Consider the following 72089-nt stretch of genomic DNA (forward strand, 5'->3'; position numbering starts at 1 on the left):
ATAAATAAACATTTTTAAAAAATAAAAAGGGGCAGCTGGGTGGCTCAGTTAGTTACGTGTCCTACTTCAGCTCAGATCATAATCTCGTGGTTCATGGGTTCAGGCCCTGCATGGGGCTCTTTGCTGTCAGCACAGAGCCTGCTTCAGATCCTCTATCCCCACCTCTCTCTACCCCTCCCCAATTCATGTTCTGTCTCTGTCTCTCAAAAATAAATAAATGTTTTAAAAAATTATTAAAAAATAAAAATAAATAAATAATATCCTAATTTTTATTGGCAAATTTCATTCTGTAGACATACCAATTTATACTTCCAACAAAGTATAAGAGCACCATTTTCCTTCATAGTGGCCAAAACAAGACTATGATTTTTTTTTTTTTGTTTCTTTTCTTCTTTTCATGTTTTCATCATTTGAGTATTTCTTTTTTTTTTAAGATTTTTTAAATGTTTTTTATTTATTTTGAGAGAGACAGAGAGAGGGATTGAGAGAGAGTGAGTGGGGGAGGGGCAGAGAGAGGGAGAGAGAATCCCAAGCAGGCTCTGCACCATCAGCTCAGAACCCAATGAGGGGTTCAATCCCATGAGCCCATGAGACCATGACCTGAGCTGAAATCAAGAGTTGGATGCTTAACAGACTGAGCCACCCTGAGTATTTCCTTTTTTATTTTAATTCCAGTGTAGTTAACATACAGTGTTATATTTATTTCAGATGTACAATATAGGGATTCAACAATTCTATGCGTGACTCACTGCTTGTCATGATAAGTGTGTTCTTAATGTCCATCACCTATTTCACTCATCCCCTACCCACCTTCCCTCCAGTAACCACTAGTTTGTTCTCTATAGTTAAGAGTCTGATTTTTGGTTTCTTTCTTCTTTTATCCCTTTCTTTGTTTTGTTTATTAAATTTCACATATGAGTGAAATCATATGGTATTTGTCTTTCTCTTACTGACTTATTTCACTTAGCATTACACTCTAGATTCATCCATGTTGTTGCAAATACCAAGATTTTGTTTCTTTTTTTATGGCTGAATGATATAAATTTGTTAAGATAATTTTCTTCTTTTTCCTGATACCAGAATAAAATTATATTATGCCCAAGCTCAAAAAAGAAAAAAGAAATGTAAATGAAATAAATATGTCTTATTAATTATCCTCATATTTTAAAAACATTTGTATTGCCATTTCTATGAATTTCCAGGAACAGTATACACCATCAACCTATTTTCACTATTTTCTATTCTATTATAATTTCAGTCATTACCTTTTTCTCACTTTCCCACCTTCTTGGCTTTGCATTTACAATCCTCTCTTCCTGAAATGCCTTTTACCAGCATTTCCCTATACCTTAAATCAGAATCTTAATTCTGTATGCATAGAATATCTCCAGGTGGTGATGCCCTGGAGAAACTGGTACCATATTATTTCTGGGTAGACAAACTAGGAGAATAGAAACAGAGATTAGATTTACTTGTCATTGCAACCATGTCGGTACTTTTGAGTTTTATACAAAGCATATACATAACCTATATGCCAGAAAATACAAGCATTAACACACACCTGTTAATAATTCACACCTTGTTTTTAAGGTATAGCTTGAGTGTAATTTTGAATTGAATGTTATTTATCTTTACTACTATTAACACTCATGAAAATTAACTATATACTCATAATGTATTCTTTGAATTCTGCCAACACTCTAGCACATTCCTTAATCAATGTAGGTACTCAAAAGCTGTTTAATTCATTTAGCAAACCTTTACTGAGCTGCTGTTCTGGGAAAGTGTCTTGGTAATCACTGGCAACAGGATTTACAGTCACAATTCCTGCCCTTAGAGATCCCAGTTAATGATGAAGATAAACACAAGAGATAAATAACTTTCATAGGTGCAATTGAGACATGCATAGAAAGAAAATAATAAACATGAAGCGATTATCTATCTCAGCAATTTCCAAAGACTGAGTCAAGTAGCCCCTTCTCATGATGATTTTAGTTGGTCACCAAAAACATTTTTTTATTAGATAATGATTTATTGCAAAAAAATATATTACAAAAACTAATAATTTGTGGAGATTAATTTGGCATGAGGTTAAAACAGACAGTTAATTTTAAGAAGTCAGTCACAGTAAAGAAAAATTAAGTAAATAAGAGTTTCGAGAGAGCAAAGCTCTTGGAACACTAGTGAGGCAGAGATAAGGATAACTGATGTTTGGCAACTATTGACCAATCAGATGCCAACCAGAAACATGCTGCACTGGTAATGATATCATAATTAAATTTGGAATATCTTCCCGTTTTTGAGGGTTTACTCTGGATCCAGGTTTGTGTACTTTAGAGTATCAGTAGTCACAATATCCCAAAGACATGTATTTTCTTGAGGAAACAGAGACTAAGAGAAGTGAATTAAATGGTGCACACAAGTAAAAGTGTATTCTTTAATTTCAGTACAATTGTACAAAGTAGGTGGCTAGTATTGGAGGAAATGATAGCTAATTTTACTCATCTCATAAATCTTGGATTTGAATGGGGAAAAAAAATCCTAGGTTAATAAATACCATTTATGAGAGATGCTATGAAAGGGGATTATGAGCCCTTACAGCAGAACAATTAGGGGTGGGAGGTAAGGGTAGAGAAGACTTCCTTCTGAAGGTGATGTTAAATTTGGCTCTCACGAATAAAATAGGAGTTCCTGGGCATGGCACAAAGAAAACTTCAGGGGAAGTTCCTAAGGAAGGACATGAAAGAAGTCTAGTCTGGCTGGGTATAAAGAATTCCCCACAAACAGTGATGGAAGAATGTCTGTGTTTCCACGGTCCTGCCAAGAGTAGTTGTCAAAGTTTTGGATTTTTGCCAATCTCATGGGTCAGAAATGGTATCTTAAGATAGATTTAGTTTCCACTTCCCTTATTATGAACATCTTTGCTTTCTTTCTTTTTTTTTTTTTAGAATTTTCTTTATTTGTTCTTATTTTGTATTTGAGAGAGAGTGCTTGAGTGGGAGAGAGGGGCAGAGGGGAGAGAGAGAGAGAGACAGAGAGAGAGAGAGAGAGAGAGAATCTTAAGCAGGCTCCGTGATCAGCACAGAGCCCAATATGGGGTTCAATCCCAAGACCCTGGAATCATGATCTAAGCCAAAACCAAGAGTCCAATGCTCAACCTGCTGAGCCACCCAGGCGTCCCTATGAACCTCTTATTTTAAGCTTAAGAACAGTTTACATTTCTTTTCCTATAAACTATTATATTATTGACATATTTTATTTTTCTATATATTTTTCTATTTTCATCTTTTGTCTATGATGTGAGGTATTTATTTGTTTTCTAATTTGACACATACCTTTCAGTTTTATTATTTTAATTTGTGATGAGGAAAGTTTCAATTACACTTGAAGCCAAATAAATCTGTATTTTATGTGGATTTGAGTTTAGTGTCATATTGAGGAGCATTATGTAATCCCAGATTATAAATGTATTTTTCTGTGTCTTCTTTTGTATTTTTCTGATATCAAGTGCTTTGCTTGTTTTCAGACGTTTGCTAAATGTTTGCTAAATACATGATCATTGGGATTTATTTTGGCACAAAGTGTGAGGTATGGATACAATTAGATTTTTCTTGAATTATTTCCATTGTTGACTAATCTATCTTTTCCTAATCGATTTGAACACTGCCTTTATCTAATACTTGATTCTTATAGCATTTGAGTACTTTATTGAACTTTTTTTTTTTTTGGATGTTTATTTACTTATTTTGAGAGAGAAAGAGAGAGAGCAAGCAGGGGAGGGGCAGAGAGAGAGAGAGAGAGAGAGAGAGAGAATCCCAAGCAGGCTCTACATTGTCAGCACAAAGCCCAACACTGGGCTCAATCCTAAGAACCATGAGATCATGACTTGAGCTGAAATCAAGAATGGGACACCCAGCTCACTGAGCCACCCAGTCACCCCTACTGGACTCTATTCTATTGTATTGATGAGGCTATATATTCATCCAGTAGTGATGTCATGATTTAATTACTATTGTTTAATTGTTTTATTATCTTTTTTTTTTTTTTTTTTTGAGAGAGAGAGAGTGCAAACATGAGAGACGGGGGACAGAGAGAATGTTAAGCAAGCTCTATGCCTTGCACAGAGCCCAATGCGGGACTCGATCCCACAACACTGGGATCATGACCTAAGGCAAAATCAAGAGTCCTATGCTTAATTGAGCCACCCAGGCACCCCAGGAAGATATATTTGGGTTTTTTTTTAATTATTTATTTTGAGAGAGAGAGAACACACATGTGCCAGGGCATGTGCAGGGGAGGGGCAGAGAACAAGAGGATTCCAAGCAGGCTCTGTCAGTGCAGTGCTCAATCCCATGAACTGTGAGATCATGACCTGATCCGAAATGAAGAGTTGGATGCTTAACTGACTGAGCCATTGAGTCACCCTGAAGGAAAATATCTTTGTAATAAATGTTTTGATATACTAAATGATCAGTGTTCTGAAGATTAAATGAGATGATCCATGTAAATTGTTTAGCCCAGAATTCACAATACATATAAACCTAGAAGTTTTTCTGGAAGTTGCTTTTATCTTTTCCATCCATCTATCCAGCTCCTGTCTAACAGTCACATAATGTTTATTTATTTAGCTATTTCCCCTTATTAACATTTCCCCCTCTTATAACTATGTTATACATTTGTTAGAATGTTACATGGGGTAAGTCCCAGAAGTGGATTTGCTCTATCTGAACCAATGCATTTAAATAGATTTTTTCAGGTTACCCTACAAAGAGATTGTACTCAAATACATTATCTCCAAGTAATTATCAGTCTCTGTTTCCTATAACCTTGGCAAGAAAGTGTTATAAATATTTGTACATGTAAAAAAAAATCATTGTCTTCTTAATGCCTGAATTTGTATTCCATGCATTATTAGTGAGGGTAAATGTATATCTATTGTCTACTTTAACTCTGCCATTGTAAAATACATTTTCATGCTTGTTTGTTTTTTTAACTTATTTTTCTTTTGGATTCTTTGTCTTTTCTTTATTGATTTGTTGGAGCTCTTTATATTAAGACTATTAATACTTTGTCATATGTGTTGCAGAACATTTTCCCTAGTTTGCCATTTGTCTTTATGTAGTTTTAAATATTTTAACCTTTGTTTTATGGTATTCAGGATTTATGGCATGCTTGGAAAAGCCTTTCCTATTCCAAAATTATAAAGCTACATTTTTCTGTAGTCTTTCACACTCTTGGATTAATATGTTTGCATTTGTGTCTTTAATCCTTCTGGAATTTATTGTTGAGTTTGAGGTAAGGCTATCACATTTTATTCCTAACTGCAGAGCCAAATGTTTCAAACTATTTACTGGATAATTTATTGCTTATATCCAGCTAGGAGTTCCCATCTCATTTTTGGATACTATTTATTGGCTCTTTTCACACATTTGTTATTCCGCATACACTTTAGAACCATTTGCTGTGTTTCAAGAACATTCTGAAGGGACGATATTTGAAATCATTTTAGAAATTAGGTGATAATTGCCATTTGTATGACATGAAGTGTTCCAGTTAAAAGCACAGTGTGTCTTCCCACTTTTAAGGTCTTTACATAAACTTTATCATGAACTTCTCCATAAGTCTTTCATTTCTTATTAGTTATTATATATTGAATCATTTTGAGGGTTTTATTTTCTTTCAATGAGATTATTCTTGCTTTGCCTTATTTTAGTTATTGATAAAGTTATCTCTGCAAAATACTATGAATGTGTGCACACGCACACACACACACACGTCATGAGATTAATAATAAAGCACCAAGATGTGAGATGTATATGAACCTTTGGGTGCATCACTCTAATTGTACATGTTTCATGAGTTTATGGGTCAAGAATTACACTATCAGATATATACCTAAGTGAAATCAATTCATGTGTCCACCAAAAAATGTGTATACGAACATTTATAGCAGTTTTGTTCACAATAGGTAAAAATTGGAAACAATCCAAATGTCTGCCAATAGGAGAGTAGATAAGTTGTGATTTGCTTATACTATGGGGTACTACACAGTGATACCAACAATAATAAAATAACTGCTGATACAAGAAACAGCCTGGAAAATCTCATGACCACCAATACTATGTCATTCTATTTATGTGAAGTTCAGTTACTGGTAAAACTAATCCTGTAGTAGAAGTCAGGATAGTGGTTGGGGTGTCTAGGGGGCTCAGTCAGTTAAGCCTCCGACTTCAGCTCAGATTATGATCTCAGCTCTGTGAGTTCGAGCCCCGTATGAGGCTCGGTGCTGACAGCTCAGAGCCTGGAGCTTTCTTCAGATTCTCTGTCTCCTTCTCTTTGCCCCTCCCCAACTCACACTCTGTCTTTCTCTCTCTCTCAAAAATAAATAAACATTAAAAAAAAAAAAAGAAGTCAGGATAGTGGTTACTTTGGGGAAGGTTAGGTATTGTCTAGGAAGGTGTACTGGATGATCCTGAGGTATGATGGAAATCTTTTGAATCTAAACTTAAGTGGTAGCATCAGTAGTCCACAAATGTGTACAAGATAATTGATTTATACACTTAATATTTGTTCGGTTTATTCAACTAAAGTTTATCCACTTTTTTAAAAGTAAGCTTCCTAATAGGCTTGTGCATATCTAGTCAGTGAAATAAAAATGATATTGAAAAACAAACAGGGGCATCTGGGTGGCTCAGTCGGTTAAGTGTCCGACTTCAGCTCAGGTCATGATCTCTGGTTGGTGAGTTCAAGCCCCACAATGGGCTCTCAGCTGACAGCTCAGTGCCTGGAGCCTGCTTCGGATACTGTGTCTCCCTCTCTCTCTGCCCCTTCTCTCCTTGCACTCTCTCTCTCTCTCTCTCAAAAATAAATAATAAACGTTAAAAAATTAGAAAAAAAAAAAAGAAAAAGAAAATAAGAGAATCATTGTCTCAAAAATCCACTTGTGACCCTAAGACTCATTCTAAGCACCAACACTTTGTTCTGCTTTATCCAGAGAGCCCCCAATATTCAATGCAGCATGCCCCTGGAGGATCTTTCCTCCTACACCTGCTGCTCCTTATGTGTCCTATATTTCTCTTCATGACATTTCTATCTCCCAGTCTCCCAAGTTAAAAGTTATGGCATCATGTTTTACACCCTATAATAACTGAACATCATCTCATATAAATCTCTTTTCCCCTTTTTACTAACACTATCTTCAAATGGAGTACAAAAATGCCTTTGGATGGGATCTTGCCCACACAATCCCTGATTCCAGTGTATTTTGCAAAATGCTCTCAGCTTAATTTTCTAGAACAGTACTTTCTGCTATGATGGATATAGTCTATAGCTGCACTGTCTTAATGGGTTAGCCACCAACCACAAGTACTGGGCACTTGAAATGTGGCCAGTTTGGCTGAAAAACTACATTTTAAATTTCATTTCATTTTAAGTAATTTAAATTTAAATAGCCACATGTGGCTAGTGTATCGTGTGTTGAATAGCACAGCTGTAGAGATACAGCCCCACAAATGGGATTCAATTGTACATATTCACTGATTGTAGTTCCTGCACCAATATCAGTTCAGTTCTTGTTCATCATAACGAACAAGTCGGGATACCCGGGTGGCTCAGTTGCATGAATGTCTGACTCTTGATTTCTGCTCATCTCAAGATCTTGCAGTTAGTGAGATTGAGCCCCACATCTGGCTCTGTGCTGATAGCACAGAGCCTGCTTGGGATTCTTTCTCTCTCTCTCTGCCCCTGCCCCGCTCTCTCTCTCTCTCTCAAAATAAATAAATAAACTTCAAACACACAAATGAACAAACAAGTAATTTAGCATAATGTACTTCTCCAGGCTGGATTTGATCTATTAACATGGCTCAAGTAATCGAAGAGGAACACTTTTTAATGCTAAAGCTTTTCTTACCATTGTCCATAAATACTAGGTTATTTTTAAGTGGTTTGACTCTGTTCTGCAGGTATGCCAAAAGGTTTCCATTCTCTACTTACAACCTCATTTGAAAAGCATCTTATTGGAGCCTCCATCCCAAATAATAAAACTATGTGTGGCTGAAGCCAGGCGGTATTGTCTATTATATGTACAGATAACCAAAAATTATAAACAACTTAATTGGATCCAGTCAAAACTTGGGTAATTCATTTATAGTAAACCAATAGGATATAACCATATAGCTATTAAAATGATTTAGATTTGTACTGACACAGAATGATATTTATATCAAACTATAATATAAAATCAGCAGGATATAAAATACTAAACATCCCAATCCTAATTTATTTTTAATATAAAAATATGTATACATTCACAGAGGAATAAATTGAAAGGAAATACATTAAAATGTTAACAGCAGTGGTTTATCTCCAGGTGGTAGAATTTTTTGTAGTCAATCAAAATGTTCTATGTTAATTGGCATTAATGCTCTTTAAAAATGAAAACAGCATATTCAAATCCAGCAGTGTATTTCCACACGAGATTTAATTTCTGAGTTTTCTTCATAATCCATGCATAGCTACAATAGTAGGCAAAATGGAAATCCCAAGGTTAGCTTTGTTAATTCTTCAACAATGGGCATCTACTGATGGAGATTCTGAAAAGGGAAAATTTAAGACTCCATATATGGCCCCAGACAACGTCAAGTATAGTTCTATAATGGGAGCAGTATTGTAAGAAATACTTACCAATTCCAAAATTTGGAAATCTATTCAAAGATTCTAAATGAAAAGAGGAAAAGAAAACTAATCCTTAAAAGGGGGATTTGGGGTGCCTGGTGGCTTGGTTGGTTAAGCATCTGACTCTTGATTTCAGCTCAGGTCATGATTTCATGAACTGTGAGACAGAGCCCTGTGTCAGGCTCTGCACTGACAGCCACAGCCTACTTGGGATTCTCTCTCTCTCTCTCTCTCTCTCTCTTTCCCTCTCCCTCTCCCTCTCTCTCTCAAGAAAATAAACACTAAAAAATTGGATTGAAAAATAATATCTAGTGGAGAGGATTTTTCTAAACATAGCACATAACCCAGATACTATAGAAGATTCACCTGCATGGTAAAAACTACAAAAAGCAACCTCAAAACAAACAACTATTGGGAAAAGTCTGCACCTAATATCACACAGGGGAAACTTTCTTAATACATAGATGCTTTGTATAAATCCAGAAATCAGAAACCAAAAATACATATGAGATATAAATGCAAAATTCAAAATAGTCATTGGGGCCCCTGGGTGGCTCAGGCAGTTAAGTGTCTGACTTCAGCTCAGGTAATGATCTCATGGTTTGTGAGTTCGAGCCCCATGTCAGGCTCTGTGCTGACAGCTCAGAAGCTGGAGCCTGCTTCTGATTCTGTCTCTCTCTCTCTCTCTCTCTCTCTGCCCTCCTCTGCTCACTCACTCTTTCTCTCTCTCTCTCTCTCAAAAATAAATAAGCATAAAAATATTTTTTTCAAACAAAATAGTCATTATTTTTGGGAGGGAGGAAAAGAGAAACAATCAGGGAGGAGCCCATAGAAAGTTTCTAAGATACTAGTAATCTACTTTTTTCTTTCAACTAGGTGATGGGTTCACAGTGCTTTTATTACTCTTTAGTAACTCTGTGTGTGTGTGTGTGTGTGTGTGTGTGTGTGTGTGTGTAGTCTACTTATCTACACACATATATATTCTGTATGTATATTTCCAAAAAAATGCATTAAACAAGGTTTGATTACACTACAGGTCAGAATAAAGGGAGAGAGACAATTGTGAGTGAAAATGTATGTTGGCATCTCTGTGAAGAACTAGGACATACATAAAAATGATAAGGCACATACTTTTTGACCCAATATTTCTACTCTCAGGAAATTCACTCCAAATATATATACTTGAACACGTATTATACGAAACTATATTATATAAGTCTGTTTATTGTAACATCATGAGTTGCGGTAAAAATGTGAAAACATTTTGGGACAGGGAGCCTAGTATATAAAACACAGTAGTGTTTTTAGTACATATGCAGCTGTAACAAAGAATAAAGAAAAAAATAGATAGATAGATACACAGATAGATAGATAGATAAAAGGAATTCCATGACATATTATTGTGTGAAAAGCTATGTGGACAAGTATGCTATATTTAGTTTATTAAAAAGAAATACATACATGCTTGTATCTTTACAAACTCTCTGGAAAGAGATACTTGGTTGGATAGAAGGGCAAATGTAGGGAAGTGTGAGTATTATCTATATAAAGACAACATTGAAAATTTTTTCACATGGCTTTGTAATTAGTCATCAAAGCAAATTAAGTGCATTTGTAATTATATATCCTATGATTCCAGTTACACAAACTAAAACCTTAACAGAGGAAGGGGAATTACAAGAAACATTCCATATCACATTAATTACAGTTGTATTTGTGTGACAGAGCTCAGGGGTTAGTTCACATTTCTCCATTTTCTTTAAATTTTTTTTTAATGTTTACTTATTTTTGAGAAACTGAGAGAGACAGAGCATGAGCAGGGGAGGGGCAGAGAGAGAGGGAGACACAGAATCCAAAACAGGCTCCAGACTCTGAGCTGTCAACACAGAGCCCGACGCCAGGCTCGAACCCATGAACCCTGAGATCATGACCTGACCAAAGTTGGATGTCCAACCGACTGAGCCACCCAGGCACTCCTCCATTTTCATATTGACAGCTCACAGACTTAGCAACACAACCTTCCAGTGTTTCTTATAAGCTATCATAAGGAGTTGGTCCTGACAAAATGTGAAAAAAGATAACATATTAGTTCCTTCCTCTTGTGTAAGGAAAATGTTCAGTTACTCTCTCACACCATTCAATAAGGGCTGGAGTAACAGCGAATTATCAAAAAGATACCTGCTCAGCTTCACTGGAACAATTCTGTCCCGACCCTTCTCTGGGAGAGCAGAACAGATACAAACTTCTCCGGTGAATTGCTTCCTTCTTTGCAGAGAGGGAAGAGGTGAGAAGGAGGAAGTGTTAGAACTATTCTTTCAGTCAACACCTGGAACTAGGCCAGTATCCGACACTGCCCTGCGAGAATACCATGAATGCAGCCCCCCAAGGACTACAGAAAGTTATTTGATTTTACTGAATCAAAACTAGAGTCTGAATGTGTACGTGTCTCTGAGCGGAGAGACAGGGTGATAAAACAAATGTGGCCAAATGTGAAGGTATGTAGATGTTCATTGGAATTCTTGTCCCACTTTCCTACAGGTCAAGTTTTTTTTTTTAAGTTGAGGTAAAATGGAAAGAAAAAGTCGGTTACAAAGTCTTTCCTAATGCTGAAAATGTAAGATAGAAAGTTGTCTAGTCTCAGCCAGTTTCTAATATGGGAGTGGAGGATAAGGATGTGATCGAGTGGGCAGTGTCTAAACCTTTGTTGGAGGGGTAATGCTGTAATATAAAAGATGCTCCTATTCCTTACCTTCGTCTTCCTTTTAACACATTAATATCATCATGGTCTTTAAGAACTATCACGACAACGTATAGCCTACATTAGTTATTTATTGCCATATAACAACATTTGTCATATCACAGGTCAGGAGTCGGGAAGGGCTCAGCTTGGTGTTCTGCAATGCTACAATCAAGATGTCACTCAGGGCTCAGTCATCTTTTGAAAGCTTTACTGGATAGAGATTCACTTCCAAATTCTTGTGATTGTTGGAAGCATTAACTTCCTGGATGGCTCTTGGACTGAGAGACTCAGTTTCTTGCTGGCTGTTGGCCACAGGCTTCTCACAGTTCCTTGACATATTGACCACCCAAAAGGCTACTTGCTTCATCAAAGCCAGCAAGGGAGAAAGTCTCTCAGAAAGACAAATGTTACAATCTTACATCACATAATGACAGATGCAACATCTCGTCCCCTTTGCTGTTTTCTATGGTTAGAAGCAATTCCCATGTTCCACCTACACTCCAAGGGGGTGGATTACACAGACATGAATACCAGGAGGTGAGGTCATGAGGCTCCTTTATAGACTGTCCACCACACCACCTTAACAAGGGCAAGTGTCTTCTTTTTTTATTTTAAGAATGTTCAAACTGGTCTTCCTTATAGTTTCAGAGATCGTGTGTATCAATTGTCATCATCCCTAAGACCCTCCCTTACCTTTCTCACTTTATATAGTTGAAGCCAAGTCTCTCCTAGAGGATATTCGTATCATTTTTACTATTTATTTCTAGTTTGGATGTTTCCAAATATAGGATATGAAATATTCTAAGAGACTCTTTTATTCTATTTTATACTATTATTATGCTTACATAATCATCATAGAGGCCAACTTAAAAATATCTTTAGAAATTGTTATAACTTTATAAATCATAACTTGGAAAGCTTTCTGAAAGTTTACATCATTTTTCATAGACCATAATTTTGCAGGGAGATCTATAGTCCATGGCATGGTCTCTTACTAAGTTGCTTCTGCTATAATCTTTTCTTTCTCCAGGAATAGGTACTACTCCCAATGTCTTAATTTCCAAAACATTCTATACTTTTTCACTCCTTTCTGAAAGTGAAAATATTTGTTATGATATCCCCAGATACTAATATACATTATCAAATGGATAGAGGTCTAAAACTTCCTTCAAGTCACTGATTACAATATATTTGTAAAAACATTTTATATTCTGACTAAACAGAGATAAACCTTAAATGAAACGGGTTTGCAGATATTATAAATCATTCATTAGTCCAGGCATTTTTACTAAATGCCTCCAAGATGCCATGCACTGGGATATTTTTGGGACAGACTTTACCTCCTAGGAACACATATTCCAGTGGTAAGAGACCATCCTTTTATATGATGTAGCCAAGTTTATGAAGATGCAACTATGGCTATAGTTTTTCTGAGTAAACCTGTACATCAGAGAAAAAGATGAAACCAGACACGAACCTTCCTTTGAGGGAAACTCTTCCTCTTATTAGTCAGCCTCTATCCCTCAAGTCCCTTTTTTAAGATTATCTAGAATAGCCTCAATCTCCTGGAAATGAAAATACGTGTGTTCTCTATGGCTTTGACCCTACAAAAGAGCTCAATCCATATTGAGCTGCCAATACTCAATCAGCAGTTGGTATTCGTCAAACCAGGACTCTCATGGGTTCCCCCGTCTCTGGTATTAATGGTGTTAGTGGCTAGGAGACCCATCAGGGGATGTTTATTCTTTTTATGTGCCTCCTATGTGTCAAGCACAAAAAGCTTTAGATTTATTGGCTCATTTAATACTTTCTAACAACCCAGGGAGGTTCATACTATTATTCCCTATTTTATAGTTGAGGAAGTAATAACAAGAGAGGTTATGTAATTCATTCAGTGATTCGTATTTAACGAAGAGGATGCTATAGACTTTGAGACCAACCAGGCCATCTAACCCAAATTCTTCTGCAGCTTTTGGTATCAATTCACTACTCGTCCCCCTCTTCCTGAGAATGGTAGTAGGATATGCGAAAGAGTGGATCCCTGATTATGCCAACAGCATAGCTTCAGCTGCTCCAGACAGTGATGCTTGGCTTTACACTTAAACCCTTCTCTGATGCTTTCTCCACTGATTATCATGTAGAAGAAAAACCATTTGTCAAGAACTTCCCAAAGCCAAATTATGCCTGGGGGAAACCTTGAAAAAGCTACTTTTTACCCAACGCTGGCCATGCTAAAACCTCATAGTTTCATTTTTCTACAGTTATATTATGAAACCTGGAGGGTTTTCCTCCTCTTTTTTGATCCTAAGTAATGTTCATGGGTCATTCTATCTCCTCAGACCGAAGACACCATCTTAATCAACTGGAATTTGCTCCAGGATACTTGCGATTCCGCCATTTTTGTTGTGACAATCCCAGGTGTTCCAAGACTTAACAACAGGTCTCAGTGCCCTCAGGTCATCCCTATCCCAGCTTCCCAGATGTAAGGATTCCTGAAAGGATCCATAGTTCCTCACAGGGGTCAAAAGCTAGCAGATCAATTTTGGGGGGAGGGGCGGTGGGGGTTGTTATCACGTAATTTGAATGACTTCAAATAGAAATGCTGATTCATATTTTTCTTGGAAAAGAGCAGGAAGATCTGGCAGTAATGGACCCTTTGTTTCCTACTGGCAATACTCTTGTGGAGTAGAAAGGCTCTCTAGTCTGCCCTGGTCAGCACTGCCCTGCTTCATTCCTTTCTTCCTTTCAAGATTTCTTCAAGATTTCAATTCGCTGCTCTAAATCTGTGCTATTCAGGGTGCTCTGCAGCTAAGCAGCACCAGCATTACCTAAGGCTTTCAGAAATGCAGAATTTCAGGCCCATTTCATACCTGTTTAATCGCTCTGCTTAATCAGAGTCTGCATTTTAATGAGAGGCTTAGATGATTTCATTGCACATTAACGTCTGAGTGGCCCCGATCACTTCCTGTTTCACCTTTACTCACCACCTGCTAATGTGCAATTTTACATTCCAGCAATACTGAGCTCCTTGTAATTTTCCTACTCAAACCAGCTACTTTTCTTCTCCTTGACTTAATGGTGCTATTCGCTTTGCCTAAATGGCCTTCTCCAAGTCACCCGCATTGCCCTACAAAACTCAAACTCATCTTTAAATTTCTGCTCAGAGGCCCCTTGGTTCTAAGTCACCCACCCATCCCCACCCCAAGTGTAATGAAGTAAGGCGTTCCTCCTCTGTGTTCTGCTAATGCCCTGTATATGATTCCTCAAGCCTATAGCTGTCTAGTTATGTGGTTGTCTAGACTGTAAACTTCTGGTGAGCTCAATGAATGTTCTATCCATTTTTCTAGGTCTAGGTCCTATAAGTGGGTTGAATGGTGGTCCTCAAAAAGATATTTTCATGCTCTAATTCCCAGAACCTGTGACCTTGACCTTATTTGGTGAAAGGGTCTTTGATAGTGTAATTACATTAAGGATCCTGAAGTGAGATCATCACCGGCATCCAGTGGGCAGTAAATCCAGAAATAAGTATCCTTATAAGAGGCACACAGAGAAGAAGGAGGACAAGAAGGCCATGTGGAGATGGAGGCAGAGACTGGAATGACGCTACCAGAAGAAAAGGAACATCTGGAACCACCAAGAGTTGGAAAAGGCAAGATTCTTCCCTGGAAGAATCCTTCCTTCAGAAGGAATGTGGCCCTAGTACCATCATGATTTCCATCTTCTGATCTCCAGAATGGCAAGAGAAGAAATTTCTGTTGTTCTAAGCCAATGAGTTGTAATAATCTGTTATAGCAGGCAGTCCTAGGAAACTAAGAAAGTGCCTAATATATTTGATAATTTTCTAATTGTATAACAATGGCTGCTGTTACGAGCTCCTACTAGCTACCAGGCATTTTTTTCAGGTGCTTTTCAGATATGTGGAAAGATAAACCACAGGATGGGTGGAAAGGGTATGCAGACGTACTACATACAAGGTACTCAGAGGAGGAGAGTGTTATCACACACATTCTCACTTAAAGAACTGGACTACAGATGATGCTTTTAATAATCAACTGAAGATGATTCACCTGTAGGAGTTCATCAACTCTTTTTACCAGCCAGCCAGTTTGCTCAAGGGCCCTTGAAATCTTAAATTTTTTTTTTAACATTTCTTTATTTTTGAGACAGAGAGAGACAGAGCATGAACAGGGGAGGGTCAGAGAGAGGGAGACACAGAATCTGAAACAGGCTCCAGGCTCTGAGCTGTCAGCACAGAGCCCGACGCGGGGCTTGAACTCACGGACCGCGAGATCATGACCTGAGCCGAAGTCGGCCGCTTAACCGACTGAGCCACCCAGGCGCCCCAAGGGCCCTTGAAATCTTGAAAACAACAATATAACTAATGAAAAAGAGCAACACATAAAGGATAGATAGGTCAAAGAGTCAAAGAATACCCAAACCTAGTTGAGCTCAGTTTCCAAATGCATAAAAACTTAAGCACTTTTATGTGTTTTATAACTTTTTCTCCCCCTCATAACCATAGAGGGCTTACAGGAAATGCTGTTCCTTATAGCAAATGAATATTTAAGTTAAATAATTCTGCTTTTTTTTTCTGAAAAATTATAGTAATTATGAAATCAAATACTTGGTTAAAGAGTGGCACCTATAGGCAGTGCTGTGCCGGGAAGTGTTTAACAACCAGCTGAAGTGAGCAGCATGAATCTCCAGCATTCACTGATTGCCATGGTGTAAATACATTCACCATGACGGACTTAAGGTTCGAATGTGATGTCAACTGGCTGGCATTGTTCCTAAGAATGTAACAGTTGGCTCTCATGGGCTTTATCACAGCAATAAGTAGGGGCGACTAACACAAAAGAATTATCAGGGTTCAGATTAAAGAAGTCTACTTACTTGAACAGGGGAGAAACAGGAACTGGACGAGGCTGAAGAATGCTTGCAAACTACCTGAGTGACACAAAGCGAGAACAAAACCTAAAAAGCAGGGTCTCTAATGTGATCCAATTTTTATGACACTTTATCTTTCCACACACCCAGAGATACACAGAGAAACACGCTAGACTGTTTTATCTAATTCTGTACATGACCCAGTTAAGGTAAGGAAAGGTAAGGAAGGAAAGGTAAGTTAAGGAAACTACTATGAAAAATTATGCCTCACTGTATGTTAACTAACTTGGACTTAAATTTTTTTAAAAAGGGAAAAATAAATAGAAATAAATTTTCTGACAACTTTTATGAATGATTAAACATATTTAAAGGAAAATAGAGGATAAAAGCATGGATTCTTGGATCATAATACTGGGATTTGAATCCTGACTTTATGCCTGATTATTGATAATATTGAACTTGTCAGAGCTTCAATTTCCTTACCTGTATAGTGGAAAATAATAGGGAAAATAACCTACTTCACTGGGATACTATGACATTAAATGAGATAATGCAAAAGAAAAAAGAAGGAGAAGAAGGAGAAGAAGGAGAAGAAGAAGAAGAAGAAGAAGAAGAAGAAGAAGAAGAAGGAGAAGAAAGAAAAAATTATGCCCAAGAAATGAGGGAAATTGAGATCAACATAATGTTCCACCCCTATGTTAAAACAATACTAAGACCGAAGGTAATTTAGCAACTAACTTTAGGCAATTTACTCCTGAAAGATGACTATGAATCACCTAAAATGGTTTGATTGGTAACCCATGCTCATCAATACTTAATCAATACCTAGTTTACTAGGCTCAATATCTGCCATTTCTCTGCCCCGCAAAACCCACCTTAGAAATTATCTGACACAGATCTTTAAAATCCTATAAATATTCTTCACTAATTTCCCCTTTTGAGACCCTACATATAGCCTGGTAACCTTAAAAATAAAACTATCGACTATTTTACCAGCAAAATGGGTTTAGTTGGGAATAGTAGGGAATTGCAATTTAGGACATGTAAACTCCAGCAAAATCTTACACTATACCAGAGAACAAAGGAGGGGAAAACTCTCTTGCAGAGGAGAGAAGGGACTTGGGATGGGCTGTTATAAACAAAAAATGCATTGAAGTAAACTGGGAGTATGAAGGATAGTGGCTTTTCATTGGCTGAATGTGACAGTTTCTCATTGGCTAAGCCGTTGCCAGGGGAAGAGAAAATCTTTCTTCCTTATGCTGGAGTACTATAGGCTTCTTCCCCATGGGTCTGCAGAAGGCTTCAGGAGAGGTGCTTGCTGTGTGAGCCCCTTCTGGCCTCAGGGCTCCACTTCAAATGAGGCTTCCTTTATTTAGCTCCACACTCCCATGTGTCATCCCTTAATGCATGAAGTCTAATGAACACAACTTTGCTTTCTGGGAGTCTAATTGTGTGGGTAGGTCTTTGTAATCCTGAGAGAATCTCAAAAATAGATACTCCTCCCCCCCCCCCCACTTTGGATGCTCTTGTTTGGATGCATACCTAGAACTACAACCACCATCTGGATAGGTGAAAGACCCCACTTATGACAAAGGCAACATGTTGAGAAAGAAAGGGAGGGGAGAATGGATGGAGGGTGGCAAAGGGTGGAAAGAACATGATCTAGTCTTCAGGTTGCTGGGCAGCAAATCAGTCTCAGATTCCCACTCTGTTTATGGGGGTTGCAGAGGGTTCAGAGCTTCTGGTTACTCATGTAGTTATGGCAGAGAGAGGGCATTGCACACACAGAAACAGAGGCACAAACCCCTCGAAAGATCAGATGACATTCCCCGATTGCTTTTATCCGTGGTAGATAAACTTCACTGAAGAGGGCCACACAGAGCAAGAGGAGGTATCTTGGTGCATCTTCTAGTTGCTACTGACATTCTTTGTACAAGTCTCATGATAGATCCCGAAAGTGTAGTTTGAAGTTGAATCACAGACACTTTATATGCAATGCTTACATTACCATTCAACGATAGTACACAATTTGGTTGCAATATTTCCACTTCTAGAAATTCTACAAACATTGGGACCTACCTGGTACAGAAAGGATCAGAACACATCCTTACCCTGGGGGAAAGGAAAAGCCAGTGAGCACTCAGATTTATTGGTCTCAGTCGCCTGTTATTCTGAGGGTCTGGCAGACCCTGGCATTCCCACCATTGTCAGTTTATTAATTTATGACATATTAGTTAATTGTTGCTATTCACTTAATATAAGTAACATTAGGTTGCATGAATATGTTGCATCATATTAATTAAGATTAATAAGTTCATTTGATTAATTTTAAATATTTAAAACAATTCCCATGCATCCAGGATTCAAACCAGGGCTTACTACTCTGGGACAGCTACCGAACTTGGAAAACGTTAGCCTAAAAAGCACAAGTTTTTTGTTAGACACAGGTTTAAGGGCACACTGCAGTGTTGGTGGAGGACAAAATCACTCACAAAGTAACCAGTAGCTAGCTGAACACTGGTCTCTGCACCAAATCCTAGCTGGAACATCTCCATGTGTTTTTTTGTTGTTGTTTGTTTGTTTGTTTGTTTGTTTCTTTAGATATGTTCTTACCAGGATGATTTTCTGTTAGACTTTAATGTTATTATGTTTGTCCTAAGTGTGGACTTTTGCATTCCTGCAGCAGTTGATAGTTGGTTTATCTTTACCAAATTTTCACTTTATCTTCCAGCATTCGGTCTTGCTTGGGGAGCTCCCTGGGTCTTCACCGCCTAGCCTCCTTACTCTTATTGGTTTGTTTCTTATTTTCCTCCTTAAATTGGGAAATTGAAGTGTGCACGTTTTGCCGTGTTTTGGAATTATACATATTTTTCTCCTGAGCTCCAAAGGTCTTGATAACACTGCAGACAGAATACTTTAAAAAATCCCTCCTTTTATAATTGTCATAGAAATAATCTGATATTCCAGGTAACCTGTGAGATTAAATTTCTGGTTGTTTAAAGGAATTATAGTATACCACTGAATAAGTGGAGAATATCCAGCGTTTTACATTTTCTTTTGCAAATAAATACTGTAGTTCGTAAGATCAAGATGAGCCACAAGGATTATAATTTTTAAAAATCAACATGAAAATTATAGGTCCAACACCTCTACTTCCCTCCATTCCTGCTACCTAGATACACTCAACTCAGGACTTATAGAATTTACATAGTTCTTTAAAAAATTTTTTTAATGTTTATTTTTAAGACAGACAGAGACAGAATGCAAGTGGGCTAGGGGCAGAGAGAGAAGGACACACAGAATCTGAAGCAGGCTCCAGGCTCTGAGCTGTCAGCACAGAGCCTGACGCGGGGCTCAAACTCACAAGCTGTGAGATGATGACCTGAGCCGAAGTCGGAAGCTCAACTGACTGAGCCACCCAGGTGCCCCAGAATTTACATAGTTCTTAATGTTTTATTTTTAGGCATTATCAGTAGCTCCCTACCCTAAGAAATCAGAATTTACATTACCCCCATCCCCACAAACTTTCCCTCCCTCATCATTCTAATATAATCATACCGACATTTGATTATATCAATTTTCATTGTGTACTTTGTGACCCAAGAAATATCCTTCAGCTGAGCAAATATAAATACTCTTCATTAATCAACACTATTTTCTTTAGACTTACCTGCCTCATTTTCCCTGTTTTCTTTCCTTACTTTTCAAATGTACCAGTCACTAACTCATCCCTTAAACTTTCCTATGGAGGTATAAAGCTCTTAATAGTCAAACATCTATCAAATAATCAGTTCCAATGATTTTTTCCACATCTTTCTGTGAATCTTCTGTTCTACTTTGGGCAAGCTGTTGCTGATATTCTGGGAATTTTCTCCTTCACCAGCATTTTGGTAATTCCCTTACCTCTTTCCTATGTTGCATTTACCACTTCTGAAATTCTTTCTTTCACAGTATACTCCCTCATTGTAATGGAGCACATTCTATGATGGCTTAGCAAGCAAAGAGCTAAGCTCAACTGATAATTTGGCTAGGTATGGAATGTAAGTTGGAAGCATTTCTCTGCAGAACTGGGAAAGGCATTACTCCTTTGACTTCTATTTTCCAGTATTGATGTTAAGTACGAAGCCATTCTGATTTTGATTTTGTGTTACCTATTTTCTCTCCTCCTGGAAGTGGTTAGACTCATCTCTTCATCTCTGATATTCAGAGATATCCCTGATAATGTTCCACCTTGCTGTGGATGCCTTCATTCATCACGTTGGTATGAGGGACTCTTTCAATGTAAAATCCATCAATTTAAAATGTGTTTGAAATTCTCCTCCCCTCCACTTTCTCTGTTCTCTTAATCCTGGATTACATTTATCCTTTTCAACTATTTTTCATCTTCTTGCTTTCCTCTCTGGAATATTTCCATCTTTTTTTCTTCCAAACTTCTTACTGAATTTCATTACTGTAAGAACTATAAAGTTCTTCATTTTTTTTTTGTTTACATATACATAGTATTTCTAGAATATCTTTTCATTTCTGAGGCAATTAATGGTTTTAGGTTTTCCTCCAAATTCCACTTTCTTACTGTTGGTCTTTGTCTACCACATTCCAGATTTTTCTTAAATCATTTGTGGTTCATTTTTATCTATGATTAGGGTACTTAAAAGATGACTGGGAAACTAGGTGGGACAACAAACACCAGGTCTTTCCTCTTAGTTTAACAGTCTTTCTTGGGACAAGGGATAAACCTGAGCCCAGCATTCTAGAAGCCATCTAGGGGCCTGGGTTTCACTCTTCAGTATTCAAGCTTTAACTTCTTTTCTCTCTTTTCAATAAGGTGTCTCACCACAACCAACACATTAAAAGTCCATTCATTTTTTAACAAGAAGTCCATTCACCAATATTTAATGAGAGGCTCCTGTGGGACATTCACAGTGTTCAAGGTGAGACAGCAGTAAATAAGACAACTTTTCCAAAGGGAAAATGTATTAATTATGTTATATTCTATAAAAGTATGGCTGTATTGTCAAAAAGAAGCCACGAACCTTCTACTGGGGGAATAAAATCACTCAGATATGAAGTAGCTAGTGATCATATGTCTGTCTTTATATACGTGTATACGCATATATGTTTATCTTCTCTTCAACCTAGTTTTTAAAATGAAAGGAGAGTTTTAAACCTTGTATAGGAACGCTAATTTAGAGAAACATAACCAAAGAGAGGAACTGCAAATGCTTCAAGAGAGAGAAACCATTAGCCAAACAGGACTCTCGAGAATGCCTTGTTTTTTGAGACTCATGTTAAAGCTACAGGGGAATTTCTCAGAGCAGCCATCATGAGCTAAAGGGATTTCCAGTTAGTACAAAAATCTTAACCTACAATGATCCATTTTTATGAGTAGCTATAGCCTTCTCTTTTGCAGACCCTTTTTGTGACCTTTGCCCTCCTAAGGCCAGAATTACTATATTCCATCAGTGCCACAAGAATAAACTGTTGTGCAAAGATCTGTTCTTAGTGATTGAAAAGATTTAACCCCAATGGATTCTTTTATTTGAAGCAAGTATCCAACTCCCCATACCGCATATTCATCTCAGGCTTTATATCTGAGCTGGAAAGTCAGTCTACTATTGGGTCAGAAAAAAATTGAGCTCTGATTTTTTAAATCATATTCAGAAACCTGCCTGGAAAAACCAGATGGTCACTGGATCATGAGGAAAGGATTTTAGAGAACTCTGTTTCATTACTAGCTATCCTATTGAGAAAACAAAATAAAAGCCATTTTTAGAGAGTTCCTTAGACAACATTATATTCTAAAGCTCCAATGTCAAACTGTCTTATTTGCCCATCGATGTCAGGGATCTGTGTTTTGTTCTCTCATGTAAAGTACCTGGAATATAGTGATATATGTTGATTGTACTGTTCTCCATTCATTCAAAGCCCTTGCCATTGTGGAGATTACATTCCCGAGAGAGAAGATAGATAAATTAAAGAAGAATCCAGGGAATTACTGTTGCTATAAAGGAAGTAATGTAAGAGGAAGAGTGAGGATTGGATAGAATGTTCAGGGAAGGTCTTTCTTTGTGGAGTGTAGACCGAGGAAGATAAGAGGGGAAGGAATGTGTCAGAAGGCCACCACAGTAGTTTAAATGAAAGACAAGCCACAAGAACTAGTGTGGAAAGAGGAAAGATGGTTAAAAAAAAAAATGTTTGAATTAGGATATATATATAGAAGTACTTGGTGATGGATTGAATGTAGAATGGGAACAAAGTAAAAGGGTCAGTGATGACCCCTAAGTAATTTGAAACAAAGTGAAGCATGAAGCTTACATGAAGCATGGGATGCCTAAGAAGTTGGCACACTTGGGAATGTAGTGGGCTCGGAAGGTGGGGAAGATATTCTTGATGGATACTCACATGTCTTTTTCTCAAGTTTTTGAAAAGAGACTTTGGTCTTAAAGAGGTGAAGCATGTCACACACCTTCTCCAATTCCCTAAATTACTCAACCCAGGAAAGTAGTATCTCTCCCTTTCCCTCTAAAACAAGCCACCAAACTCCATAATGAAGAATAGGATAGGGGCACCTGCATGGCTCAGTCGGTTAATTGTCCGACTTCAGCCCAGGTCATGATCTCACATCTGTGAGTTCGAGCCCCGCATTAGGCTCTGTGCTGACAGCTCGGAGCCTGGAGCCTGCTTTGGATTCTGTGCCTCCCTCTCTTTCTGCCCCTCCCCTGCTCATGCTCTCTCTGTGTCTCAAAAATAAATAAAAACATTAAAAAAATTTTTTAAAAGACTAGGATATTCTCAAAGAAAATTCACATGTACAGTCCCTGGACTAAAATTCACTCACCTCTGAAGTTCTGAATTTCAACATCCAATGTAGGAATAGCTTTTAGCTTCAGAAATTTCACAGGCCAAAGAACAAGAGTTAAGGAGATTGCAACAAGTACCCTTTGACCCTGAGGTCCACCCTCTTTTTCAAACAGAAAATCCACTGGTTTCTGGAATGACCACATAGTTCTATCTGAAACAGGAAACACAATGCAGGGTATCTTTAGCTGACCGGAGAGTGTTCATTAGAATAAACACAAAGCTCATAAAAATACTCAGAAACAAAAATATTCACCTAAGTCGTAATCTATTTTTTAATTAAAAAATTTACCATACAAATACATGAGGTAAAATTATTTTTAAGAAATGTGAATTTCACTTTTACATTTTATCAGGCTTTGACTTCCCCCACCTTCCCTTCCAGTCAATCCTAGTTATCTGACTGAATACCTTTAGGGAGAGACAAACCGAGTGGGTGGAAAGATTAAATAGCCTGTTTAAGAGATTGTGTTACTATTTGGTGATTTCTAGCAAATTTTTGTCTCTGTAAATTAAAAATACAAGCATCTACCTCTTAGAGTCAAAAGATCCAGATGATACATACAAAATATTTGGAACCTTACCTTGCAGATAGCATATTAGAAACTTAAATTATTTTAATATGTAATATTTAAATTCAATATCCTTTTTGTCATCCTACCACATTCATCATCTATTGCTGCTGAGAATTCTTTCCTCTCCTGTGGGCGTAAATTTCCAATGTCACACTTAGTGCTTTTCAGGGCAAATTTCCCATTCTCTTGCATACTTTCCAATTTGTCAGGACACAACTAAATTGTGACCTCAGTCTTTTTACATTCCCCGTCTATGTGCTTTTTACCTTCCATGTACTACTGATGGACAATGTTTATCACACAATAAGCAGGAAACCCAAGAAATCAGAACCTTCCCCATGACTTCCCCATGAATTCTTTATCTTCTCTTTATCCTTTTCTTGCTTTATACAAGATCAAGAAAATTAACTGCAGTGAGGTCACTTACCTTTCCTTCTTTTAGCCCCTTATAGATTATTTCAAGCAGCCTGACCTGACTCTCAACTGAAGGTAGGAGTAGGTCTAGATTGGTAGCAGCTGTGAGCCTTCCCTTAATTCTTAACCCAGAAAGGTATCAGTAGTTCTGCTATAAAGAGCCTCACAGCTTGATTTTTGCTACACATTGTAGAGCACTATTTCCAAGCTATAACTACAGAATGAAACTGGATTTTTAACTTAAATGTACCCTGGGCAAAAAACTTAACCATATGCAAAGTGTTTTAAGGGTAGCGATATCGTTCCGGTGTGGTGGGATAATCCTAGGTGTTTCAAATCACTGGAGGCTCCTCTGATGACCCAAGATAGCCTTCCTCTCACTTAGCCCAGGTATCCAAGACATTCAGTTTCTTAAAGCAACTGCTAATTATATCTTACCAGCCAACAATTTTCCTAAAACAGCAGTATGGTTGGCAATCCCAGTCACATGAACCGTGCACACTCACTTGTCACTAGATGCCATGCAAAGCTTACTCTCATCTGTAAACCAAATAGCCTACCTCCCCAGTATTATCACCATGTCTTTACGTTTTAAGACTTAGAATTGCAAGCCACACAAAAGGCTATAGCCACCGACCAAACCAGCTGTTTTGTTTCTTGCTTTTACTAATTTTCTTCTTAATCTTGGCTGCATATTGTAACCGCCCAGACAGCTCTGGAAAAATGATGCCTGGGTTCTAACCCAAGATTTTGATGTAATTAGTGTGTTTCAGGAGGGGTGGCTTATTCATATTTTTTATTTTATTATCTTAGAGACAGAGGGAGGCAGAGAGAATCCCAAGTAGTCTCTCTACTGTCAGTGCAGAGCCCAGTGCAGCGCTCTAGCTTATAAACCGTGAGATCATAACCAGAGCCAAAGTCCAGTCGGGCACTTAACTGACTGAGCCACCGAGGTGCCCCAGATAATTTAAAAAAACTCCTCAGGTGATTTTAGGATAAATCAAATTTGTAAACCTGCTACTGTACATGAACAGTATTTTTTTCTTTTTTTAATGTTTGTTTTCGAGAGAGAGAGAGAGAGCATGAGGGGATGGGGAAGGCAGAGAGGGGAACATCACATCCAAAGTGGCTTGAACTCATAAACCCTGAGACAATGACCCGAGTTGAAGTTGGATGCTTAACCACCCATGTGCCTCCTCCCCCAAGACTTATTGCTGTGAAGATGTGCAAAGACTTTTCTTGACTTTGTGTATCTTGAAGCATTGAATTATCAGGCTTCTTATAAGAAATCTAATTATCCTTGTAAGAAAGTAGAATACTGGCAAAAATAATTTTAAAATATTCACATTTTCTGCAATACCTCCTCCCCACTCAGATAAAGTACCCGGGGAAATCGAGTTCTCTGTTTAGAACGATGTCAGGAAGTCTTGACACTGCCAGTAATAGGATCAAAGGATGTCTTCATTTCACCTGTCACTGTGATGATGTCCTCAAATCTAAAGTCTTGATTATATCTACTTGTGTTTTCAGAAGTCGCTAGAGTCCTTAACTTAGTCCTATAGAGTTCAGGCTGTATTACTTCTCTAAGTTCCCAATTTTATGCTGCATATGCATTTATTGTTCTAATTAGTAGGGCCCTTCCGTTATTATCATTCATGACTCAGTTTCAATGTAACCTCTGCCACTAAATAGGTGTTGAAAGCCACATGAATGCAAAAACTCTGGGATAATGAACTAGATTCCAACTCAAGTGTGAGAAATCTTTTATTGGATTACTTTATGTAGATTCTTTTACAAAGTCAAACTCTTTACTTCTGCCCCCTCTTAGATTTCATGCCAAGGAAGACTGGGCTAACAGTAACATCACAAGAAGAAACGGGAGGAAGGCAAATGCTAAGTGAGTCTGAATTTGTGACTCCACTTGGGATACAAAGAGAAAATATGGGCCTGAGAGCTCCTTGGAAGGTGAGGGAAGAGAAATTATAAATGAGGGATCTGTTTGCCACATCATAGAAGGATATCTGCCCAGACTCACAGTCTAGGAAGACTCCAACTTTGTGCATCTGCTCTCCTCTCAAGGAGACCCTCTTCAGAGGGGGAAAGGCCCAGAAGGTATAATTGGTTCCCATCAAAGAACCCATGAGCAAGACTTTATTTCCCGAAGCGGTGGGTAGACTACCATGTCTGCTGGCAGAATCTTCAGATACCCCCAACTGCCACTTGGTGGCCTTCTCCACATCCACCTCCCAGTAGTGCCTCCCTGAGGTGAAGCTTTCCACACCCAACACGGTGGCACTGAAGACAAATCTTCCTGGGCTGCGAGGCACGTCCTGCTGGACATTTCTGAGATGCATGCTTCTCAGATCCTCAGATAAGACCAAACAGGGATTAGCTGTTTTAGGATCCAAAGTGACAGCTCCTGCAGGGAGAGAGAAACTCAGTTAAACTCAGTGAGAGTTGTCCATGCCCACACCACAGACTATTTCTAACATGCAGAGGCTTGCCAATGAGTGGGCTCTTGTTGCAGGCACAGATATGGAAGAGGCAATCCAAGAGTTCAGGACAGGTAACCTCTGAGCTTTGTTTCAAGAAGTGGACACCAGAGAAGAAAGTGAGATAATGCAAGGAGATGCAATCTGAGGAGGAAGAACAAATAATGGAGCACACAGAGGTTTGGAAGTACCTGTCAAACCAGAAAGGAATTTGAGCAGGCTGTAAAAATGGCATCCAATCCTACTTAGGTATCACCTGGGACCCATCTCTACTCCTCTGAAGATCTCCAAGCCTGGAACTCCAAGATCTATTCCCCTACAGAATCATCAGAATCTCCTAACAGATCAGGCTTTTCCCTGTGACTGGCTGTGATTCCCTGTAACTGAATTGCTCTCATCTTAAATATCACCAGAGTGTGACCCGGATGCCTATAAATCGTTGCCAGCAGGCCCTTGATATTGAGTAAATCAAAAGAACATATTAGCAGAGGCTAGAAGACCTGAAGGAATCCTCCAGAAAAAAAAAAAAAAATCAAGCTGAGAACAAGAAAGCTCAATGTGATTTCTTATACTTGGATGAAAGTAACACTTGCCTTCATACCTCAAACTGTTCCTTCTCTTTATCTCTTTCTCCTCAACCGTTTCTCAGGGCTAAATGGTGGGTCGTCCTTTTCACTACATGCACTCTTTCTCCCCAGGTTACTTCACCTAGCCTCAGTTTTAAGTATCTTCTATATGTTCATGGCTTACTTCATGGAGAAGTTGCGAAATACCAGTTCGAAATAACACAGGCATTTAACACATACTGTGCCCAAAATGGAACTTCAAAACTACCCCTTTCTAGTTTCTACTTCAGTTAACAGCATACTTACTTCTTCAGTTGCTAAAGCATAAACCTGGAGTAGTTCCTTATTTCTTACTCTAATTTCTAATCCAGCAGAAAGTTTTGATGCCAAATGCACTTAAATTTCTGGAGTTTAGGCCTCATTCATATTATTAGGTGGTCTTAAAAGCCATAAGCCTTTACATTTAAATACAAGTTGTCCCAGACTTTTAGTATTTCCAGAAGATGGGCAGAAACATATGCGGACTCTCTCTACAATAACACATATATTCATTTTTGAACTCAAAGAATTTCTAAAAATAATACCCAAGGAAAAAAGCAAAACTTTCTGTTTAAAAAAATCAAACACATACTCAGAGTAAGAAAGCGCTATTTTTTTTTTAAATTTGTTTTTAATGTTTATTTTTGAGAAAATGCGAGAGACAGAGTGCAATCAGCAGAGGGGCAGACAGAGGGAGACACAGAATCTGAAGCTGGCTCCAGGCTCTGAGCTGTCAGCCCAGAGCCTGACGCAGGGCTCGAACTCACAAACCGTGAGGTCATGACCTGAGCCAAAGTTGGACGCTTAACCAACTGAGCCACTCAGGCGCCCCAAGAAAGCACTATTGAGATTAGCAGAAATAAACCTGAATAACTTTAGATATTGGAATTACCAGGCACTGAACTAAAATAATTTTTGCTTACAAGTTTGAAGACAAAAGAAAAGCTTAAAAATATCTACAGGATATAGAAAAGCTAAAAAGCAAGACCAAATGGATTTGACAAAGAACAAAACAGATTATCTAGAAATGAAAATTAAAGTGTCTATGACTCCACCAAAAGCCTGCTAGAACTGATATACAAATTTAGCAAAGTCGCAGGGTACAAAATTAATGTACAGAAATTGGTTGCATTTTTATACACGAATAATGAAGCAACAGAAAGAGAAATAAAGAAACGGATCCCATTCACAATTGCACCAAGAACCATAAAATACCTGGGAATAAACCTAACCAAGGATGTAAAAGATCTGTATGCTGAAAACTATAGAAAGCTTATGAAGGAAATTGAAGAAGATACAAAGAAATGGAAAAACATTCCATGCTTATGGATTGGAAGAATAAATTTTGCTAAAATGTCAATACTACCCAAAGCTATCTACACATTCAATGCAATCCCAATCAAAATTGCACCAGCATTCTTCTCAAAGCTAGAACAAACAATCCTAAAATTTGTATGGAACCACAAAAGACCCCGAATAGCCAAAGTAATGTTGAAAAAGAAAACCAAAGTGGGAGGCATCACAGACTTTAGCCTCTACCACAAAGTTGTAATCATCAAGACAGTATGGTACTGGCACAAAAACAAACACATAGACCAACGGAATCGAATAGAGAACCCAGAATTGAACCCATAAATGTATGGCCAACTAATCTTTAACAAAGCAGGTAATAGTATCTGATGGGAAAAAAAGTCTCTTTAACAAACGGTGCTTGGAGAACTGGACAGCAACATGCAGAAGAATGAAACTAGACCACTTTCTTACACCATACACAAAAATAAACTCAAAATGGATGAAGGGCCTAAATATGAGACAGGAAACCATCAAAACCCTAGAGAAAAAAGCAGGAAAAAACCTCTCTGACCTCAGCCACAGCAATTTCTCACTTGACACGTCTCCAAAGGCAAGAGAATTAAAAGCAAATATGAACTATTAGGACGTCATCAAGATAAAAAATTTCTGCACTGCCAAGGAAACAATCAACAAAACTAAAAGCCAACCAACGGAATGGGAAAAGATATTTGCAAATGACATATGGGATAAAGGGCTAGTATCTAAAATCTATAAAGAACTCACCAAACTCCACATCCAAAAAACAAATAATCCAGTGAAGAAATGGGCAGAAGACATGAATAGACACTTCCCTAAAGAAGACATCCAGATGGCCAACAGGCACATGAAAAGATGCTCAACGTCACTCCTCATCAGGAAAATACAAATCAAAACCACACTGAAATACCACCTCACACCAGTCAGAGTGGCTAAAATGAACGAATCAGGAGACTATAGATGCTGGAGAGGATGTGGAGAAACGGGAACCCTCTTGCACTGTTGGTGGGAATGCAAACTGGTGCAGCTGCTCTGGAAAACAGTGTGGAGGTTCCTCAAAAAATTAAAAATAGACCTACCCTATGACCCAGCAATAGCACCGCTAGGAATTTACCCAAGGGATACAGGGGTGCTGATGCATAGGGGCACTTGTACCCCAATGTTCATAGCAGCACTTTCAACAATAGCCAAATTATGGAAAGGGCCTAAATGTCCATCAACTGATGAATGGATAAAGAAATTGTGGTTTATATATCCAATGGAATACTACTTGGCAATGAGAAAGAAGGAAATCTGGCCATTTGCAGCAATGTGGATGGAATTGGAGGGTATTATACTAAGTGAAATAAGTCAGTCAGAGAAAGCCAGATACCATACGTTTTCACTCATATGTGGATCTTGAGCAACTTAACAGAAGACCATGGGAGGGGAAGGAAGGGGAAAAAAAAGTTACAGAGAGGGAGGGAGGCAAACCATAAGAGACTTTTAAGTACTGAGAAAAAACTGAGGGTTGATGGGGGGGTGGGGGAAAGGGGAAAGTGGGTGATGGGCATTGAGGAAGGTACTTGTTGGGATGAGCACTGGGTGTTGTATAAATAAACTGAAGTGTCTATGGACAATTATAAGAAAGCTATATATCAATATGCCTCAGTACCCTAAATACCAAAATTCTTTAAAGTATTAGCACATTGAATCCAGCAATATATAAAATGGATGAAACATCATAACCAGGTTTACTCCTGGAATGCAAGGCTGGGCCAACATATGAAAAAATATATTTACCATATTAATATATGAAGAAAAAATATGCATCTAATAAATTCAACATTTGTTCACGATACAAAGTTTTAGCAAACCAGGAATAGAGGGAGAACTTCCTTAACTTGATGAAAGGCAACTACAAAAACCTACAGCTAATGAAAAGTTCAAGGTGAAAGACTTAATGCTTTCTTTCACCCTAAGATCAAGAACAAGGCAAATGTTTCTCAGTGCTCCTATGTGATATTATATTTGAGGTCATAGCACCAGTACAAGGTGAGAAAAATACAGAAAGGATTACATATTGTAAAGAAATAAAACTTCCTGTATTAATAGAGCACCTGACTCTCTTTGCAGAAAATCCCAAAGAATCTATAAAAAAGCCACCAGCTCTGAATGAGTTTAGCATAGTCATAGATGCAATGTCAATATATACAAATTATTTTTATATATAAGCAATAAACTAGAAATGAATAAAATTTCAATTAGAAGTGTGTATAAGAACTAAAAACTATAAAATACTTAGAGACCCATCTAATATGCATGATATTTGTTTGCTGAAAACTTCAAAACATTGCTGAGTGAAGCAAACCTAAAAAGAAATATGTCATCTTATCCCTAAATTAATCTATACGTTCAATATAACACCATTTAAAATCTCAGGTTTTTTTTTGTAGAACCCAACAAGTTGATTTTAAAATTTATGTGAAAGAGCAAAGGATCTAAAGTAGGCAAAATTATTTTTATAAGAACAAATTTGGAAAACTCACATGCCAATTTTAAGACTTCCTACAGAGTACACATTCAAGAGTGTTGTATTAGCAAAAGGAAAAACACAGTGATCAATGGACCTATTAGAGTCAATATAGACCTGCTTAAACATGCCAGCTGATTTCCAACAAAGGTGCTAAGTAAATTTAATGAATAATATCTTCACCAAATAATGCTGGAACAACATGAACAAAAAAGGATACATACATGAACAAAAAAGGAGCGGGTGGGGAGTTATACCAGATCCTGAGTCATACACACATATGACTCCAAAAGAATAACAGACATAAATGTAAGAGCTAATGCTTCAAGAAAAAAAAAAATCTTTATTTGGATACTAAAATACTTCTTAGCACACAAATAGCACAAACCATAACAGAAAAAAAAGTTGGTAAGCTGAATTTCAAAATTATTTGCAATAATCAAGATATACAAGCCACCCAAGTGTCCACCAACAGATGAATGGGTAAAGAAGTGGTAGATATACACAATGGAATATCAGTCAGCCACACAAAAGGATGAAATCTTGCTATTTGCAACAACATGGATGTAAATAAAGACTATAATGCTAAGTGAAATAAGCAAGTCAAAGAAATACGAATACCATGATTTCATTCATGTGGAATTTAAGAAACAGAACAAATGAACAAAAAGAAGACAAACTGAAAAACAGACTCTTAACTATGAGAACCAAACTGATGGTTACCAGAGGGACGCAGGTCGGGGAAGGGGTATAACAGGCAATGGGGAATAAGAATACACTTCTCATGATGAGCACTGAGTAATGTACAGGCTTGTTGGATCACTACTTGTGCACCTGAAACTAATAAAACACTGTGCGCTAACAACATTGGAATTAAAATTAAAAATTTAATAAAAGAAGAAAATATAAATCACAGAGTGGAATAAATATTTGCAAAACGTGTCTGATAAAGAACTGGTAAATATTAATCAGAAAATATAAAGAAATCACAAAACTCAATAATATACAACAAAATTTTAAAAATAGGCAAAATGTTTATAGATATACTTCAAATAGATATAATAAAGTACAAATAAACATGAAAATATGCTCGACATCCCTAGTCATTTCAGAAATGCAAATTAAAATTTAAAGTGATATATAACTACATATCTATTAGGTCAGCTTTAAAGAAAAAAAAAGTGACACTACCAAATGCTTATGACGATGTAGAGCAACTGAATCTCATACATTAACAGTGGGAATGCAAAATGGCACAGCCAATTTGGAAAACAAATTTTACAGTCCCTCTCCTAGATATGCAACCAAGAGAAATGAAGTCATGTCCACTTAAAACTCCCTAAGCAAATATTTATGGCATATATTTAGAAATAACTCAAGTGGCCATGGAACTGCAAGAGAATAAATTGTGGTCTATTCATACAATGGAGTACAACACAACAACAAAAAAGAATAAACTACTGATACACACAACAAACTTGGATATGCCTCTCATGCTTTACGCTAAGTGAAAAAAGCCAGACTCAAAAGGCTACCTACCGTATGAATCCACCTGCAGGACATTCCAGAAAAGGCAGTGGGGCAGGAGATAGAAATCTTTCATTATACATGTTGACATTTTTTCCCCTAGAAGTTTAATTTTTTTTTTTTTAATTGAAATCTTCTTGCAATCATGTTTCAGGGTTGAAAACTGGGAAAGGATTTGCACAGGAGAGCCTTTCAACATAAGAGCATACAATTATTTTCTTGATAACTATCCAATGTGTGTAGCATTATTAAACTCTCCAGTCTTTTTAAATCCTTAAGCTCTTTGGAATCTACTTGTATTTATGGTAGGATGTTCGCTGGATTTTCCAATACAAAGTCAAGTGCCCTGTAATCATGGAGGTGTGTCGACTTACTTTGCAGAACTTTGAGCATTCTGCTCATTCCTGTTACTTGGCATAAACTCAGGTCCGTGATTTGGGCTTGCTCCAGACACTGAAGCAGTAGTGACTCACTCCTATTAAAAAAAGGACAGCCTGTTATCTGTGCAGACGCCAGGCCCCCCACTATTCAGAGGATGGATCTTGTTACATGACCTCCCGATCCTTACCCCAACATCCCTACTCCTGGGTGCTCGTGTATCAGACCTTGACTCCCACCCCAATGTTTCCAAAATGAAAACTTACCTTTTCAAAGAAGATCCTGCATTCTGCAGGGTGAAAAAGAGATAAGGTTAGTATCTGAGCCACGCCTCTTGTGAGTTGTACCCCTGAAAATATCTTCTCATAATGAAACTCGATTTCTACATAATTTCCTCAGCTTCATGGTACTAATTATCAGATACCAAATTTTAACACTGAATGGTAGAAGTCAGAAAAAATACTTAAAATCACAGTTATATTCCCAAGGTAACTATTTGGGTTTTTGTTTTAATATTCTTAGTTTTATTATTCAGGGACTATATAGTCATTTTACATGGAATTTAGAACCTGCTGAGTCAGATGATGTCTTGACAAGATTTATATTTAATCTGGATGTCTTTCTTTCCTTCTTTTAAAACTTTTTTTTAAGGTTTATTTATTTTGAAAGAGAGAGAGAGAGAGACAGAGACAGAGACAGAGGGAGAGAGAGAATTCCAAGCAGGCTCTGCACTGTCAGCGCAGAACCTGATGTGGGTCTTGAACTCACAAACCATGAGATCATGACCCGAGCCGAGATGGAGAGTCCAGATGCTTGGGGTGCCTGTGTGGTTAAGTGTCCGACTTTGGCTCAGGTCATGATGTAATGACTGCAAAATTTATCACATCATACAATTATAATACAAAATTTATCACATCATACAATTATTATACAATATTGTTTTATATATTCATTATACCACGCATTAGATCTCTATTGTTTATTACTATTTATTACAAGTTTGTGCCCTTAAACACCATCACTCTTATCAACGATCTGCCACCCTATTCCATTCTCCAGTAAGTACCCTTTTACTTTTGTTTTTTTAAATAGGTTTAACTTTTTTAGATTCCATACATAAGCAATATTGTACAATAGTTGTATTTCTGACTTATCTTGCTTAAGCACAATGTGTTCACAGTCTATCCATGTTATCACAGATGGGAGGATATTTTCCTTTCTCATGGCTCAGTAATATTCCATCATGTATATGTACCATACCTTTTTCATTCATTTATCTGTTAATGGACATTTGGGTTGTTTCCAAACATGAGTATGTGTATCCCTTTGAAATTCTGTTTTCATTTCCTTTGGGTATAGGCACACAAAGGGAATTGCTGGATCATATGGTAGATCTATTTCTCATTTTTTGAAATACTTCCATATTGTTTTCTACAGCGGTTGGACCAATTTACTTTCCCACCAACAATGTTTAAGTACTCCCTTTTCACCACATCCTCACCAGCACCCATTGTCTTTTATTGATGATAGTCATTCTAACAGTTGAGAGGGTCTATGTCATTGTAGTTTTTTATTTAAATGTTTATTTTTGAGAGAGGAGAAAGGGAGGGAGGGAGAGGGAGACAGGGAGAGAGGGGGAGAGGGAGTGTGTGGGGGAGAAAGAGAGAGAGAGAGAGAGAGAGAGAGAGAGAGAGAGTGAATCCCAAGCAGGCTCTGCACTGACAGCATGGCTCGATCCCATGAACCATGAGACCATGACCTGAGCTGAAATCAAGAGGTGGACACTTAAATGACTGAGCCATCCAGGTGTCCCTCACTGTGGTTTTGATTTACCTTTCCCAAGGGACATATTTTCCATTCCTCACCTCAGTCATCTTATCCAGAATAGTCATCATTTCAAACTCTGCCCATCTACTTGCTTTCTATACTGTCAATGGCAAGAGTTGAGCAGGTGCAAGGGCTTGCTAAACTGGGGACGGTGGGGGAAGCTGGGTCAGAAGCTGAGCATAACTGAGCCACACCTACTTTAACTGTCTGGGACTGGGCTCTAGAATAGAACCCAACAGTTTATCAGTAAGTGTTTCTCAAATAAGAGCACTCCCATTGCAAATATGAGTCCAGCAGCAGCAGGATATGGATAAAGTCTTAAAAAGATAATAATTTACTAGTTGAAAGGTGATGCATTTAAAATATACAATACTATGCAAATAAGTCTCACCCTTGTTTCTCCAAGGTTACTGCTCAATGTTTGTGTTACAATCTCTGCGTTTATTTTGCCAAAGTCAGTCCGTGAATGTTAACGAACATATGTCTATACATATATACGTATCCACAAAACCAAACAAAAAAGCGGTTCCATATGTTTCCACTCCAATCAAATACCCTGAAAATACCTTTTACCACTATAGAGTTGCTTCATTCTTTTTTTCTGGTTGCAGAATATTCTATTGTATTGATGTGTCATTATTCGACTAACCAATTATTCACCCTAATAAGGGATATCTCAATTCAAACTAATTACTGATAGTCTTAAGGTGAGAATTCATACCATGAAGTAACTCTCCCCTGTACCAGGGTTTTAGATAATTCATAATGCTTTTTGGTGACTGCCAAAAGCTACACAGCCTTCATGTATGTTTGCAAATTATAGAATATTCTGGAATTGACACTTAATGAGCACGGTCCACTTCTCATTTCTCAAATACTGCAATGAAGATCATTTCTGGAATGTTACCTGGAGCACCATTAGGGTGTATTTCCCACACTTCTTCTCCAGCTCTACAGTCATCTTTTGGAGGCTGCAGATGTGTCCCGAAAGCCGGCCTTCACTCTCCTTCAGTTTATTCATGTTCTCTTTCCCCAAATCGTTCAGTCTCTGCAGAATCATCTCTTTATTACTATTTTACAAGTGATAATCTCATTTATTCACTAATTCAACTACCTCTTCAATGCACTTTTCTTCCTGCCATTTCAGAAATACATATAAGTAGATATGGCCCGACAGCTCCTCTGTGTCAAGAAGGACACCTCACTAGAAGCTAGATTCTTTGACACAATATATTTGTGTTGATGTGGAAGGCATGCACATAGTCCACTTATACAGAAGACAACCTGACTCTAAAACAGATCACGTTATTTTGCTGTACAGTTTTGTCCAGAAAGTCTCCTATTACCTTCATTAAATTAAGATTTGAAATTAAAAATATAATCAATTAATAAGAAAGAATGAATCAAGCTACTGGCATTTTTTATCCTTGCAAAGATGCTTTATCTAGGCATAAGAGTACATGCTCATGTTATTTTTCTTCTTAACACAAATGATGCATATTATACCCTACTTTAAAAAAATTTTTTAGTGTTTATTTTTGAGAGAGACAGAGAGTGAGCAGGGGAGGGGCAAAGAGAGGGAGACACGAAATCTGAAGCAGGCTCCAGACTCTGAGCTGTCAGCACAGAGCCCGAAGTGGGGCTCGAACCCACGAACTGTGAGATCATGACTTGAGCTGAAGTTGGTCGCTTAACCTACTGAGCCACCCAGGCGCCCCTACTTGTTTTTTATTAATAAATAATATGTTCTTGGAGAGCATTTCTTATCCATACACATACGGCTGTGTTATCTTTTCTAACTGCTGAAGAGCATTCCATTTTAAGTACATAATACAATCTATTTTGAGAGTCCTGTATTGATGGATATAGGTTGTACTTAATCTCTTGCTATCATAAACATTACAGTTAATAATAATGCCTAATAGTCTCCACTGCATAATACGTACAAACACTATTTAAAGAGCTTTATGTAGATTATCATATTCAATCCTCACAATAGCATAAAAACTACAGGTATTTTCTTCACTTTATAGCTAAGGAAACTGAGTCTCAGGTTAAACATGTATAGGTTAGACTAGCCACTTAGAGACTAGTAAATAGCAGAAGCCAGGTAGGAATTTCACCAGTCTGGCTTCAAACATGACCTCTAAACCATGGCTCTATACTGGAATAATTTTACAGCATTCCCTTATCCTTGTATCTTTTTATATGCATGTAAGTATATCTGTAAGATAAGTGACCGGAAATAGAACGGCTGGCTGAATACATACATTCTTTTAATGTACGTGTGGCTGTCACTGGATGTCTCATTCTAGAATTGGCATAATGTTCAGCTCCCCTTTCCCTCATTTCCCAAATACTGTGAGCGTGCCGTTTTCCACCTCTCACCTGTAGCGTTTCCTGGGACTGCCCCTTCAGCTCTGTGGCAAACGCCAGCACTTGATTCAGATGGTCTTCCCTCAACTTTGGGTTGAATACGCAGTCTTGTAGGCTCCGGAAGTTCATCTCTTCAACCATCAACCGGAACCTTATTCTATATTCAGACTCAATCATCTCTTTAAAATCCTGCTCTTCTCCCTTCATCACAGATATAGATAAGAGACTTCAAGTTAAACAGCAGAGATAAATATTCATGGTCACTTTCCATCTCTAACTCCTATACAAAGACAAGGGAATATCAAGTACAGGGAAGAAACAAAATGCATACATACAGAGGGCAAAGAAAGTTTCAAGATCAACCAACATCAACATAATTTTAGAACATGCAATGCAGATGAACACATGTTAACTGACTTAGAAAACTGAGGAATCTACAATCACAGTGACAAAGAGGGGGAGATGAGGAAAATTGCAAGGTGGGGCAAATGGATTTGGCTGATGCTTTGGATAGTGAGTATCAGGAAAGGGAAATGGTAGGGTGACACCAAAGTTGTTAGATAAAGCAACTGGAAGAAGGAAGTTGCCAAAACAGGAAAACAAGGGAGGGATAGATTGTAGAGGCAGGGAGTGTATCAGCAGCTCAGTTTTTGGATATGCTGGTTTTGATTAGTCAATCAGTCACCCAAAAGAGATGTTGAATAGAAGTTGGATGTGAAAGCCTGTATCACTTGGAAGTTGGAGCTACAGACTGGCACTGGGAGTGGCCAGCTTAATGATATTTCATCTCATGAGACTCCGCAGTCAGTACTTATCAAGAACCGAACCACTGCTCACCACCTCTACCACTAACCCCTGGTTCACCATCACCTGTCCCTGATAACTACAACAGTCCCCTGTCAAGTATCCCACCTCTGCTCTCACCCTCCTACAGTCTTGTCTTATCTCAGCAGTCAGTGTTTCTGTGAGAATGAAAGTTCAATCAAGCCACCCCTCTGTTCAAAACTTTCCTCTTGTTTCCCTATTTCATTTAAAAAAATTTTTTTAAGTTTATTTATTTATTTTGAGAGGTTAAGACAGAGAGCAGGGGAAGGGCAGAGAGAGAGAAAGAGAGAGAGAATCCCAAGCAGACTCTGCACTGCCAGCACAGATCCTGATGCGGGGCTGGAAACCAAGAACTTTGACATCATGACCTGAGTTGAAATGAAGTCAGATGCTTAACAGACTAAGCCACCAAGGAACCCTTCCCTATTTCATTTAAAGTCATCTGCCCTAGGGGTGTCTGGGTGGCTCATTCGGTTAAGTGGACTTTAGCTCAGGTCATGATCTCTCAAGGTTAGGTTTTTGAGTTTGAGCCCCACTTCCTGCTCTGTGCCGACAGCTCCGTCTGGAGCCTGCTTCAGATTTTGTGTCTTCCTCTCTCTGCCCCTCCCCTGCTGGCACTGTCTCTCTCCCCCTCAAAAATAAATAAACATAAAAAAAAAAAAAAGTCAGCTGCCCTATAGATTTGGCCCCTTTATCTTCTAATCTCACCTATCAGCTTCCACTGCCTTTCCAGCCCCAACTAAGAACCTACCAGATTCTTCCCAAAACAGGATAACTCAATCCCTCAACAGCTTGAGTTTTCTCAAATGCCACTTTCTGAACAAGGTCCTGATCACTTTATTTCAAAGTATATCCCATCGTGCTTCCCTCCGCCCACCCCTCCCTGAATGTATAGCATTTACCATGTAACATTCATTTTACTTATTTGGTTTACTTCCATGAGAATGTCAGTTGCACAAGGGCAATTTTTTTTCCCTCTCCTACTACTGAATCTCCAACACCTAGTATAGTCCCTGGCAAAGAGTGGGACCCCAATATTTTATTTTTGAATATATGGTGGTTAAGGCTGAAAAAAATGGGGATCAGTTGAAAAGTTCTTGCAGAGTCAGTCAATTCTTCTCCTCTATCATCTTCAACTAGCCATTTATTTTCTTTAAAATTGAAGGAGAGAAGAGTCAGAATCTGGATATCTGGCACAGAATAGAGTTAAAGGCTTGAGTTAGAAGGTTTTAAATCAGAAGTGAAACATGGGCATAACAGACAGCAAGCCCTCATTCTGGACAGTAATTCTCAAACTGCCTTTTAAATGGTTTTAGGATTCAAATTTTAAAAAAAGGGGGAGGGGCACCTGGGTAGCTCAGTTGGTTAAGCATCTGACTTTGGCTCAGGTCATGATCTCACGGTTTGTCAGTTTGAGCCCCGCATCAGGCTCTGTGCTGACAGCTCAGAGCCTGGAGCCTGCTTCAGATTCTGTCTTCCTCTCTCTCTGCCCCTCCCCCACTCACATTCTGTGTCTCTCTCCTTCAAAAATAAATAAACTTAAAAAAAATAATAAATGGTTTCAGGATTTACATGGCCACCAACACAACATGAGATGCTCACTCGCCCATGGCACTGTTATAAACTGTTATCAATCATTAGTATCTTCCAATAAGGATTACAAATGTCATTTCACGAATTTAAGAGTTAATTTGTATTCTTCTTACCATAAAAAAAGTTCAGGATCTTCTTATGTATTCAAAAGGTAGTTGCATTTCCTTTTCTGCAAAATCTCATTTCTTTGATCATTTATCTATTGAATTTCTAGTCTTCTGCTTATTGATGTTACAGAGTTCTTTATTCGTAAAGAAATTAACACTTTTCCTACCAATGGATTTCAAATATTTTTCCTGGTTTGTCATTCATCTTTTGACTTTGTTTATGTTATTTGCTGTCCAACGTTATAGGTAATTCCCTAAGACTCGAGATAAGCACTGACCTGAATCATCACCATTCTTTCTTGCTCATCAGCCAATATGCTTTTAGCTACTTCAAGTTTCTCCTTCAATGTGTTCAATATCTCCTGGAATAACTTCTGCAGAGAAATAGATCACAAAACTCTAGGTAAAGTAATTGCTTTAGAATAGTTAGCTTTTTCACCTTGGACAACTGAAAAAGGGCCAATACACCTATGTTTTCTATTTTTTTTGTTTTGCAACGTTTATTTATTTTTGGGACAGAGAGAGACAGAGCATGAACGGGGGAGGGGCAGAGAGAGAGGGAGACACAGAATCGGAAACAGGCTCCAGGCTCTGAGCCATCAGCCCAGAGCCTGACGCGGGGCTCGAACTCACGGACCGCGAGATCGTGACCTGGCTGAAGTCGGATGCTTAACCGACTGCGCCTCCCAGGCGCCCCCAATACACCTATGTTTTCTTAGCCTTTACGTTTAAGGTCTAAATATAGTACCTGTCTAGAATTCTCTGATAAACACTGCCTAAGGGAAGTGGCCTTGCGGGATCAGAATATCGCCTCCCCTCCCCCAAATAAGTTAGTAAGAGGAGGCGGCCAGTGTTAAGAGTGCTCTGGGATCTGCAGGAGGCTCACCCTATAAACGCCAGCAGCCTCTTGTACTCCACACACCAAGTGATTCTGGTGCTCCTGAGAGTGGAAGCACTGGCCACACAGCAGGATTTGGTCATCAACACAGAACAACTGCACTAGTTCCAGGTGTTTCTCACAGTAGACATCTTCCGGGAATTTTTGCTGTAACTGGGAGCTGAGCCTCCTGGACATCCTGGCAGGTGTCCCCAGGTGAACTTTCTGCCGTGGAATACCTCCCTGCACACTGAACCATAAAAGAGTGGCGGTAATTTGGGGGAGTCACACTTGCCAACCGCGGTGTCCACCCTCAGCCAAGCATCAGATCCCCTCAGCGCATCCGCGGCTCCTCGAACCCGCAGGTCTTCCGCAGCCAGCAGCCACATGCTCGGGGGAGGACGCACGGGACTCACACCCGTATCCTGAGATTGAGGGGGCTTCCAAGTTTTCTCAAAATTTAGCACTGGGCTGAAAATTAGTTACAAGTGAGGACACAGGACACCACTTCCCTGTAAGGCACTAGGAAAAAAAAAAAAAAAAGCAGCTGAAAAAGAAAAAAGAAGAAAAGGCACTTACTAGAAGGCAGAGAGTATTAAAGCTCTGGAGGAACATCCGGGACTAGAATGCCGCAAAGACTGGCTTCAGGCATTTAAGGACGCTCTCCCTTTCCCAGGGCTTGCACAAGCCGGAAAATGCAGCCAGGTTCCCGGGCCTCCTTAAAGGGGAGTGGCACTTGGGTGTCAAATTTAAGGGAGAACCCGCTTTCTGAGTACGCATGCGCCTAAGTGTGAGGCACCTCAAGTTTTGTGGGCAAAGCCGAAGACATCTGTCATCTAAGAGCTGACCAATAAAGATATCGATTAAAAAAATAAAAAGGCACCCCCAAAAGAAAAACTTAACAAAATTTAAGGGAAACTAGATTTTTCACCTTGGACAACTGAAAAAGGGCCAATACACCTAAAGGGAAACTGCTTTTAAGGAAAGAGAGAAAGGGATCTATAATCTCTTCCATCCCCATTTCCAGACGATTCTGATTACCTTTGAGCAACAATTCTGATACTCGAGGAACATTTTAATTCTATTCCTAAAAGGGATTACCCACTGAATTTGGGTAGCTTTTCACCAACGAAGAATTGCCTTGCCTTACTTCTCTTTTCTAACTCCATCTCCAGCCATTGTTACGGTGGGGACACTGTAACACCCAAGTATTAATTTCTCAAAAAAAAAAAAAAAATCCTCTATCCTGTTTACATTTGTCCCCATTCCATCTTATTCACCAGCTCTTTTGACAAACTCTTGGAACAAATCTGACAGACTTCAGAAGTCCCAGACTTCCATTTGTGGACTTACTAGCTTCCCCCTCGCCCGCCCACCATGATGCTCTCACTGTCACCCAAACCCTGCCGTCAGCTAGACCTCCTGTCTTTTCATTCCTTCTCATTTTTAATTTAAGACATGCAAAACACTTTTATAGTTATGAAGTTAATTGTGTATTTATGATAACTTTGTATTTTGTGAGGATAAATATTAAAGCAGCAGTTTTCAAAGTGTGGTTCCCAAGACTTGGTTTGCCTTTTTTACTGTGTTAACATTTGTGCTGATAGTAGATAAAACTTCTGGCATCTTACCATTCATCAAGTAAGTAGCACCAAGTATGGTCATTTATCGTGTTTTTCAATCTCTTGCATACTCCCAGTTAATTTTTTTTTTTTTTTTTTTACTTAATAACCTTACTTTCTTGATGAAACAAAATAATAAGTGAGCTATTAAGTACAGGATTTAATTAATATTTTGGGTGACAAAATGAAAACTGCATAGAGCATTTAAGCTGCATTTGGGAATACAGGCGTTGTCTCAAAAAAATCACTTTCTATAACTGAGTTACAAGCCATACTAGCCATGTTTTTTCCAGCACGTTTTTGTTGAAAGAACAAATGAGACAAATGTGGTCATTCAGATGTAGCACTTTGGAAGATATTTTCTCAAACACTAACAGAGTGACCCTGTCATTTCAAGAAAACCAAGTGAGTGTATTAGTTGTCAATGATAAAATTCTGGCTTTGGAGAACTTGTATCCACTGTCGAAAGCTTGACAGCTTCCCAAGACTTTGACAGCTTCTTTTCTGATAAAAATTGGTGGTGATATTAACAAATGTGACTTGGATATTGTATAGTGAAATATGTCAACATTTGGAAAGTCTGAAAACTCAGTGAACTAATGTGTTCCAAAAGACCAATGCCTGATGTTAAGATTATGCAAGGATAAAATGTAGATGCAAAGTATCAGACAGAACAATGGATTTGAATACAATAGAAAACATTCATTGGTAAATTCAGGAAGAAAAGTCCTAATTATCTGAAAAAAGCTATTAGAATGTGCTCTCCTTTCCCAACAATGTATTTGTATGAGGACAGATTTTCTTCATATATTTCAACTAAAATAGCACTGCAGTGGGTGGAATGTTGGAGCAGATATACTAGCTGTCTGATAAACCAGAAATTAAAGAGATTTGCAAAACTGTAAAACCATGCCACTTTTTTTCAATTAATTGTTCAGAAGAGGATCCTCATAAAAATGTTATGTTTACTTTTAATAGTTTAATATACATATATATATGTATTTTAAACTCAGTTTTAATTTCTAAATCAGTGACTACAGATAGATATGACACACAAAAAACGTTTTAAGGTCTTCACCAATAATTTGGGTACAAAGGAGTCCTGAGACCAAAGTTCCGAACCATGGTCTTAGAGGGCATATTCCTGATAAATGGGATTCCTGATAAATACACCTATAATTTTGGTACATTTTGCTGGAATCCCAACCACAAAAGTTGCAGTTTTGTGTTCCAAGCAACATATGAGAAAGGTGTCAAACTTTTTGCTTGCTTGATAGGTGAGAAATGGTATCTTTATATATTGTCAGTTTACATTTTATTTTCACATGCTAAAAAGCCATTTTCATTTCTTTTTCTATGAACCATTTGTTTAAGCCTTTACTCAAAAACATTTTTTTAAAGTGTTTATTTATTTTTGAGAGAGAGAGAGAGGGACAGAGACAGAGCATGAGTGGGGGCAGAGACAGAGGCAGACACAGAATCCAAAGCAGGCTCCAGGCTCTGAGCTGTCAGCATAGAGCCTTATGCGGGGATCAAACCCACAAACATGAAATCACCTGAACTGAAGTCTGAGGCTTACCCGACTGAGTTACGCAGGCGCCCCACCCTTTACTTTTTTTAAACCAGGCTTCGGGGGGCTTTTTCCTTAATTAAGAGATATTTAGGGGCGCCTGGGTGGCGCAGTCGGTTAAGCGTCCGACTTCAGCCAGGTCACGATCTCGCGGTCAGTGAGTTCGAGCCCCGCGTCGGGCTCTGGGCTGATGGCTCAGAGCCTGGAGCCTATTTCCGATTCTGTGTCTCCCTCTCTCTCTGCCCCTCTCCCGTTCATGCTCTGTCTCTCTCTGTCCCAAAAATAAATAAACGTTGAAAAAAAAAAAAAAAAATTTAAAAAAAAAAAAAAAAAAAAAAAGAGATATTTATACATTGGAAAGATTGATCCCTTGTTAATACACAAACTGCAAATATTTCTCTCTACTTTGAGATTCTTCAACCTTCTTGTGGTTTCCCTTGTTTTGCTTCCCTGACGTCCTAGACCACTCAACTGAAAAGACTTATCAGTCACAAAATGAACACAAGTTTACAATTCAGCAGCCACTCCTGGCTTTATCTTACCTGACTTCTCAGCAGCAGTTACAGATGACCATGACCCTCCTCGCAGAACGTTTCCTTTTGCAATCAAGATCTTAGATCTGACATCCCTCTACTTTCCTGGTCTGCTTCTCAGCATCCTTTTTTTGACCTTACATCCTCTTGAGATTCTAAGTTTTGGGGTGCTTTGAGGGTCAATTCTAGTCCCTTATTCTAGTTCCAGTGACTCCCTAGATAATCACATTTCCAAAAATTTAAGTACTTCTCTCCAATTTAATCTTCTACCTACACAGAACACTTCCAACTCATTGGCAATTAAATGCCTAATAAGCACCCCACATTAGCATATCTAAAGCACTATCCAGGATTTCAAACAATACCTTCCTTTCCCCAGCTCACTTTAAAACTGATTCATTTAGAAGCATAATTTAAACCGCCATCATCTCAACTACTTTGTGTTCAGCCCTGCCCCCACCCCCCATCCCCAACTCCTCAGCTCAACCAGAATACTTTTTTAAACCTAAATCAAGGTTTCTGACAACTTCCCTTTGCACTTAGGCTAAAATCCAAATGGCTAAGCAAGTTCTAGATGGTTTCCCTGCCTACATATAATCTCACCTTTATCTTCCCCCCAGCCATTGTCCATTCCAGTTATGATAAATTCATCTGTGCCCTTTCTGCTTCCTCACTCGGCAATGCTTTTCTGTCATATTTTTATACTTCTAGTTCCTTCTTTCTTCCCTTCAGTTCTCAGCTCAAATATCACTTCAGAGAGGCCCTTTTAGAACTACGCAATTGGAAATACCCTCCCACTATTTATATCCTTTCGTTTTCTTTGTTATCTAATTTTATGCATGAACAAATATATTTGTTGTTCACTCTCCATCCACAAGAAATTACAATTCCTTAGAGGCCCTATATCTGCACCTGACTTAGTAGATGCTCAATAAATATTTTGAAGAAATGTTTAGAATCAAACCAGCACAATGTTAAAGGGAAACCAGAGAAAGAGAATAGAGATTAAATATTTTTACAGGAAAAAAAGGAAAGTTGGAGAATACTTTGCTTTCCTAGAATGTTGACTATGTGCTAAACTGTTACCAACATTTATCTCATTTTTCCTAATTTCATCTTTCCCCCTCTGCCCTCGCTTTCTTATTTATTCTTTTATAAGGTTACATTTTGTATATACACTAAAACTTTCACAATATTAAGATCAAGTCTAGATATTTAAAGAAAACCATAAGGAAGGAAATGGTCTTCAGGAAAAAAATCTCACCTTTCTTTGTAATCCTGAGTATTTCCCTTCAGGGAAAAAGCCAGAATAGTGGTGACTGAAGGGCTTTTATCTGTTCAGCTGCTCCCAGGACCTCACCTCTCACCATCATGTAGGAAACCTGTGAAGTTTCAAATTCTATCCATATAATAAGTCTAGGATAGTGGTTATCAAACTTCAGTGAGCATTAGAATCATAGGAGTTTATTAAACCAGATTTGGGGGCTCCACCCCCAGTCTGATTTGATAGATCTGGGTGGAGTCTTAATTCATATTTTAATGTGCCAGTGACCTTGGTCAGGAGGTTTAATCTCTTTGGGTGGGTCAGTATTTTGTTCTGTCTCCAAGGTCTGAAATGGTGATACTACATTAGTAGCCTCTTATTATTATTTTTTTAATTAGTGATATAGGTATATAGATATAGATACTTTCCACAGGAAGAAATCCTCCTAGAAGCCATTACCCTAGAATCTCATTGTGTTTATGCCTTAGCCATACCATTTCATCTTAAATCATTAAGTACTTTCACTAAAGAATAATATCAGAGTTCGTTGTTAGTTTTCGGGATATTTACTAAAGAAGGTGATCATGGCATTAGTTGTGGATAGAAAAGTCAAGAGTAGAAATAACAGCTTGAGGAACTTGTCACAGGTGGGAAGTCAGGGGACAATCCAATAGTTCATAGTTGGTCTCAGTGGAGAGGAAATCTGCACGACTTCGCAAGTTTTACAGTTCTACCTCTGGAAGATGTTCACTGTATCAGTCAATTCCCTGCTAACCATACTAGAGTGATTTATTTATTTTTTAAAATGCTGACAGGACAATGAGAAGTTCTACTACTTGCTATCTGATTTTCCAAAACCTGGCTCCACCCTTTGGAATTTTAAGTACATCTTTTTCTTTATCTCAACACTCCCATCCACTCCCTCTTCTAAATCCACATTCCCCAGATAGACCCCACTCATTTTTGTGTGCCCCTCCCCTTCTCAACCAGAACAATCTCCTTCTCTATTCAATATTTTTCTTACCCCCTCCTCCTTTCTAAGCTTTGATGCAGCCAACTTCTGTGAAGATTTTATCAATTACTCTGTCATTTATTCTCATCATCCCAAGCTTCATAATTCATAAGATTTTATTCTTACAGGAAACCTTCACAATCTTTGTCTCGAAAGGTAAAACATCAAGCAAAATTCTCATGTCTTGTAGTCTCTTGAAACCTATTTTAGGTTTTAAGTAATTAGTAAATTATTAATCCTAGAAGATTACACATTTTAACTTAATACTAGTTATTGTGTTATATAGTGTGCTAAATAATTTTTTATAGTGTGCTAAGGAAAGTTTATATATCCCACAGTCCTGTGAGGCAGGTGGTATCAGAATACATTTTACAGCTGATAAAGCTGATGATTTAGAGGTTAAGTAATTGACCCAAAGCAGTAACAGAAATTACAGATCTAGGGTTTGAGTCACAGCCTGTCTGACGGCAAATTTCATGATACTTCATTACCTCTATTAAGCATTAATTAAGTACCTTGCCAGTTTAAAAGAGAAAATGCCTCAAGTTTGCATTACAATTTACCACAAGATTCTTCTATAGGCCTGCAGTAACAACATTATAGAGAGCACAGATCATTTTAAAGTGTTAAATTTTTATGTAGGAATGCTCTTGATTAAAAAATAAAAGGTTCCTGGGATTGCCTGGGTGGCTCAGTTAAGTGTCCCACTTTGGCTCAGGTCATGATCTCACAGCTCATGGGTTCGAGTCCCGCATGGAGCTCTGTGCTGACATCTCAGAGCCTGGAGCCTGTTTCAGATTCTGTGTCTCCTTCTCTCTCTGCCCCTCCCCAACTTGCATGGCGTCTTTCTCTCAAAAACAAAATAAAAACATTAAAAGAAAAAAGTTCCTGAAGAATTTTTTTTTTACTCTCTGTCTCTCCATTGTTAGAGAACAAAATGATCAAGTCATGGTCCTCACAGCTCATTTCATGAGCGGTCCTATCACATGCGTTAGCCACTGGTCCCCTCACCTCAGGCCCCAAGTATCACACTCTCAGCTTCTGGGGAGGGTGAAGATGCCTGGTGCCAATCAGGATGTTATTTGTTACTCCTGGGCTCATTTCTGCTACAGTAGACCCACTTTGTCCCATTTCAGAAAGGAGCGGGGATGTGGTTTAAGATCAGCCACCTTGTTATTCTTCAGAATAAGCTACTCTCCGGCTTCTCTTCCAAGGCTGTTCTATCAGAAGCAGGGGCTTAACTTTCATTGGCCTGCTCCCCACAACTCCCAAGAGGTTCAGAAATCTATGCTCAACTGTTTCTTTATTATTTAGGAATAAACAATCGCTTCTCGGCCTTTTGGCTAAGATCAAGTGTAGGAATAAACATTCATGGCAGACTCCTGTGGTAGTACAGCTGCCTTTCTGTTGTAGATCAATGGTGATCTAAACCCAACCCATCAGTTTTTTACTCTTGGAAAGGAAGATAATCCTCCTAGATAAGATTAAGAGGTCACCTTTACCTCACCTAGTCCAACACAGGACAAGCAAGCCCTCTCTGTTTTGACAATAGAGTATCTTCAACAAAACAAATGGGCTGGCTACACTTGGGGTCAGTTAAGATTCCGAGCAAATGAAAGTCAGATTTTTGCCAGAGGCCACACATTAAAAAGACTGTCATATCTAACTGATGAAGTTAGACTAAAGTGGATTTTGATTCCAGCTCTGCCATTTAACTGCCATGGGCTTCAGCAAGCCCCTGAATACTGAATATCATCTGCAAAATAAGAACCATTATAACCATCTTTTGTGTACACGTGAGCATATGAGAGGCTGTATGAAATGCAAGAACAAGGTGGTAACAAGAAATTTCTCTCTGTAGCAGTATCCTTTCCTTCTTCCGCACATCCACAGTTGTGCTCCATGGGCAGAGTCAAGGCATCGCCTTCCTGAAGAAGGGAGTGTGAAGAAGGTAGTGGTAGAGGAGATACAGAGTGGTTACAGGGAAATGAGAAAGAGCATTTTTGTGCCCCTTTAGTTTCTTTCAATACACATTAGATTGGTAACTAATTTATATTGAGGCACACATATTCAGCCTTTAGAAACGTAATTGTATTAATTTTTAACTTTTATTTAATTTGTTAATTTTATTAATTTTTTATTACTGAGATGCTTATTCTAGAACTTGTAGACCTCTTGTCTCTATCATGTCCCTACTCAGGAAGGAAATATTTTTTCAATAACATCTCCATCATCAAGATATTAAGACCTACTTGCACACTATCACTAGAAGATATGCATCTTTGAGCCTTCACATGGAATGGGGACTCAAAAAGCCTGTTCTATACGTTAAAGTCATACCTAAGACATCTTTCAGGACCAGGAAGTATACTTGTTAAAAGACTGGCATCGGGGTGCCTGGCTGGCTCAGTCGGTTAAGCAGCTGACTTCAGCTCAGGTCATGATCTCGCGGTCTGTGACTTGGAGCCCCGCATCGGGCTCTGTGCTGACAGCTCAGAGCCCGGAGCCTGTTTCGGATTCTGTGTCTCCCTCTCTCTGACCCTCCCCTGTTCATGCTCTGTCTCTCCCTGTCTCAAAAATAAATAAAACGTTAAAAAAGAAAAAAAAAAAAAAAAGACTGTCATCAACTGCTATAAAACTATTGGCTTTGAGAAAAAGGCAATTTTATAAATAGCCGTGCCCAGAGCTATGTGAACGTAATCAGCTCCAGCAGCTGTCTTGAGTCAGATATTCTATAGGACAAAAGCTATACATGTCAGAGAAACAAAAAATAGGAGTCTAGGTCCCTGAACCCATTGTGCCTTCCAGATGTTAAATGAGTAAAAGAAGTTCTACCTTATTTAACCTGCCATTATTTTGTTTTTTTACTGTCACTCATGGCTGAAGCTAACTCCAATACATTGATTGTCCCGAAGTTAAGGTCTGGAAGGCCCAACATAAAGGTCTTGATATGGGATTTATAGTGATCATCCTGCTTGTTTTTGTTTTTGTCTTCTTTTTGGGGAAGTGCTGGGGGGTGGGTGTTGAAGCTAGGAAGGAAAGACCTCTGTGGAATAACCACAAGAAATTATACATGAACTGGGAATGAAATCTGTCTTTTATGCCCAGCATTTCAGAGACCCAGATGAAGAATTATTTTCTTCTGTTTTGAAAGACTGTATCCTACAGTCAGGTCCAGGGGTACAACACTAGTATGTGTCCTCGCTAGGAACAGAAGCTAGGAAGGAGCTTAGGCAATGAAAGAGCGGACCTAGACTGGCCGACTCCATTTTGTTCTGTGTCCTCCATCTTGAGTGACTATGTCCCCGACATGGCCCCCTTTCCGGGAAAACCGCAGAAAGAAATTCCCGTTCAAACTTCCCATTCAAACCACGCCCGGCAACCTGCGCAACAGGACTCTGACCCTTCCCCAGCCAATCGGCTAAGGCCACGACCTTTACCCCACCAACTGCCCTTAGATCCCTATAAAACCTTTGTGCTTTTGAAACTCGCTCTCTCTCTCTCTCTCTCCCCCCCCCCCCCCCCCCGGCATCTCACCGCTGTGTCAGTGCACGTAGGGGATTGAGCTCGAGCTATCTCGAATAAAGGCTCTTTGCTTTTGCATTGGACTCGGCTCCCTGGTGGTCTTTGGGGATCACAAATTCTGGGCGTAACAGCAAGAAAAAGTGGTAAAGAATGCAGATTATCTGTGCATTCTAAACTACTTGGCTTGGGGGACCTGAATGGCCCAGTCAGTTAAGCATCTGACTATTGATTTTGGCTCAGGTCATGATCTCATGGTTCATGAGACTGAGCCCTGCGTCAGGCTCTGTGCTGACAATGTGGAGACTGCTTGCGATTCTCTGTCTCCCTCTCTCTCTTTCTGTCTCTCTCTCTCATAAATAAATAAATAAACATTAAAAAAAAAGAAACTACTTGGATTTAAGAACAAAAAAGGACTGTAATATATTGGTAAGCCGCAAATCCAAACAATTCTCTCAAAACTGCCAGTACCTAGAAAGAGAGGGCAGTAAAAACACCACTATTTATATCTAGGCTCTATGTGTCAGGAATAGTTCCATTTGATCTTAGTCCTATTTGGATAAGCCTTGGTCTTTATTAATTGGTTCAAACCTGGAGAAGTAGGAAAATGATAGAACTACAGAGAATCCAGGCCTATGTTCTTGTTAAGATAGCTTAATTTTACCATTGCTGAACCTCACCTGAAAATCCTTATCCATTCTAACTATCTTTGTGGTAAAGTCAAGACTGAAAGTCAACTTGGGAAAGTTAATAATCTTAAAATGGTGTCTGTGAACAAAGATGGAGTTACAAAGATGTTTAGGCAATGCCAGGAAGTTATTTTTCCTAAGTACCTTCCCTCATTAGACTCCCTCACTAAGTCTTGCTTGAAATAAGATATAGAATGGATGGTGTGGTAGGCAGAACTCTGAAAAGGCTCCTAAAATCCTACCCCCCCCCCCATACATTCTCCTAGTTTTTCAAACACTAATCTGGATGCTGATGTGAAGGGATTTTGCACATATAATTGAGGTCCCAAATCAGCAGACCTTAGAAGTTTACCCTAAATGGGCCTGAGTTAATCAAGAGAGCCCTTAAACAGGGATGGGCTCTTTGTGGGGAGAAAGATTCTACACGAGGGATGGGTGGCTTAGGAGATGGATAGGGCATATATGGCATGGATCTAGGAATGGCTTCTAGGAACTGAGAGCCATCCTTCACTTGATAAGAAAATGGGGTCCTCAGTCATACAACAGAAAGTAACCGAATTCTGCCCACAATCTAAATGCATTTGGAAGAAGATCTCAAACTTCAGGTGAGAGCACGTCCCTGCCAACACCTTAATTCCAGCCTCATGAGATCCTGAGCAGAGAACCCGGACATGACATGCTAGATTTCTGACCTACAGAATTGTAAGCCCATAAATAGGTGTTTTCAAGCTGCTAAATTTGGGGCAATTTGCTACACAGCAGTGTAAGACTAATATAGACACCAGGGCACTGCTACTTGGTGCCTGGGAGGAGAAATAGGGTTAGAAATGAACTTTTCAGGCAATTTCTACATCTTAAGTTGGATATGGAGGACACATCAAGAATTCTGCTTTAACAAGGTTTTGTTAGACTGTTAGCAGTTAACTGTGAAATTCCAATCACAACCTACAGTAGAGTCACTAAATTTGGATCCTAAATAGAGATCTAAATATATACAAAGAATTGTAATATTTAAGAACTTGAGGTTCTAACTTCCATGCTGGTTGAAGTTAGTGGCATGTCTCAATCTTATGATTAGTAACAAGTACATATTCTTAGCAATGATTCTCTACTTTAAGAAGTGAAATCCTTCAGGGTGCGTGGGTGGCTCAGTCGGTTGAGCATCTGACTTCAGCTCAGGCCATGATCTCACTGCTTGTGAGTTTGAGCCCCCTGCATCAGGCTCTGTGCTGACAGCTTGGAGCCTGGAGCCTGCTTCAGATTCTGTGTCTCCCTCTCTTTCTGCCCCTCCCCTGCTTGTGTGCACGCGCGTGCATGCTCTCTCTCTCTGTCTAATATAAATAAACATTAAAAATTTTTTTTCAAAATATATAAAAAAAGAAGTGAAATCCTTCAAAGGGAGACTTACAAGGGATTATAACATACAGATAAAAGTTGAACTTATCCACCCATTTTTTTTAAATCCAACTATTAAATTATCTGCTTCCAGACACATGGAGCTGTTACACTGCAATGGTTTAAGAAAACAAACATTTCTCATGGTCATGGGTTAGTTTTCTAGCCTGCAGGTTGCTATCTATCAGTTTACTGAATCATGACCACAATTAAAAAATAATGACTGAGTACCTTCTCCATGGAAAAGTTAATTTGGGACTCACAGCTTATGAAACATTTTCATCAAACTCTTTCTTCCAGTGTGTCAGGAACAAGAGTTTGAAAAAAAAAATGACATAAGGAGAGTAGAGTCTAATGCAAGAGACAATTTAAAAAATAAGCTGCAACACGAAGGAGAGTACAAAGGACTAAGAGATGAGGAACTTGGTTATCCAAGGAGGTCAGGAAATCGTTCCCCAAGGAAGCTGAAGCTGCGAAGGCCGGAAGTAGGGGAGGTGCAGGGAAAGCCAGGATGCCCTGTACCCCCTGAGGAATCTGCCATTCATCTCTTGGACTCATTTTCAAGGCACTCGTTGTTGGGCAAACAGTTAAACAAATGTTTGAATTCTTCTTTAAAGTGATCGGTGTTTGAAGGGAAAGCTATTATCAAGTAGAGAACAAACACATTCTTTGTGTTTCTCTTTCCCCCTATCATCTAGATGTGCTTGGTACCAATCTTTCAAAACCTTTTATTAGTCTTTCACATGGTGTTGTCTATGGCTCCACAAGGCCTTCATATATAACACAAGTTGGGGGTAGATTGTGCCTCAAGGGCACTTAGGGTATTTGGTTTTATAAATACAAAATCTCCAAACTCAAGAAGTTCTACTTTTTAGTTTAGTCTTGTTATATAATTCTAGCAAACTTTACTACACAAAGAGCCTTATGTTTGGTCCCACTTGTAGAGTTTCTATTTCATGGAAACAGGCTATAGTTATCAATTTAATCTAGTCAGTATCTTTGACTACTTCAATGGTTTGACTTAAAACCTCCCTAAGCATGAAATTCTTGTGGGAAGTTAAGCTTATTAAGAATAGTGAACCTAGGGGCACTTGGGTGGCTCATTTGGTGGAGCAAACATCCGACTTCGGCTCAGCCTGTGATCTAGCTGTTTGTGAATTCGAGCCCCATGTTGGACTCTGTGCTGTCAGCGCAGAGCCTGGAGTCTGCTTCAAATTCTGTGTCTCCCTCCCTCTCTACCCTCCCCCACTTGCACTCTCCCCAAAATTAATAAATATAAAAAAATAAATAAAATAAAAAATAATAAAAAAATAAAACTAGTGAACCTCAAGTTCTTAAATATTACAATTCCTTGTATATATTTAGATCCAAATTTAGTGACTCTCCTGTAGGTTGTGATTGGAATTACATGGCTACTACTCCAAGCCACATTCTCTTGCACAATTTATCTACACTGAGTAGATTTCCTATGTTCAATACAAAAATGCTAAAGTCTTCGGTTAAAAAGGTACAAACCCACTAGGAAATAATTAGTTTCTTGGTTAGGTGAAGTTACATTGGGCCAAGAACTTCAGTTGGGTATGAGTGTAGAGGCTGCAGGTATCCAGGGGCCTTCGTCAGGGCCACCCAGGAACCAGAGATCATACCATGATTGATAAATCCCATCCTATGCATGTTTTTAGTTTATTTATTTTTTGCAGTTCCTTTGCAGCCTGCTTCAAATGGCAAAATAGCCAGATATGTACACCAAGATACTTCCTGAGATCTTGTCAGACACCCTGGTAGAACTCTAAAGTTTCCTACATTAGTGCCCTGGTAGCCCTTCCAGTTTTCTATTCCTGAAGATGAAGATGTACCTCCCTGCTCTTCACATACACCTATCGCTTGACAGATTTTTACACGACTTTTCCCCTTGATTCTTTAAGCGTCCTTTTCATTGAAATCTAGCTTGATCTTGATGGAATGATGTATTTTCTATATATATACAGGCATTTGTTATGTGACGTGTTTTCCTAAAAAAAAACACAACCCATCACTCTGCAAATCATACACTAAGAGCACTTTTATAAGTGTTGGAGCAGGGCACTCAATCCCTATACAACTTGAACCAGATGTTTATAAAAATATTAACCATCCTTAAAAGAAAAAACTCATGGATGAACAGCCAGAAAAAAATCTTAACAGCTTTTTCAAGGAGTAAAAATATCTGACAGGCTTGGGAAGGGTTGAGGCTGAGGAGGTAGGATGGCAAGGACAAAATGCACATAGAACCAAATAAACATCTGTAAGACAGTACCTGGTTGAACTGAGCCAGGAAGAATATAGGGTGAACTGTCATCATGGCAGTGGGTAGGTTATCTATCATATTGATGGCTTTTTCTGCATTTGTCTGTGTTAGTGTACTTAGCCTTCAACTGATTTTACTTGGAGTAAAACTTCAATGTGCTAGCAGAGTCTTATTGGAACCAATGTGACTTTCATGTTACAACTCTCTAATTTTGCATTACAGAGCATGTGGTTTCTAGCCCGACAGTTGATGTCTAGTCAGCTTGTCATTCCAAGGATGCCTGATAGCTAGTTTAATTTTGAATTTTACCTATCTTCAGTAATCACTCCATTGAGGCAGAACTTTACCAGTCTTGAGTACAGTTCAGGTCCTGGCTTTTGAGCAAACTGTTGTTTGAATGCTCGGGTAAAGGTGGAGCTAGAGCCTGAAGATGTAAATACAGCCTTGGACCCACTGAAGACTCCTCCTAGACTGGGTGTCCATTCTGATTCAGCAGACCCTAGGTATACCTACCTGCTCATTTCTCTCTTGCAAAGGATCTGCTCTCTTACCAGACTCTAAGCATATGCATAAAAGATTCAGGATTTCTTGGATCTCATTCTGAAAAGAAAATATCAATTCACTCCTCTTAGAGGTTGCTATTAGAACTATGAAAATAGAAGTTATAGCAAACTTAGACAGGAGTTACACAGTGAAAATTACTCCTAGTCAAAAAGGATCTTTTGGGGATCTCAAACCTTCATGGTTGACAGCTCAGGGATAGAAATACAATTTAAGTGTTTATCACATTAAAGACCCAAAGTATTAAGATTAAGGATGAACCTCTAGGGTGTCTGGGTGGCTCAGTTGGATAAGCGTCTGACTTCAGCTCAGGTCATGATCTTACGACCTGTGAGGGTGAGCCTCGCATCCGGCTCTGTGCTGACAGCTCAGAGCCTGGAGCCTGCCTTGGATTCTGTGTCTCCCTCTCTCTCTGCCCCTCTCATGCTCCATCTCTGTCTCTCAAAAATAATAAAATATTAAAAAAATATTTAAAAAGAATGAATCTCTGGAATTTTGAAAGATAAGACGATCTTACCTTGAAGATTCCTGTTGCCTTCTCCATGGTAAACACTGTGAGACTCATGTGCCCAAGAGAGAAAAACAAATCTCACAAAGGAGCATCTGATCTATCACATAGAACCTCTTCAGTTTCTCTTGGTTAGGATCACATATTATTAGTCTAAAAGTTCATGTCGTGAGGACTTTGCTATCTCAGCCGTCATCTCTAGCTGCAAGTTACATCTCTCACCTCATAAATATCCTTGACCTTGAGGCAGGTTCAATGTGGGCTTTCCTTCCAATTTCTTAAGAGAACCTCATGGCAAGACTTGTAACCACCTTCAATTGCAGGTGGTTCAAGTAGTGTAAGGGGATGGAACAGCTCAGCTCTTCAGCAAGGTAGATAAGAGGCAGCTGTTGTCCTTTTCCAGGAGGTAGAGAAAGATTAAGAATAGAAAAAACAATCACTCATTCCAACCTACTCTTTTGCAGGATCAGATTTGTCTTCACAATCAGCTCATGGTCACATTCTTTCATCTTCTTAGTCACTCATTCTTATTCCATTGAGAAGTTGTCTGGGGCTTTAAATCCCCTGCTCTAGACTTCTCTTAGATGCTATTCACCATCCATGTTCATACTGCGAACTCTTGTTTCTAACCCGGGGGTAGACAGATGGTTTTGATAAGAGGAAGAGTGAAAACATGACCGATTGGTCAGCCTTCAGCTGCCCTGGAACCCCGTCTTTGCAGTGTAGTTTTATTAACGGTGCGGTTCTCAAACTTCATTGCATATCAGAATTATCTGGAGACCTGTAACCATTGTGATGCCTTCATCTGTGGCCTCCTAACTTTAGAATCCAAGCGTCAGAATCACCTGGAGATCTTGTTAATGCACAGACTGCTGGGCCTCACTTCCAAAAACTCTGAATCAGTAGGACTGGGCTGGGCCCAGGAATTGACATTTCCAACAAATTCTAGGTGATGCTGACTCCAAATACTCTATTCCAATTAGGACACTAACAATTCAATCAGAACCACTAGGAAAAGGTCATGGACTTCAGGTGTCTAACTCATCAGGTGATTCACATATGCAGCTAAGTTTGAGGACTACAACTCTAAGGCTGGCAGGATTTAAAGGAGGCATGAAGGTACACCTAGAAGGAAGCTTATGTAAAACCTAAATCCTAGCCCAGCCGGTGACCACAAAATAGGTTTTGTGTCTCCAGTTGCCCTGCCAGCAAAGACTTCAGTCTTTAGGGAGTGCATTACCCCTAAAAGTCTTTCTTTAGCTTTCCTTAGTTTTTTCAGTCATCACAGCAATGTTGCCTTCCTCTGCCCCCAACCATGTCAAAGCTCTTTAGAGGCATTTAGCTCAGTTCTTACACGTGCAGTAATTTTCCTTAATGACACTTATGCAGTGCCTGGTAAATGACATGAATTCCTACAGTTCATGAGTGCCGATGGCTAGGACCCACATTCTTTCAAGTTCTCTCCAACTATTGGCACCCTAGCCTCACAGATACTTTTTAGGTTGGGCATCAAAGGCCAAGAAAGGCCTAGGGTAATGAAGGCATTACCAATTTTGTTTCTTAAGAGATTCCATTAGCTCTTTTCTATGTCCTAGTACAGCATAGGGAATAGAGTCAATTCGGTAATAACTTTGTACGGTGACAGATAAATAAAAAGGTGTGCCATAAACTTATACACCCCAAAGTAAGTGCTCTCATCTGACCCTAATCTGGGCCTGCAAACAATACATAAGCTTGTGAGAAGCGCCCCCTGGCAGTGTCTGGAGCCAGTTACCATTAGGTAGATGGGAGAAGGGGAGACTCAGCCCCATCCACTTTCAGCTGGACTTGACTGGATCCTTGCACATTCAGCAAACCTGTTTTTGGTTGCAGTTGTAAGTACCTTGAGTTTAATATTTGTGGCTGATTCAATCACGTGGAAATGGCAGTCTTGCTCTGTGGGCACTAGCATGGACTCTGAAGTCAGGCCACCTCTGTGCATCTAGGGGAAGACTCATAGTCACAGTTTGGTTTCTTACCTGTAAATGGTGCTAGAATACCCATGCCATAGGGCTGCTGGGGTATTAAATAAGTAAATACAGTAAGGTTTTGAGAATGGTGCCTGGCACAGAGCCAGAACACTCTACTTGTGTTAGCCAGCCTCGTGGTGTTTTTCCCCATAAAAATACTGGTTTATGACTAGAGATTAAGAGCCTTATGAATAAACGTTAAGATTTTCCTAAGAGAAAAGTAAATAAAAGGATGGGGATCAACATGTATATGCATAAGCATCAGTTTCCTACCTATAAAATACTAGTTTAATACGGAATGGTCGTTCATATTTATCTAATCCCCCGGGTGTACAGTATACCACCTGGAATGTGGAGAGATTTCCTAATTCCTGCAGAATTAAGTGACAGGCAGCTCGTAAAGGGTGTCCTATGATAGGAGTAGGACAAAAGCAAGTGACTTTTGCACTCTTAAGGTTTTTTATTTTTATTTATTTACTGTTGTTGTTGTGTTTTGTCTTAAGGAGGCTCCACACCCAACATGGGGCTTGAACTCATGACCCTGAGATCGAGTCACATCCTCTACCAGACTGAGCCAGCCAAGTGCCCCCTTAAGATTTTTTAAAAGATAAATCTAGCTTTATCCTTTACTGATAGTAATCCTATTCACATGGTAGCTCAAATTGTCTGTAATAATCTCAAGCCCCATAATCCTCGTTAAAAAGGAGAAAGAAGTTAGACTCTCTTAACAGTCCATCCTCACTTTAGACTTTTTATTCTTATTTGTCAGTATTTGTTTGAACGGCTTTTAAAAAGTTTTCTGTTCATATCTCAACTCATACAATTTCTCTTTGGCTTCTCTTCTTATCTCTTTAAGAGACAAAGTACATAAAACACTCAGCATGAAGCCTGGAGCAAGTACATTTTCAACAATTAACTTTGTGTAAAGCAAAGGGATGAACAATAAAAGGGTCTACTCTTGAGAAAAACAAACAAACAACAAACATCACCTTAAATTCTTGTGTAAGTGGTCCAAGCTCTGGAAGCTGACTTTCTACCTGCATGAGTCAGCAGGCATGGCTGGGTTGTGGCTTTTAACTGAGTCCAAGTAGTGACAACACCAGGCGCCTTCCAGGGGAGTGCTGGTCTCCAGGTGTTACTGGCAGGCCCAAAGTGTTACCTATAAAGAACAAGAAAAGTGAATATTTCCAAGGTGAATTGTTTTTTTAAAAACTATTTGTGAGACGGTGTGCCTGGGTTGCTCAGTCGCTTAAGTGTCCAACTCTTGATTTCGGGTCAGGTCATGAGCTCATGGTCGTGAGATTGAGCCCCGCATCAGGCTCCCATCTGAGCATGGAGTCTGCTTGGGATTCGCTCTCTCCCTCTCTTTCTGCCCCTCCCCCACTCACGTGTACACTCACTCTCTCAAAACAAAAATAAATATTTTTAAAAAAGATTTAAAAATATTTCTGAGACAAAAATAATGTTACAGTCTAGGCTTTTTGTTATGGTAATATTTTGACCCACTGTCAGATTATGTATTTTATTCTTCAAATTTTCCAAGAGTCCTTTGAAATGTACTTAAACCCTTAGTTTAAAGGTCTAGATCAAATGCCATTTCTCCCAAGTTTTCCCTGATTGTTCCAGCAAAAATGAAATCTTCCCTCCACTAAAATGCCAACATTTTAATAAATTTAAATACTACCATGTGTGCTTAAAGCACACGTCTTTTAATGCTTTGTACTTTCTTCTTTTTTGCACATATATCTCCTGCTCTCAAAGAAGAGAATTTTTGGTCGTATTTATATCACTTGCTGAGCACTGAGCTCATTGTCTATATATAATAGAGGCTCAATACCTATTAGTTACATAAAAGCTGTGTTGAAACCATAAAACCACTACAGACATTTTATTATATCACAGCTGAAACCAATCCTCTGAGATATTTTTATCCCTCAACCTGAAGAAAATCACCTCATTAATTGGTTTACTGCAAGTTACACCTCACATTTCTTTGCTCCGACCCCATTCCCCAATATTTCTTTACTGCCAAAACGTTGAAAACACATTAAGAAGTAAAACAAAAACAAAAACAAAAACCAAAAAAACCCCAAAACTATATACTTGTATACAAAAATTTATATAATAACAAAGTAAAAGTGATGCCTTCCAATTCTCCAATTCCACTACAGCAGTACGTACCCTTCCATACGTTTTCTTTCCTTTTAAATTTTATTTTACTGTGGTAAGAACTTGTAACATGAGATCCACCTTTACAAAACTTGAAGTGTACCATACGCTATTGTTAACTATAGGCACAAAGTTGTGCGAGAAATCTCTAGAACTTCTTTACCTTGCATAACTGAGACTTTATGTCTCTTCATTAACAGCTCCCCATTTTTCTCCTCTCTTGGCCCCTGGCAACCACCCTTTTCCTTTCTGATTCTGAGTCTATTTCTTTTTAAAGATTTTTTATTTTTTTTCAGTCATCTCTACACCCAATGTGGGGCTCAAACTTGCAACTCCAAGATCAGGAGTCACTTGCTCCACCGACTGAACCAGCCAGGTGTCCCTGAGTATATTTTAAAGTAAGATACTTCATGTGAGTGGAACATCCAGTATTATCTTTTTGTGACTGGCTTATTTCATGTAGTATGATGTCCTTGTGTTTCATCCAGTGCTGTCACATATGACAGGATTTTCTTTTTTTTTTAAATTATTTATTTTGAGAGAGAGAGAGAGAGTGAGCAAGGGAGGGGCAGAGAGAGAGGAAGACATAGGATCAAAAGTGGGCTCTGTGAGCCCAATGCAGGGGGCTTGAACTACTCATGAACCATGAGATCATGACTTGAGCAGAAGTCTGAAGCTTAATTGACTGAGCCACCCAAGGTGCCCCAGAATTTTCTGTTTTTCAAAGGTGGAATAATATTTCCTGTGAATATATACCATAATATCCTTTATTTTGTCATACATAAATGGACGTTTAGGTTGTTTTCACATGTTAGCTTTTGTGAATAAGGCTGCAATGAACATTGGAACATTAGTACCTCTTCAAGATCTTCATTTATTATTTTTTTTGAAAATTCTTTTACAGTTTATTTATTTTGAGAGAGAGAGGGCATGAGTGAGTGGGGAGGGGCAGAGAGAGAGAGAGAGAGAGAAAAAGAGAGAGAGAGAGAGAGAGAGAGAGAGAGTCCTAAGCAGACTTCACACTGTCAGCATGGAGCCTGACAGAGGGCTTGACCTCACGACTGCAAGATCATGACCTGAGTTGAAACCAAGAGTCGGATGCTCAACCAATTGAGCCACCCGGGAGCACCTAATTATTTTTGATGAATACCCAGAAGTGGGATTGTTGGATCATATGGTACTTCCATTGTTAATTTCTAAGAAATTTCCTTATTATTTTCCATGGAAGCCTTACCATTTGTGTTCCCACCAACAGTGTACAATAGTACCAATTTTTCCACATCCTTACCAACACTTGCCTTTTTTTTTTTTTTCTTTATATATAGTGGCCATCCTGACAGGTGTGAGGTGATATGTCATTGTGGTTTTGATTTATGCTTCCCTGATGATGAGTGACATTGAGCATCTTTCCATACACCTGTAGTTCTTTTGTGTATCTTTTTTAGGGAAATGTCTATTCAAGTCTTTATTTTTTATTGGGCAGTTCGGTTTTGTTTTGTTTTTGTTTTTGTTTTTGTTTTATTGCTATTGATTTATAAGACTTCCTTATGCATTCTGGAAATTAACCCATTCTGATACATGGTTTGTAAATATTTTCTCCTATTCCAATGGTTGCCTTTTCACTCTGTTGTTTCCTATGTAGTGTGGAAGCTTTTTAGTTTGATGTGGTCCCATTTATCTACTGTTGCTCTTGTGGCCCATACTTTTGGTGTCATATCCATGAGATTCCATACTCTCTCTATGCCTTCATGTACACACATATATTACCAACATCTTACAGCATGACCTTATTTTTATAGGAAAAAAATACACTTAGAACCTAATTTTTATTATTTATACTTAAGTTATTTGTGGGAGCAGAAATGTATTTTCCCTTAATATCATATAATGGATATCATATCATGTCAGTGTGTATATATTGATCTGTTATTTTTAAAATGGTTATATAGTATTAAGAAGAGTGATTATTTTTTTGGAAGAGCTATTATTCAAAAAAAATTTTTAAGCTCTTTTATTTATTTTGAGAGAGACACAGACAGGGTCAGCAGGGGAGGGGCAGAGAGAGAGAGAGAGAGAAAGAGAGAGAGAGAGAGAGAGAGAGAGAGAGAGAGAATTCCAAGCAGGCTCTGCACTGTCAGTGCAGAGCCCAATGTGAGGCTAGATCCCAGGAACTGTGAGATTGACCTAAGCCAAAACCAAGAGTTGGATGCTTAACTGACTGAGCCACCCAGGTGTCCCCTATTTTAATGTTTATTTATTTTTAAGAGAGACAGAGCATGAGCTGGTGAGGGGCAGAGAGAGAGGGAGACAGAATCCTAAACAGGCTCCAGGCTCTGAACTGTCAGCACAGAGCCTGACGTGGGGCTTGAACCCATGAACCTTGAGATTATGCCCTGAGCCAAAATCAGATACTTAACCGGCTAAGCCACCCTGGCACCCTGAAAAGCTATTATTTTTAAGTATATATTTATGTAAGTCCTCTTTGTAATTTATGATTAGGTATTTGATGCATGTGTTCCAAATTCTCTTTCCCAGATTGTCATTAAAAAAAATTATTTTAACCTGAAACCAATTTTACCATATATATTAATAAACTAGAATTTAAATAAAAACTTGAAATAAAAGTTATTTTATTTACTTTGCTGTATAAAAGTATTTACTTTTTATTTAAATTTATTAATCTTTTCTTTTAGGGGTGTCTAAGCTCTGAAGCATGCTTTAAAAAGCCTTTTGTAAGTAGTCTATTTTAAATTTCTATGTTACCAATTATTTCCTTTTATGATGTGCTTCATTTTTTTGGACACAATAATTGACCACATATTTAACAAATATGCTCCTTACTTGCTAAATAGATGTGGGGTGATCTAGAACACAAACACATTCAAAAATAAAATAATATAAATAAATGAAGTAAAAAAAGCAATACAAAGGGAAATAATAGGAGTATAAATTCACGACTAGAGTGGGGAAAATACACACACACACACACACACACACACACACATACATACATCTGGAACACACATTGGTATAACTTACTAGGTAGAGATCCAACTTTGTCTTTTTCTTCTTTTTTTCCCAGATGGCTACCCTCACTTGTCCCAAACCAGTTGTTGAATAATCTATCTTTTCCACACTGATATGAAATGACAGACATATTTCTAAAATCAGGCTTTCAAGCAGTATGTTTTTCCAATAAGTCCCCATCTAGTCCACTGCCTTCATCAATAAGCTCTAACCACATCTTTAAACTTTCTCTTTTTCTGTGTGCTCCAACCCTAATAGCATGTGGATGACAGTTGTGACTGTGGAGACCTTAGGGTGTATCCCTACTGTCACCTCCACAGCAGGAGACAGGTCAGAGAAGAAGCTATTTAAGCTGTTGATCTCAGAAATCATGTCTGACAGTGCAGTGCCCCAAGGGTAGGTGTAATGTATTTTGGGGTGGCTGGCCCACTCTTTGTCTACGAGTTATCTCTGAATTTCTTCATCTATGAACTAAGCTCAGTCAAATGTGTTGTGAGCGATGGTAAAGAAGTCTGCATCCCCAATTATGAGTGTGGCCAGTGATTTCAGATACCTGTCACAACATCACACCATAATAACAGCTGTCCAATTTCCTTCTGAAATATTCTAGCAATACTCACTGTATTGAGATAACTGGAAAATTTCATCCACTCACAAGTCAACAAGTGAGATGCAGTGTAGCGTATGAACAACAGAGGCCCGGTTTCCCAGTCCCAACCTGACTCATGTAGTAAGCAAGTAGTCAGGGGATCAACTCAATTTATTTGTCTCAATTTTCTTCACCATCTATACATGGTAGTTGGACTACATAATTACTTGGTTTCCAGCGAGATAAAAGACTGTGGTTGTATAACAATATAGTTCCTCTGTTTTTTCATTTACAACTTACGAATAAGTTGAGCCCTTGCTATATGCAAATAATTCTTCTAGTCACTGATGAATAAGATATGGTTATTGTATTAAGGAGTTTATTAAAGGAGTTTGCTTAGAAGAGGGACGTGGGATGGAACAGATCAGTGTGACTTTAACTTAGAACATGTCGGTTTCCCCATTCCAAATTGGAATACAGTATCTGTGATGTACCATATATCTATTGAAAGGCTTATTCTAATGGTCCTGGTCAATGTTAAAGGCTCCTTCTGGGTTTGTGTGGGAATAACACACTGAATGTAGGTGGTAGTTCATAAATCCTTTTTCCAGTAAAGGCAGTTAATGTTATTATAGATTTTATTTTTTGCAAGACCCTTACTTAAGACTAACTCCTAAAAAATACTGTGAAGCTGTACCTCAGTTACTAGGCTAGAAGTAATCTTAAGTAGTAGAGAGAAGTTTTGTGACCCCAAATTGATGCTTCCTCTCTTTCTATTTAAATTATTATAACTTGCTGTGTTACTTGTTGTTGTTGTTGTTGTTGTATGTTTTTGTAAATTCTCATTTCAGTAATTCACAAATGTTACACAAAGGACATACAATGAAAACATTTGGATTAATAACTTCAAAAGGATGAGTGTTGACTAGGAGGAAGGAAAATGGAGGAAACTTCCAGAAAACTTCTTTTTACAAAAGTTCAAGATAGGAAAACACCCAGCATCTGTTGGAGGTAAGTGGGGAAGAAGAATCAGTGGCAACCGCAAAAATCAGAAAGCAATTAATGAAATAGCATAGGTAATAGAGCCACATGGATAGTTGTCAACGCTGGCACAAGACAGGATAAGAACAAAAATAAGGTATGATTGAACTCAATGGGAGGGAGAAACTGGTTAGATTCTAAGGAAGAACTTCTAAGTTTGCACTTTTTGGCAGTCAGTGAGCGGGTCGTGGGTCATGACAAGTGCTGCCTCATGAGCATGTGGCAATACAGATTTATAGAGTAAGGCACTAATAATCTCAGTGGTCACTGGACACCATTTCCACACTAGACATTTAGTTTCACATAGGTCTGAAACTGTTTGCACATTGGATACCTGTTCAGTAAGAACTGATATGGGGTTGAAGAAGACCTAGTGAAAATAAGTGAATAAAATTATATTTATTCTGAAGTACAGTTTTTCCCCCCATTCAGTCCATAGCGTTATGGCCTCTTGAGGCAACTTCCAACAATAATGAGGTTTTTCATGCCTTCAGTGGTGGTGGAGAGGTATCATGGTCTGCAGGGCAGAGCACTAAATAGAACTCTGGTAATCCATTATACGTTTAAAGTCAGGGAATTTTTCAATGGACTTGCTCTCATTTTGTTGGGATGAATAAGATTAAATAAAAGTACACAGTACCTGATTAAGGAGAAAAATATTTTAGGCTTTGGTCAAGCACATAAAAGGGCCTATCAAGAGAAGGGATCGGTATTAAGATTTTCTGCCTTCGGTTTCTTAACTAGATTCCATTAGTGGAGTTTTCCAAAATGGGCCATATTTCCAATTCGGATATTATTAGAGATCATTATAACTTAAATCTCTGTACTGGCTCACACCAAATTACCTAACCTTTCAGCTTAAGATCAAGGTACTTGATTGTTTTTTTGGTGCTATTTACATATAATAGCCTACTCTTGAAGAAAGTCTGTTAGAAACAAGTACCCTCAGTATCCAGTATGTTGCTTGCACAGTGAGACATTCCTTAAAAGTCTGGGGTTGATGATGAACCCAGTGTACAAGGGTTCCACGTTAAGTCATAATTGGCCTTTTGTTGGGAGAGTATGTGTCAACTGGTGAAATCAGGCACAGAAGAGAGTAAGAGTTTTTCCTATTAACAACATAGAAACTGATCACCCACCTGTTACTCAAAACAATAGAACCTCAGGGAGGACTTTTCTAATCCTGGAATAGAGGCAGCACCTTGCCTTGATGTCTTTCTTTGTAAAAATGTCTACAGCAGATTTGATGGAGAATCTCAGGGAAGAACTGACCTGTTTCATCTGCTTGGACTATTTCACCCGCCCGGTGACCACTGAGTGTGGGCACAGCTTTTGTCTGGTGTGTCTCCTGAGGAGCTGGGAGGAACACAGTACTCCTTTATCTTGTCCTGAGTGCTGGAGGGCCTTGGAGAGTCCACACTTCCAGCCCAATGAGCGTCTGGGGAGGCTGGCCGGCATCGGCAAACAGCTCCGATCCCAGGTGCTGCAGAGCGAGGGCGGACAAGGCGGCTCTGGGAGAATGCTGGCAGTCGCTAAGGCTTTTTCTGATGAGCAGCAGGGTGTAAACGCTTTCTCAACCCAGTGTCATGGAATAAACAGATTGTATCCCTCCAGTGAGGCTGAGGAGCGTCACAAAGTAAGATTGGCTGCTCAATATAAATCTCAGAACACAAACCACGTTCCATCACTTATGCCCATAATATTCTCTATTGGTGACAATCATGGGTCCTGGTCTCCAGGCACCAGACCCCAAACTTGGCGTGGATCCTGCTTCACTCCTTGTGTTAGGTCCCGCTCATCATATTTTTATTGGTCCTCAAGTCGTCTTCACAACCCGGTGCTCTGCTCATTTGCCACAGAGAATTTGTTTCTATTGCAGGAGAAACTCCAGGAAATCTTAAATCTTTTGCGTAAAAAGAAAAAGGAAACTCAGGTTGTATTATCCCATGAGAAGGAGAGAGTAACACTGTGCAAGGTCAGTATCTGTCTTACTTTTGGATCTCGTATATGTTCTATGAGGGAGACTAAAGGGTTACCTAGTGAAATACTAGGCAAAAAAGACCAAATTTTCCAATCCCTGTCCTACAATATGCAGTGCCTTTACTTTGGGCTGTGTACCTCTGCTTGTCCACCTGGGAATCCCAAGACTCACTTCAAACAATTTCCCCATCCCCAGGCCTGCTTATTTTCTTTTCTTCTGGATACACCTATACAACTTGGTGGCTACCTCTATTATGGCTCTGATGATAATTATTTAAAATTACAAGTTACAGACAATAGAGGATCAAAAATCAATAAAAAGGAATAGCTCAAATGCTTTGGGGTAAAAAGAAAGTGAAAAAAAAAAAAAGATAAAATAAAGGCCAAATAATAGTTTGGTTTAGTACGTCTAAACAAAAGCTTGAGTTAGTCACAGATTTGAACGTGAGCTGTCTTGCAAAGACCTAAATGTTGAGTCAGATATTTAAAAATGTATCTGATTCTCCCAATAAATGGAGTTCTCAAAGCGGAGTATTTGTGATGTGTATCTCTATCTCTAGGATGTGATCCTATGTCTGCTTTCATTGGATATTTATTAAATAAATGAATATACACTTTTTTTTTCATATTTTTGCCCTTGCTTTATTTTGCTTTAAAAAAAATTTTTTTTTTAACATTTATTCATTTTTTGAGAGACAGAGTGTGAGGGGGGAGGGGCAGAGGCAGAGGGAGACACAGAATCCAAAGCAAGCTCCAGGCTGTGAACCACAGCACAGAGCCCAACATGGGGCTCGAACTCACAGACGGCGAGATCATGACCTGAGCTGAAGTCAGATGCTTAACTGACTGAGCCACCCGGGTGCCCCAATTTTGCTTTTTTTTTTTTTTTAAATCGTGGTATGGATCACCACCTATCATAATTGTTGTTTATATTTTTTTCCCCAGTAGAATGACAGTCTCCTGGGAATAGACATTTTGGTTTTGTTTGCTACTGTATCTATAGCACACATACCCCCTAAAATATCACACTAGCCCCCAACTACTTAATAGAATATGGATTATGTGTCACAGTGGAACTCTAGGACTTTGCTAGGACTAAAAGTCTACACAGGTATTTCTGTCACTAACTTTATTATATTGCTCCCGTGTGTGTGTGTGCACACATGCGTGTGTGTGGATGGCAGGAAGAGACAAAGGCCTGTAAGCAGGTTGTTGTGTCAGAATATGTAAAAATGCACCAGTTTTTGAAGGAGGAGGAACAACTACAGCTCCAGTTACTGGAAAAGGAGGAAAGGGAGAACATGAAGAAGTTGAGGGACAATGAGATCAAGCTGACCCAGCAAATAAGAAGCCTAAGCAAGATGATTGAGCAGATAGAGTCCACCTGTCAGCGCTCCACTTTAGAATCGTTTGAGGTAAGAATACTGGGAAAATCAATGCCACAATAACAACAACAACAACATGTCGTAGCCCATAATATTTCAAGCCATGCAAAAATAAGTGTTTATTTACCCAAAAAACTAAGTTCCAGCCCCAACATAGTTTTCCTAAAGAATTAATGTTCGAGGGGTGCCTGGGTGGCTTAGTCCGTTGAGTATCGGACTTTGGCTCAAGTCATGATCTCATGGTTCATGGGTTGGAGCCCCACATTGGGCTCTGTGTTGACAGCTTGGAGCCCGCTTCTGATTCTGTCTCTCCCTCTCTCTCTGCCCCTCCCCTGCTTGTGCTCTCTGTCTCTCAAAAACAAACATTTAAAAAAAAGAATTAATGTTCCATAGTATACAGTCCTGAAGAGGCAGAGAAAAACAAAACCCAGTAGAACAGCTATCCAAACCAAGCCTGAGGATGACTCCATTTTCTGCTGTGCCTGCCTGTCTGCAACTTCAGCTTCGTTAGTTATTTTGTTTAATGAGCATTTACTACGTGCTGCTGGCACACTACATTTCATCTTCACAGAGACCTGATGAAGTTAAATACTGTTTTATGTACTCTTGGTGATTGTAATCTACCCTGTGGGTTTACAGTAGCTCTTACTTAATAATTCAGACCTCTGGCAGTTAGGTAATTTGCCTATCAAACAGCTAATATGTAGTCGAAACGCGGTATTCTGTACTGAGCCCATATTGTTCACTGCCTTTGCTCTGTTGCCTCCCGGAGCTACTACTGCATTCTCTGGGGCCTTTGTACACGCGGACTGTGGGAGCCAGCTGCTGCTTCACCTCTGCCTCCCGGATGCCCCCCCAGAATGCTATTTAACTTAGTGATTTTCCAGCAAAGCACGCATTCCAACCGCACACAGGCTTACTCCAGCTCTCCCACTTCCCTTTTGCTGATCTTTGACTCCCTGAGGCATCGGATAACAAGATCGATGGTTTGGCTCTTTTGTCAGCATCAGGTTCTCTTGACCAAGTGTTGATATGAGGAACGGACAAGAGAGTCCAGCCATTAGGAGAACCCTCTCCTGTGCACAGGAACCCACCCTTGGAGGAAATTGGGGATTTTTTCCCCCTACCCCGTGCTCTCCCACGCAAGGTGTCCTACAGCCATGGAAAGTGGATTCTGTGAAGTTAGAAAGGAATAGATCCCAAATGGATTCTGCCTTTGTTAGAGATCAAAGGGCACAGATACTAACCCTCTTTCTTTTCTCCCCTTAGGATGTGAAAGGAACACTGGAAAGGTGGGTTTCCAGTCTGTGTTCAGTTATGTGAGACACAGGGGTGTGCTGCTGCTACATTTGTCAGGGTGGGGAGGAGAGTGTCCATGCTGTTGGGGAACATCAAGCTGGACCCTCAGCTTGGAACAGGTCCTGCGGGCTGCGCAGGGCAGACAGAGTGACTGTCTCTGCCCTCTTGCAGGAGTGAGCCACTCTTGCTCCAGTGTCCAGAGGCAGCCGCCACGGAACTGAGTCTGTGCCGCATCACTGGAATGAGGGAGATGCTAAAAAAATTCAGCAGTAAGTCAGCCTCGTTTGTCAAACCTCCAGGGATTTGCAGACTGAACTTCAGTGTGTACGAGGGTATGCAAGATTGAGCTTTTCGGCAGCTTCCTCTGACAGAATACTCACCATCTGGGTGCCAGGCTTCTAGTGAAGGCGCCGTGAGTCTGTGCGAACCCTCAGGGTGGGCTGAGGCCACAGACTGTCTGGGTTTTGGAGCCGACAGAAGCACACTTGATTGAGGGTTCGCTTACCTGTGTTTTCGAAGGATTCCTGGCACTTCCTTTGTTTGTTTTTACTGTCCCATTTTGTCCATTTCATCCCCTTGCATGCGCACACGCACACTCGCACACACACACACACACACATACCTCCTCAGGGGTTTCTGCATTTCTACCTCTGTTCTTGTGAGGGTAAAAACTACTTAAATTCTTAATCTCAATGAGGCAACATTCAAGCTATCCTTTTAGAATGCTCTAGATATTTAGGCTAGCTATCGTGAAGAGAATTCAGCCTTCATTTTTAACTTTTATCTTGTTGACAATCTGGCCTTCAGAGGAAGGTCTAACGGGCTTTGGATTCAGTAGATACTTGATAAGTGCCAACTATGTACCTGGTACTATGCTATTAAACTCTCAGCTTTCTTATAGTGATAAATAAGACAGACCTGCCTTTGCTTTTACAGAACTTTCAGTGGAACTGAGGAGACAGACATTAATCTTAAATAATTAGTGATGATTAGAATTTGATCTATAAATAAAAGTATGAAATTACATGGTAGGGGCACTTAATCTTGTCTGAGAGGCCATTGAAAGTTGGAAGCCTCTTCTCTGACCTCCTCTCAGAAGATGGGAAGGAGGGGTCTCTCACTGGTTCACAGTGTACTTATCAACTGGTCACAGGTGGTTTCACTAATCTCACAGGAGGCTGCATTTCAGCATGACATAATGAAAAATGCTGACTGGGAATTGCTATTCCAACACTCAGTAACTTTGTAATCTTGGACAAGTTTCCAAACCTCTGTGAGCCTCAGTTTCCACTTTTGTAAAACTGGGAAGGGACGCGTGGGTAGCTCAGTTGGTCAAGCGACTGACTTTGGCTCAGTTCATGATCTTGCAGTTTGTGAGTTCGAGCCCTGGGTCAAGCCCTGCGTCGGGCTCTGTGCTGACAGCTCAGAGCCTGGAACCTGCTTCGGATTCTGTGTCTCCCTCTCTCTCTGCTCCTCCTCCGCTCATACTCTGTCTCTCTTTCTCAAAAATAAACAGTAAATAAATAAATAAATACAATGGGGGGGAAAATGCCACGATTAAATGAGATATTGTACAGAAAATGGTTGGCACCTAAGGAGAAGTCCAGAAAGGATAGCTGCCTCTATTTCTCTCCCACCCAAACTGAAGAATCAGAAGGAGCCTTGGCTCAACTGAATACAAATGACAGAGTATGCCCCGTGTGGATAAATAGCTCTGAGTTTTAAAGCTATGCTGTAAACAGAAACCTGCTATTCTATTCCATTCCATTATATCAGCGATTCCTCTCTCTCTCCTCTCAGGCAGGCTAAATATCACTGTCCACATGACTCTCTTCTGTTTCTTTTCAGAGATTTGCTCTCAGTGTTTGTGAAACAGTGAGAGAAGGGCTCAGAGATTCTGTTCTCAGCGAAACAAAACTCCTCACCACACTCACCTAAATCATATTTAAAAAAATTTTTTTTTCAACGTTTATTTATTTTTGGGACAGAGAGAGACAGAGCATGAACGGGGGAGGGGCAGAGAGAGAGGGAGACACAGAATCTGAAACAGGCTCCAGGCTCTGAGCCATCAGCCCAGAGCCTGACGCGGGGCTCGAACTCACGGAGTGCGAGATCGTGACCTGGATGAAGTCGGACGCTTAACCGACTGCGCCACCCAGGCGCCCCTAAATCATATTTTTAAAAATAGAACTGGAAACTAAGAATTTAATTAAAATTCCACATATGTAAAAGGGTTTTCAAGAATGTGAGAGGGGTTCATTCTTTTCTCCTCTTGCAGCGGACATAACTCTGGATCCAGCTACAGCCAATGCCTATCTTGTCTTGTCTGAGGATCTGAAAAGCGTGAGACATGGAGGAATCCGACAGCACTTACCCGACAACCCAGAACGATTTGACCAGTCTGCAACTGTGCTGGGCACTCAGATCTTCACCTGTGGGAGACACTACTGGGAGGTGGAGGTGGGCAACAAGACCGAGTGGGAAGTGGGCATTTGCAAGGACTCCGTGAGCCGAAAGGGCAATCTCCCGAAGCCACCTGGGGACCTCTTCTCACTTATAGGCTTAAAAATTGGAGAAGATTATAGTCTTTGGGTCTCATCACCTTTAAAAGGTCAACACGTCCGAGAGCCTGTGCATAAGGTTGGCGTTTTCTTAGACTACGAGTCTGGACACATAGCGTTCTACAACGTGACAGATGAGTCCCTCATCTACAGCTTCCCTCCAGCCTCTTTCCAAGAGGCTCTCAGGCCGATCTTCTCCCCTTGCCTCCCAAATGAAGGGACGAACACGGGCCCTCTTACCATCTGCTCACTGAACAGTTATGTCTGAGGGACATGCCCCCGAGCCTTCACCAAGGATGAGGTCTAAGACCAATAGATGATTATTAATTAAGATGATTTATGCATTGACACTATCAATATTGGGTGATCTTAAAGGAAAGCCCCTGAAAAGGCTTTCTGTTAACTTGAGCCACAATCAACGGCCAAGTTGGACAATCAACTTTCAACACCATAGAAGGCTAATCAAGTCCT

General features: G+C 39.2%; 2 protein-coding genes across 2 annotated transcripts in view; one reads left to right on the forward strand and one right to left on the reverse strand.

Annotated features, from left to right (window-relative positions):
- Positions 1 to 25893: 25893 nt before the first annotated feature.
- TRIML2 (tripartite motif family like 2) lies at positions 25894 to 42276 on the reverse strand. The gene is made up of 7 exons (XM_045454237.1): positions 40605 to 42276; positions 39997 to 40092; positions 37206 to 37394; positions 35725 to 35865; positions 33257 to 33279; positions 32987 to 33087; positions 25894 to 26566 (listed from the first exon to the last, which is right to left on the reverse strand). Exons 1-7 carry the CDS (start codon positions 40791 to 40793, stop codon positions 25956 to 25958), a joined length of 1350 nt encoding a protein of 449 aa, XP_045310193.1. The 5' UTR covers positions 40794 to 42276; the 3' UTR covers positions 25894 to 25955.
- Positions 42277 to 65494: 23218 nt separating this feature from the next.
- Positions 65495 to 72089, forward strand: part of TRIML1 (tripartite motif family like 1) — a 6725-nt gene continuing 130 nt past the window's right edge. The window contains exons 1-6 of the mRNA XM_045454246.1: positions 65495 to 66029; positions 66273 to 66368; positions 67558 to 67788; positions 69028 to 69050; positions 69229 to 69326; positions 71336 to 72089. The exon at positions 71336 to 72089 is cut by the window's right edge and continues 130 nt beyond it. Coding sequence (XP_045310202.1) covers positions 65604 to 66029; positions 66273 to 66368; positions 67558 to 67788; positions 69028 to 69050; positions 69229 to 69326; positions 71336 to 71886 — 1425 coding nt within the window. The 5' untranslated portion in view covers positions 65495 to 65603 and the 3' untranslated portion in view covers positions 71887 to 72089. The remainder of the gene's footprint in view (positions 66030 to 66272; positions 66369 to 67557; positions 67789 to 69027; positions 69051 to 69228; positions 69327 to 71335) is intronic.

This window comes from Leopardus geoffroyi, chromosome B1 (assembly GCF_018350155.1).
Source record: "Leopardus geoffroyi isolate Oge1 chromosome B1, O.geoffroyi_Oge1_pat1.0, whole genome shotgun sequence".
Classification (NCBI taxonomy): Eukaryota; Metazoa; Chordata; class Mammalia; order Carnivora; family Felidae; genus Leopardus; species Leopardus geoffroyi.

What these genes read in the sequence shown, in the direction of transcription:
- TRIML2 (XM_045454237.1), bottom strand. Translation starts at nt 40,793, where the DNA reads ATGTCCAGGAGGCTCAGCTCCCAGTTACAGCAAAAATTCCCGGAAGAT. An exon ending in AGTCCCAGGAAACGCTACAG is followed by an intron (nt 35,866 to 37,205) that starts GTGAGAGGTGGA and finishes ATGATTCTGCAG; the next exon opens with AGACTGAACGATTTGGGGAA. An exon ending in ACACCCTAATGGTGCTCCAG is followed by an intron (nt 33,280 to 35,724) that starts GTAACATTCCAG and finishes TTCACCCTGCAG; the next exon opens with AATGCAGGATCTTCTTTGAA.